Source organism: Castor canadensis, chromosome 6, assembly GCF_047511655.1.
Source record: "Castor canadensis chromosome 6, mCasCan1.hap1v2, whole genome shotgun sequence".
NCBI classification, from domain to species: domain Eukaryota; kingdom Metazoa; phylum Chordata; class Mammalia; order Rodentia; family Castoridae; genus Castor; species Castor canadensis.
The window spans coordinates 23761917-23834005 of NC_133391.1; the positions used below are offsets into that span (position 1 = coordinate 23761917).

General features: G+C 40.9%; 1 protein-coding gene across 2 annotated transcripts; it reads right to left on the minus strand.

Moving 5' to 3' along the window:
• Positions 1–846: 846 nt before the first annotated feature.
• Positions 847–55507, minus strand: Aebp2 (AE binding protein 2). 2 transcript variants are annotated; one of them, XM_074075933.1, is made up of 9 exons: positions 54714–55505; positions 35417–35624; positions 29199–29306; positions 23732–23918; positions 19144–19268; positions 8978–9045; positions 7306–7419; positions 3913–3939; positions 847–3358 (listed from the first exon to the last, which is right to left on the minus strand). In XM_074075933.1, the coding sequence occupies exons 1-9, from the start codon at positions 55337–55339 to the stop codon at positions 3313–3315; spliced, it is 1509 nt and encodes a 502-aa protein (XP_073932034.1). In that variant the 5' UTR covers positions 55340–55505; the 3' UTR covers positions 847–3312. The 2 variants fall into 2 exon arrangements, with proteins under 2 accessions (XP_073932034.1, XP_073932035.1); XM_074075934.1 differs by lacking the exon at positions 7306–7419 and having other exon boundaries at positions 54714–55507.
• Between the last annotated feature and the right edge of the window lie 16582 nt (positions 55508–72089).

The window sequence follows — 72089 nt, forward strand, 5'->3', positions numbered from 1 at the left end:
CAGTAACACAAAAAAACAAAAATCCCTCAATGTACCACTTCTGTCAAAAAAAAAAAAAAAAAAAAAAAAAGGGAGCGGGGGAGAGAGGGCACTCACAGATGGCATATGACTTAACTCTTTTATAAATAGACTGTTGTTTTAATCACCTCCTTGTAGGTCTAAATCTCACCCCTGGCCATACAGATAAATGTGTCAGTCCTTCTGCACTAAGAACCTGTTTGTCTTTAGAAGGCTCACATGGAGGTATTATGAAGATGTCTTACAGTCATGACTCAACAGAAAGCCCCCCCCACAACATTTTAAACACTTCAACCATATTTTCCCATTTTAATTTTTTATTCAGAAATCTAATTCTTTTGGTAACCATGTATTAACAATTCAAAGAAGCAACAACAGAAATGTGGTAAATTTTTCCTTTGTATCTGTGCATCTAAAATGTTTTATTAATACATAATATATAAGAGGGGAAAAAGATTTTATAGCAAAAGGTGTACTTACTTGATGATTATCAATGAAAAACACAAAGCCAGACTCCAGTGGCAATGCCTATAATCCTAGCTATTTGGGAGGCTGAGAGCAGGAGGATCATGGTTCCAGGCCAGTCTGGGCAAGTAGTTGTTGAGAGTCCACCTCCAAAAATAGCCAGAGCAAAATGTGAGGTATGGCTCAAGTGGTAGAGCACCTGCTTTGCAAGTGCAAAGCCCTGAGTTCAAACCCCAGTCCCACAAAAAAAAGAAAAAGAAAAAGAAAAAAAGACAAATTTGAAAATATTCACTGAGGGTTAATTACTATCCATTTTATTTTCCTTTCATTTGGAATTCAGAAGTAATGTGTGGCCACTTTAGGGAAGATTTTTATATGAAAAAGTTTATTAGAAAAATAAACAACTTTAAATTTTACAATATTTTCTACTTCAAGATTCTTTTAGATAAAGTAGATGTGCCTATGGTTTAAACATAATCTGATTTACAAAATCTCATTTAGTCCTATTTTGTAAAACAAAATACAAAAATACAAATGGTGAGATGGTGGGTTATTAACAGCTATTAAGAAATTCAATGTAAAAGTCCCCCAAAACACCATGTGTTGCAAGTACCTGTAGCAATTTTTACTATAAAGTGTATTAACAACTTTCACAGAAAATTAGCATACTGGCTTACCACCAAAGTCAACACCATCATATTAAAATGCACATTATGCCGTTTATTTTGCTACCTAGACAAGAGATCAGCAAACACTTTCTTAAAGGGCCAGCCAGTTAAGTACTTGAGGCCTGCAGCCTGTGGTCTTCCTACCAACCTGTGCTGCTACAGGGGAGAGCACAGACAGCGTGGAGACCAACAGCTGTGTCTGTGGGCTGGACTTTGCCCAAAGCTCTGTTAAACATGGACTCTGAGGAAAGACTGATGGTTTCAGGTATCACATTACAAATATGTCATAGTTGGGGAAAGGAAGAACAATATAGATGATAAACATCAATAGACAAACATTACAGATTAAAACTTCCACTTACTTTCCAATCACAATTAAGTGAGTGTAAATTATATACATACACCTTATAAAACTTGCTCACTTTAATTCCATATTATTTTTGGTGTGCTAATGACAGTATCAAAACAAGTCAGATAAGCAGCGAAAGGATGAGTGAGGCAATTTGGATAATCATGAAGTTTGGTTCTAACATCTAAGAATGCTACACAATGAAAAAACTTATTCACTGTGCCCCTAAAGAAAGCATTGATGTGTGTTTTCAGGTGTCATTTTAAAGTTAAATTGAATTGTTACGATGTGAAGCTAAATGTGATTTGCTTTGTTTTATTAGAAAAAAATACTCAAGCAAGGTCTACAATCATTGGTCAATTAAGAATGACTTACAAGAACATGAAGCAATAAAATAAAAATACAGGTACAAACTATGTATCTGAAACATTTCTATTTGGCAATTTTATAACAAACCAAAATTTTAAAACAACAAAGGAGATTGCAGATTACTTCTTACAGAATAAAGCAACTGATGAAGTGCTTAAGCAAAAGAAAACAAAAACTAGTAAGAAAACACACTGCTTTTCTTTTTAAAAATAAAATCACATTTGCTACAGATCATATGGTAACACCCTTATTAAACAGCCATCCAGAACGTCTCAACAGTAGCAGTGCTTCCATTTGCACTTCACTAATTTTATGACTCACTTCATGTATATATATTTTCATCCCATTGTTAATGAATAAAGTCTCACGTAATTTTTGTTATTTATTTTTTTAAAGCAAATGAGAAATGACTTATGCATCATGGAACCTTTCCCATTTTGGAACCAAAGGCTTAATTTTATATTTTTGTCTATTCTTTAAAAAAAAATTTAGTGTAAAAACTGCTGGTTTTTTTTCTTTCTTTTTTTTCTCCTGCCACGGTAGTAAAGTGAAAACTCCTCAATCAGGAGTACTTCTGCAGTTTGACTGCACATAACCATATACTCTACACTATGTCCTTCCAACAGCGAGGACACATTCATTTCCTGGCCATTGTCAGAAATGAGTGCCATAATTCTATTATGGGTACAGGTCCTCCTCAAAGACCTTCTGGAAGGATGTTCAATGTGTTTTGTTCTTACAGATATTAACAGTAGTACATAGCCCCTTAAGTCTGCAAAGGACATTTATTGTTAAAGAAGGTGCTTGATTAACAGTTCCTCTGGCAGCACTAATGAGTTACAATATCCTTCAATATTATTTCTACCATAATATATACATTTAACTTTCATGCCTCTAGAAAAACATCTACAGTACATTTCATAATATAAAAATATATTACAAATCTGCTGAATTATTTACAAGCAATGTTCTGTTATCTCTATGCAACATGTTTCATACAATACTAACAAGTTACACATATTTTCATTTTTGTAAGTTAAAAAAAATTCCATATGGCTTCTTGCTCAACAAGCAAGAAAGTGATTTTATTTTCGTTTTCAAAACCAACTTTGGTGCATAAATGATTCAGTTTGAAGATACTTTAAAAAAAATACAATTTTTCTTACATTAAGAAAAAACAACTCAAGAACCAAATGCTTTCCTCAGAAAAAATTAGAGTCATATAGGTTAAATGAAAATATGGGAGATTATTCAAATAATTTGAAATAGAGGTTTTTCAAAAACCGTTAACAGATTAGTTATATAGGTAAATATTAACATACTGTACTCCATGAGAAAACCCTAGTTCTGAAAAGGGAGCCACCAGACAAACGGCAACACTCTTTAACAGTAATTTTCAGCCCTAATTCGATAGACGAATTTTTAGTTGATTGCAAATGTCGTTCACTGTTTGCTTAAATACAAACTGAACACTTTTCTTATCAGAGTTCTGCAAAAGAACACAAATGGCAACCAATCACATCTATTTATCAGAACTGAAGTTGATTATCTCTTGATAATTTTCAGTCTAAATACTTCCTAATATGACTTCAAATCAATAGACACTGTCAAGACAAATATCCTTACAGTGCTTTTGGTATTTGTAAGGGCAATTGTTTCTCTTTCCAATAAAACTACTGTCATTACTAAAGGGAAGAAAAAAAAGCAGCTTAAAGCAGCGAGCATGCAAAGCCCTTAGGAAGTTGACCGCTAAGTTGCCACAGAGTGTCTGCTCAGTCTCCCACAGTGCCATTCCATGGAAATGTGGATATACAGTAATATATTAATATATTCCACAGAAGAGTCTACTCATTCACAGAATGTTCACACTAAGCATAAATATTATTCTAAATACTGGATTTAAAAAAAAGAAAGAAAGAAAGAAAGAGACGGAGAGGGGAAGGGGGTTGACTCTAATGTGCAACTTTTCCTAAACCCATTGTCAGTGACTAAGACTGCAGGTGTCCCCGCTCGTTTGCTTTTTATGTATTAGCTATTGTTTACCTCTTCAACCTCTTCTGCGGCATTGTTCTAGAAAGAGAGAAAAAGGAATGTTCTTTAATTCAACTGACTCAAACACATTGAGCACTTCAAAACAGAAACATTAAAAGCACACAGAGCACAGGCAAGCTGATGATCCCAGATCATTAAACATCACTTCCACCGCTGGTGGAGGGGCTCAAAGTGACAGAGCTCCTGCTCAGCAAGTGCAAGACCCTGAGTTCAAGCCCCAGAACCACAAAAAACAAAAGGAATTTTAAAAAGTTACTTCCATGTGGTGCTGCAAGCCTGTTATTACCCAGCTACTGGGGAGCCTAAGGCAGGGGACTGTCTGAGCCCAGGACTTCAAGGACAGCCTGGGCAACGTGGCAAAACCCTGTCTTGGGGGAAAAAAATTTAAGCAAAAAGAAATGGTCAAAAAATTATTGCCAAAACATTTGCACGTAAGGGATACAAATTAATTACATAATAAAACGTTTCTAATAAACCTTTTTAATTTTTTGTAAGCTGTGAACCATGTTCTAACAAGGATTCCATGTCTAACATGTGCTCTTTAATCAGCTACACTTTAAAGCTGAGGGTTAGGATGAGCCATGATTGCAGCAATGTGGGAAGCACAGGTAGGAAGACTGAGGTCTAAGACCAGCACAGGCAAAAATCTCAAGACCTATCCGAAAACCAGCTAAAACAAAAAAGACCAGGAGTGTCACCCCTAGCACAACCACCCCTCTAAAAAAAGGGGGGGGAAAGCCTGAATGAGGATGTATTCTTTTCAGGATCATCTGAGCTTAAGTATATTTTGAACAATTTGCCATGCTTTCATTTTGACATAAACTATTTCTCAAGAAAAAAAAGTTAAGAATAACAGTTTTTCCCTCCCTTTTGCTTAATTTCACAGGTGTTCCACGTCAAAATTCAGACATTCAGCAAATGGTGTGATGGGGCTTCTGAGACTGCCTGTGCCACTTGACAGTACTCTGGTCTGACTTCTAGAATGGTAGAAGCACAAAAGCTTGTACACTCAAAATTAAATCTTAAAGGTTTTCCTGGTACCAGGTGGTGCACCCCTGTAATCAGCTCTCTAGATGCTGAAGCAGGAGGACTACATGTCTCAAAAATAAAATAAACCCAAAGCAGCAGCACATAATGCATTAAGAATATTCTCAGGGCTGGTGGAGTGGCTCAAGTATTAAGAATGTCTTCCTTGCAAATGAGGCCCTGAGTTCAAATCCCAGTGCAGCAAAAAAAAAAAAAAAAAAAAAAAAAGTTGGTTCCTTTGGGGCTGGCTGAGTGGCTCAAGTGATAGAATACCTGTAGCAAGAGCAAAGTGATGCCAAATGAACATATGGAAAAATTCTAAAAAAAAAAAAAAAAAAAATTCTCACTGCCTGAAAATGAAATCAATAAGTACTGTGGAATCACACATCTTGAGAACATCCAATACCATTCATTCCTCTGTACTTTTCATAATCTTGTTTTTTTGAGCCATGGTCTCATTGTGTAGCCCAAAATCCTCCTACCCCACTGTCCTCTGTGCTGGAATTATAAGCAAGTACCACCATACCCAACTTCCACTCCTATGTACTTTTACATCAATTCCAGGCATTTTGAATTTTATTAAGTCGCTTTCACTAAAATGTTTAAATTGCTTCCTACACAGCTCAGCAGCAACCAATGTAAGTTTGGTAAGAAAGGAAGTGTGTGTGTGTGTTTTGTTTTTTGAGGGGATGGCGCACCTGGCAGGGAAAAGCAGATGCAGAGGTGCAGGGCAGAAACAGATCATTCTTAATTTAAGAATCATGCACCTCTTGTCACAATGTACCCCAGAATAGCAATAATAAATAAGATAAAAGGAAGAAAAATTAAAGGAAGAATCACACATCATGTGCCTTTGTCAATTCTAAGAGATGTTTACAGACATCTGTAAAGGCAGAACTGTGGCTCAAGTGACAGAGCACTTGCCTAGCCAAGTGTGAGGCCCTGAGATCAATCCCCAGTACTGCAAAAAATAAAGAAGAAAAAAATAAAGGCAGAATGGCTTTCCAAATATCACTCTTTTAGGATGCTGGTTTTACTCATCTCCCCAAAGAACCACAGAAATAAATCCCATATTCTCGTAGAGGATTTCTTCCTAACACTTTATCTCACGTACAGAGAACAAGTTTCACACTTAGCACTTTCAACAAAGGATGTCAAAATAAATTTTTTTGGAGTAAGGAGAGCCTGACTCCTAATGTTTCTGCACAGTGAGGCAAGGAACATAGGAATGCCACTCTCAGAAGCATATCTCAAATTCTAACAGTCCTGGCATAGAATACTCCAAACAACTGCCTCATGGAATACAAAGAACCCTTTTACATATTTCTGTAAAATTAGCTAGTTTAAGAACAGTTGAAATATACATTTGGGGATTATCAATTATCATGTCATTTTATTCCTGCCCAGTCTATTCTTTCAGAAAACATGTATTAAACTACATTCCATTTACAAATACATGAAGTTCTCTGAGTGCCTTTTAAAAACTTCCCACTTTTTAATCACCCTGGTATATGCCATTTGGATAGAGGCCACACACACACTGTAACGCCAGCCTCAGTTTTCCAATCTGAACAAGCCAGCGACACTTACTACACAGTGCTGCAGTGTGAACTCCTAGCAAAATGACCTAGAATGGCCACAAGTGCTGCACCCCTGCCCCCAACACCTTCACGAGCACAGCACAAAGATGGAGGTGAGACCAGGCAATGAGTAGAAGCGAGAGCATGTGGACCACTGCTAACAGTGATGCTTAAACATCTCTTTCAAAGTTTGAGGAAGAGCAGACATTTTTGAAAGTTCCAGGAGGTATATGATATTTAGGACACAGATGATATATTTCCAGGTCTACAAACATCTGATTACATACAAAAATTTACATACTTAAACAAAAGGCATTAAATTTTAAGGTACTTGTTATAAACTAAGCTATTTAAGATAAATCCAGCATGTAAACTTTACCAAAATATTGTATTTCTGGATTTTATGTTTTATAACTCTATGATTTAATTAAGACAAAACACCAAAAAGTAAGGTATATTTAAAACTGAAACTCAGCACAAGCTGACTGTCCCATATCCGAAACTCCAAGAAATGAGACTCTTGAGCACCTATACAACACAGAAAGGGCTGTGGATTCTGGAGCTCTAACTTTAGACACTCGGATTCCAGACACTTAACTGTTGATGTCTGTAAACATGCCACAAACAAGGCCATGCAAACCAACAAAACCCCTCTGAAATTTAAGGATTTGGGACAAAGGATATTTGACCTACTTGTACAAGTCCTAACTTATCCAAAATTTTGGGAAATCTAAAAATTACAATTCATAAAGCAAAGCACTGTCAAGAAATGAATTACCTGTATATGTTTGGGTCCAAAAGCAAGGCAGTATCTTTGGGTAGCTTTGACAAATGAACTACTTTAGTTTTTAATTGATGTCGTTCACTTTCATTCACCCATACATCAGGTAGACTGTGAATTACAAAAAGAAAAAAGTTGACCAAAAAAGCCTATTCACTGTTTCTCCTTCATATTCCACAGTCTTTTCTGTTAGTCTGAAAGGGCCAGCTACATTAGCAAGCTTCTTTTTGTTTGCTTTTGTGATACAGGGTCTCACTATCACAGGCTGGCCTCAACCTCACACTCCTCCTTCCTGGGCCCTCCTGTATGGAGGGATTACAAGCATGTGCTGCCACTCTCAGCTTACATTAACAAGTTTCTGAGACAAGGACACCCAGCCATCAATCTGGTAGCACAACATGACAACGGCAGCATTAAAGTTTAAACATAAATTTAGTAGGAATTAGAAATTTTGGGTGGCAAAGCCATAACACACTGCCAGGTTTTTAACTCACTAAGTAAAATTTATGCTTGAGTTTGACTTGGTAAAAATCTGAAAGGAAATTTCTCCAAGAAAGAAAAAAACCAAGCCAGGTGCAATGGTGCACATCTATAATCCTAGCTATTTGGGAGGCAGAGATGGGAAGGATCAGGATTTGAGGCCAGTCCAGGCAAATTGTTAGTCTCAAAAAACAGCACAAAAATGGGCCGGCAGAGTGGCTCAAGTGGAGGGCGTCTGCCTAGCAAGTGTGAGGCCATGAATTCAAACTCCAGTACCACCAAAAAAATAATTAATTAATTACCAAAGGGGGTGGGGGAAGGGCTGGGACACCTGCCTCACAAAACAAGGCCAAGTTCAAACCCCAGGAACACCAAACAAAAAAAAAAAAAGAGGAAAAAAATTCCTGGACATGGTGACATATATGTGATCCTACTGCTCTGGGGACAGAGGCAGGAGGATCAAGAGTTAAGAGTTCAGGCTAGCAGAGTGGCTCAACTGGTAGACGTCTGCCCAGCAAGCACTGAGCCCCTGAGTTCAAACTCCAGTACCAAGAAAAAAGAAAAGAAGAAGTAATCAGCATAAACTAGATGTGGTAGCACATGCATGTAATCCCAGCACAAAGAAGGATGAGACTGAGGCAAGTGGACGGAGACTTCAAGGCCAATTTGGGCTACATAGCAAGGCCTTATCTCCAAAATAAGTTTAAAAATCAAAAAGTTAAAGCTGCTGGATGCCAGTGGCTTATACTACTCAGTAAGCAAAGATCTGGAAGATCGTTGTTCGAGGCAAGCCTGGGCAAATAGTTTGCAAGACCCTATCTGGAAAATGCCCAACACAGAACAGGGCTGATGGAGTGGCTCAAGTGGTGGAGTGCCTGCCTAGCAAGTGAATTCAAACCCCAGTAATGCCAAAAAAAAAAAAAAAAAAAAGGTAAAAGCTTATAAATTGAGACTAGTTTTCAGTTATCTCTTCAATCCTGACAACTTAAACTATTGCACAGTTTAATTTCTGATTTCCTCCCTTCCTGGGGGTCAAACCCAGTGCCTTGCACATGCTATCCAATTTACCCAAGTCACAGACCCACCTCCTAAAGTTCTTCTTTTCCTTTAATAAGTTACATACTTTTCTGCTTACAATTTTAATAAAAAGACAAGACTATTAGTGACACATTGTATTTCAAATACTTACATGTCTTCAGGCATCCAATGAAGCAAAAGTTTTATCTTTCCAGAATCTTCTTTTCTCTTAGCTATTACCTAATAATGACATAAAAAGAAATCAAACGCAGTTTGTAAAACATCATTTTCCTATATTGCTAAAAAACAAAACCAACCACATCTTTGCTCCTAATCAAGAACTTAAAGTGTCCACACTCTAGACGAGACATCACCATATCTTCCCTGTTCTGTAGCACTAAACCTTTCATTGGGAGACAGTTGCCTCAAGTGGTAGAGCGCCTGCCCAACAAACCCTTCAAACCCTTCTTTCCTTTAACACTTTAACACTTAAAACCTCAGATACAGGAATCTTACCTCATAGACATCTGTACCACACAACTTACAGCAGTATTTAGTACACAATGAATTAAGCTAGGCGCAGATCTAAGATTGGGAGGATCGAGTATTAAAGCAAAATAAAGTTTTTGAGAGACCATGGCAAAGGTAAAAAGGCGGGTGTGGTGGTGTGCAAGTCATCTCAGCTAATTCAGGAATTGTAAGACAGGAGGACCGGGTGAGACCAAATCTCCAAAATAATGAGCAAAAGCTGTGCCTGCTTAGCAAGTGCGTAGCCCTAAGTTCAAATCCCAGTACTGCAAAAAACAAAACAACAAAAAAATAGAATCAGTGATTCTTTTAGAAATCTATCCTTTAAAAAAAAAAAAAAACTGAATTCAGAAAAACTTTTTTGAGCTTGAAGATGTTCAAAGTCCAATAAAAACCTTTTAGCATTTATGGTGAGAAAACATACAAACTAAAACCTACTACTAACATACTTTCTCCTACCTATTATTACAGCTATCATGTGCAGGTCTCCAAACTGGTGGACATTCTCAAGACCCCAGGCCCATTCTCCACTGCAAAGAACAAACTCAATGGCATTGTCTTCCTAACTAGCACCTTCCAAAGGTTCCCTGAGGGCATACGATAGCATCACTCAGTCTGGTGCAAAAAATTCTTTAGGATCTGGCCTGTTGAGCCTCATTTGTTTTGTTTTTAACATTATTCTGCCTTGGAAAACTTCAGTCTCATACTGAAGGTGGCTTCCCAAACTGTGAGACATATATAAGACAACCAGCTCTCCGTGTTGTGTGTGTCAGCAGCACCGTGTTTCCCAAAAGAAACAGCAACCACCGAACAGATGGTAGCCACACAGCAGCAAACCAAAATAATTCCTCCCTAGTAACAGTAAAAACTTGTTTCTAGGAAAATCGGGTTCACAGTTTCTAAAACACTGCTAAACATAAGTCTTTAGAAAATAAGGATGTACTACAGAAGTGTACAATAAAACACTGAAAATAAAAAGTATAAAATAAGACAGATGCAGGTGGCTCTAGCCTTTCAATACTAGCTAGCTACTTGGGAGGCAGAGATCAGAAGGATTAGCAGGCAAATAAGTTCACAAGACCCCATCTCCAAAATAGCCAGAGCAAAAGGGCTGGCAGAGTGACTCAGGCAATAGAGCAGATGCCTTACAAGCATGAGGCCTAAAGATCTATGTATTTAGATATATCTGGTTTTCTTTTTGCAGTACTGGGGACTGAACTCAGGAACTTGAGCTAGCAGAGCAAGTGTCACACCTCTTGAGCCAAACCCCAGACCCTTCTAATGGTTTTCAATTGTCTACAAGTTCTCGCGTCTAATAAGTAACTGCAAACAATTATTCATACTACATATACACTGTAAGTATGGTCTGTTCAATAAATATGACTGGGGAAGCCAACTAACTCTATACTCCAAAGTATGATTTCGGACAAATATAACGCACATTACTAGTATTCATGTAGCTATTCAGCTAAAATGTTTAAGGTATATAGGCTTTGGGGTTTTTGTTTTTTGCAGTGCTGGGGATAAAAGCCAGGGCCTTCAGCATGCCAGACAAGTTAGTGCTCTACCCCTCAGCTACATCCCCAGCCCTGTGTGGCTGTTTTATTAGGGTGGGCTGTTTGTTTCTTTGTATTGACCCTAGGGTCTCAATACATTTCCCCAAGCTGGTCTCAAACTTGAGACACTCCCACCCTCTCCCTTCTGAGTAGCCAAGACTCACAAGTACGAAGTATATGCCACGGTGTTAGTGGTAATACACATTAGCACGTATTACTTTATGTGCATACCTGCACAGAATGCAGAATACTGCAAATCCAGTGTATACCACATGTACTTACGCCAAATATTTGCAATAAATAGAGACTATGAACAAAATGAACAGAATGGATTTTTTTTTTTTGCAGTGTTAAGAATCGAACTGAGGGTTTCACACAAGGTAGGCAAGCCCTCTACCACTGAAGTACACTCCTAGCCCTAGAAGTAGTAGTTTTTTGAGATAGGGTCTCATAGCCCAAGCAGGCCTAGAACTTGCTATCCTCCTCTGTCCTGGGATTACAGGTGTGAACCACCATGCCCAGCTCTAATTGGAGTATTTTTAAAAGAAGAAATTAACAGTGCTGGAGAGAGATGGAGGGAAGGGGAAAAGAGAACAGTGGGAAGGCAGAGAGGAAGGGTAATAAGAAAATACTAGCCAGGCATGGCACACACGTCTATAATCCCAGCACTAGGGACACTGAGGCAAGAGATCTTGAGCTCACGGCCAGTCCTGGCCATATATTGAGACCCTGGCTCAAAAAAGAAAAAGAAAAACTACCAGTGGGAAGAAAAAAGTTTAATTTACAACTAAAGCACTGTTGTTTGCTTGGGTTTTTGTTGTGGTGGGGGCTGTTTTATTTTAAATGAGAGATGGAACAATTGGTCTTTAGATTTAATCTTAAGGATTCTACCTAACTTAAATGGAGAATCAACCTGAAGAGAGATGTAAAAAATGGACTAGAAAACAACAGACATACTGTATCTTTCCAGATCCTGAAAATTAAGGTAATGTTTAAATTTAAAAAATCAAAATGATATTTTATACCTCTTACACTTTCCGTATTGACAAAACAAAAGCACTTAAGTACTTTAGTTACTTCAATTACAGTATTTTTATCAAGCTTTAAGTTTCAAGCACCCAAATAAAAACATGTCATCCTGAAAACATTACAAATGACTAAACCAGAACTTTAAACAAAATGTTCTCCATTATACAAAAACTTGGTAGTCAAATAAATACCCTAATTTTAACTTGTCAATGAAATGAAGTGAAGCCCAAAGACAAATCTAACACAAAACCACGAAAAAGAATGAAGGAGAAAAACAAGGCAAGCCAGCCAAGCACAAAAGACCACTGACTGGTACCTGGGATTCTGCTGACCTCTTCTGGAGAAGGCTTGAAGAAAACATTTCAATTAAAGAAACAGAATCAACCAGGCAAGTTACACAATGCAGTACCCCATGTACCTTTTCATCTGCAGATTGTTGCATTATCAGTGTAATTATATCTTATAAATGTTAATTCAGTGGTCAATATTTCTGACAACTTAACAGAAGTGATTCTATGAGGCATGGTGGTACATGCCTGTAATCCCAGCACTGAGGAAGCTGAGGCAGGAAGAGGCAGTTAGAGTGGGATACATAGCGAGTCTGGGGCCATTCTGGGTAATGCAGTGAGACCCAGTAAAAAAAAAAAGGTTGATTCTATCTACCATGCTATCTCAATCAAAGCCCTCAAGGGTGGAGCTTTGCAGAACTTGCTGGTATAATGTCTTCTCTGTGCCTTTTCCTCAGTCAGGGTCTCTGCCTCCTCATGGTCACTTACAGGTTCACTTGTTCCTCGTTTTAAACATGCAACATACACAAGTATGTTCCTAAGCCTCCCTCTCCCCAGATTCCTCTTTTCTTCAGGAGTGGGCAGTAGGAACTATCTCTATTCTTCCCATGGTAAACCTAAGGACTTCATCAAATAACTATTTTAACAAAAGCATATGCAAGTTGGTGCTTCCTTTTTTTTTTTTTTTTTTTTGTGAGGGGGGAAGGGGAGGGCTCAGTGCTGGGGATCAAACCCAGGCCTCTTACAAGCTAGGCAAGGCAAGCACTGTATCACTGGGCACATCCCCAGCCCAGCTTCTCAAACTTTCTTACCGCAACTTTATCATTATTGCTGCCATCCCTTCATATGTATAGATACTTGTTTATCAACAGACACCATTTCATCAGATCCCTTGAAATCATTACATGTTTGGCGAGCTGCAAAATTGGCACTTCTTTTTCCTTTTTTTTTTTTTTTTTCTGTTGTTGTTGGCACTAGGGTTTGAATTTAGGGCCTCATGCTCTACCACCTGAGCTACATTCCAGTCCTCGTCCCTTTTCTATTTATACCTAGTTTCTAGGTGATGGCCTCCAGTCCAATATCTATAAATACCTCCGATATATTTAAAAAAAAAAAAACTCCCTTTATTTGCATCTGTAGCCGACTATACCTCTTCACTGAATGCCACGTCTTACACACATCTGCCTGCAAGACAGTTATGTGACTAGAGGCCCTGTGAGCTTAGAGCTCTTGATGCTCCCCCTCTCTCTCAATCTGCTCACCCCAAAGCCTGTATTAAATGGCAGTGTCATCTCTTTGTTGAGTTGGCCCGGGCAAAAAGCCTCAAGCTCATCTTTCCCCATCATTCTCAAATTTGACACTTGACTATCTGTAATTCCTGTCAGCACTAACATCAAAAGCTATCCAGGATCATCTCTACTGTACCCAGGCTGGGTCAAGCCCCTATCATTCTCACCTAAAAGTAAACAGATCACCATTTTCCCCCAACCCTTGGCCTCCCCTCCTACAATCCGTTCTCAACACAGAAACCAAAGCAAGCATGTTACAACCTACAAAGAAGAGCCAACAGCAAGTCTACAGGACAGAGCATGAGGCAGGATGACCTATAAAGCCAAACCAGAAAGCTTTTGAAAGCGACAGGAGGTTCTGTATCTCAGCTGTGGTGTGTTTTCATGGGTGAGGGCAGTTTATTATGTCCCAATAAAAATGACATTTTTAGAGGCAGGGCACCAGTAGCTCATGCCTATTATCCTACCTACTCAGGAGACAGAGATCAGGAGGATCCCAGGCAAACAGTTTGCAAGACCCTATCTCAAAAGAAACTACCGCAAATCCCAGTGTCACAAAAAAAAAAAAAGAAAAAACTAAAAAACTGTAAAAACCAAATCACTCAGGCTACTCGAGATGAAGACAGGAGGTTCACAGGTCAAAGCCAGCCCACTCAAATTTTAGATCCTATCAACAACATACCAGTATGGTGGCAAACTAACTACTCATGAGGTGGAGGAGAAGATCATATGAGGCAAACCCAAGGCAGCAGTCAAGACCCTATGTGAAAAACAAACTGAAAAGAAAAGGACTAGGGTCAAGTGGTAGAGTGCTAACCCAACAAGGGCAAGGCCCTGAGTTCAATGACCAGTACCAACCCCCAAAAAAAACCCAAACAGACAAACAACAAAAAAAACAACCTACTAAAGGCTTCCCAACTAACACCAAATAAAAGCCAAGGTCTGTTTCCAAGGATATATGGCATATTCCCACCTCACCTCAATGTGTTTTCCTTAATTTTCCCTCTGGCTAAAATGTTCATGGCCCTAGTAACTGAATGACTCGCTTTCACTTCCTTTTAAGCTTTCACAATTTTACTAATTCGCCTTGTGTACCATGTCTCTTCCACAAGAGTATAGCCATGGTGCTTTTATTTTATTTTAATCGGCTTTGTTTCCTGACATACAGCATTAGTACATGACTAACAAACAGTAGGTCCTCAGTAGTTAAAGGAATGAACAAACTAGCCCTAATGTAATACTCAGGGCCTGGTGACATTTTATTGACTTTTTTTGGTGGTATTGGAATTTAAACTCAAGCATTCACACTTGCAAAGCGGGTTGGCAAGTATGGCTTGAGCTATAACTCTAGTTCATTTTGCTCTGGTTATTTTGGAGGTGGCTCTTGAGAACTAGTTCCCTAAGCTGGCCTCAAAGCACAGTCCTCCTGATCTGCCTCCCAAGTAGCAAGGATTACACCTGTGAGCCACTGGTTCCCACCTTACTGACCTTTTTTTTAAAAAAGAAAGTAAAGACTTCTGGGAACTAGAAATGTAGCTGAATGGTAGATGTTTGCCTAGCAAGCACTAGGCCCTAAGTTCAATTTCCAGCACCACTTCAAAAAAGAAAAAAGACTTACCAAGTCAAGAACCTATGCTCACGAACTTCAAAATAAACTTTAGTCATCACTGCTAAGCAGGCCCTTGATCTTGATTATCAAGAAAATTCCCAAAGCAACCATTTTAACTCTTTCTGGTCTCCAAACTGTGTTTCCCTCCTCCTCTCCTAGCCTCACTAAGGAACACTTCCTATGTTCTTTAAAAAAGCCTCAGTGTGATGCAGTTACACTCACACCCTACCATCTCACAAAGCCAACCTGTACCAGTCCTCTCCTTTCTTGACAGATCACAGGTCTTCACATCTCTTCATACCTTTCCTGCCAATTTCCAACAACCACAATTCTACCCCTAAAGATTTAAACACTTGCCTGGACTTTATTGATAGCGAATTAATGCTACTACTTTCTACCTTCCTTTTAATAACATATATTTTAGTTTAAAGATCACAAGTGTTTCACCCTGAAATCAGTGAATGAGGCTTGGGGAAGAAGTCCATAAGCCCTATGTGATAATATACAACTACACTATGCTGTAATGGAAGACATACAACCTTTCCAGTTCCTAGCTTTGTCATCTGAAAAATTGCAGTTAAGGGACAGAAGTTCTTGAGCGGTGACAGTTAAATTTGATGACACCTTTTTTTCTGGAGGTAGCACTGGGGTTTGAACTCAGGGTCTCCTCAGACACACCACCACCTGGGCCACACCCCTATCCGTCCCTATCCGTCCCTTTTTGCCTTATTTATTTTTTGAGTGGGATCTTGTATTTTGCTCAGGGTCAACCTGTACTACAATCAGCCTACTTACTTACACCTCCTACATAGCTGGAATGATGGTCCCGTGCCACTACACCCAGTGTTTTTGTTGCTATGAGGTCTCTAACTTTTTGCCCCAACTGGCCTCGAACCTTGGATCCTCCCAATCCCCACCTAAAATTAGAGACATGAACCATCGAGCCCAGCAATCTCTCATTCATTTATTAATACCTTGCTTTACATTAAAGTCAAGCTTGCCTCCATCTATACTCACTCCATAAATACAATCTACTATTGGTTATACTCTTGGTTTATGCAATCTGAAGGGATCTTACACAATTACATTCCCTAGAGTCAAGTCTAAACTGAGACTTTTAAGACAAAACGAAGAAATACAAAATCTTTAAGCTTTCTTTAGTAAGTAGCTTTAACATCTTATCATCCCATTCCTTTGGTGATTATCCACAAAAACACTATTAGAACATGTCCTTATCTTAAACTTGAGAACCTGTCAGAGAAAGCCAGCACAGCAGACTGTCAAACATGGTAGCATGGGCAGCAATTTTAAAAGGGGGTGGGAGAGTAAATGGCATATATGGAGCTAAATAAAGTGAGCAAGATGGATGAGAGATTAAAAAGGAACAGAAAGAACAATGCGGTTACCTTACTTACATTCTTACGTACTTACTTAATGTCATGTACTTACATATGTACATTAAAATAAGTAGGCAGAGGTAACAGAAATGCCAAATAATTAGGAAAGAAACACAGAACAAAAATCAAAAATGCAAGAAAACATTATTATAGGAGATGGGAAAAATAGATTCAAATTTAACAAGATTTTAGTATTGTTAAATATTAAATAAATCTTTAAAATACTTTAATATTTCAAGTCTTAACAAATTTTTCTTTTTTTTTTGTCGGCACTGGAGTTTGATCTCAGGGTCTCACACTTGCTAGGCAGGTGCTCTATTACTTGAGTCACTCCACCAGCCCTTTTCCTGTGTTGGATAATTTCAAGATAGAATCTCAGAAACTATTTGCCCAGGCTGGCTTCAAACCACAATCCTCCTAATCTCTGCCTACCTAATAGCTAGGATTACAGGTGTTAGCCACCAGTGCCCAGCTTGTCTCATCCATTTTGACTGAAAAATAAAGCACAAAAGGAACCCAAACTTAGTATATTTTGCATTTCAGTTGCCAAAAACTTAAACACTCAGTTTTCCAGGGATTCAAACTGCCAAGAGTATCATCTATAAATAATCTATCTTCACTAATTTAACTACACCCAATTATGCCAATTTAAAAATGACAAAGGAGCCGGGTGCTGGTGACTCACACCAGTAATTTTTTTTTTAATTCGTTTATTCACTCGTTTATTCATATGTACATACATTGTTTGGGCCATTTCTCCCCCCATCCCCCACCCCTCCCTCTCCCTCCCTCCCTTGCTTCCAGGCAGAATCTGTTCTGCCCTTATCTCTAATTTTGTTGAAGAGAAAGTATAAGCAATAATAAGAAAGACAAAGCATTTTTGCTAGTTGAAATAAGGATAACTATACAGAGCAATTCCTAGCATTGCTTTCATGTACAAATGTGTTACATCCCAAGTTGATTCATCTCTAACTGATCTTTACACTGGTTCCTGATCCCCTTCTCATATTGACCTCTGTCACTTTAAGGTTTTTGTATTAGTTCCTCTGCAGTGGAGACATCAAATATTATCATGTTTTGGGTTTCTTACCTATCCTCATACCTCCCATGTGTGCTCTCCCCTATCACGTGACCTAAGTCCAACCACACTGCTGTATTTGCCCTAGATCTAAAGTCCACATGAGAGAAAACATACGATTTTTCATCTTCTGAGCCTGGCTAACCTTGCTCAGAATGATGTTCTCCAGTTCCATCCATTTACTTGCAAATGGTAAGATTTCATTCTTCTTCATGGCTGCATAAAATTCCACTGGGTATAAATACCACATTTTCTTAATCCATTCATGAGTAGTGGGGCATCCTGGCTGTTTCCATAACTTGGCTATTCATGCCAGTAATTCTACCCTACTTGAGAGGCTGAGATTGGGAGGACTGAGGTTTGAGGCCAGCCCAAGCAAATACTTCATAAGACCCCATCCCCAAACTAACCAGAGAAAATGGACTGGCAATTTGGCTCAAGAAGTAGAGTACCTACTTTCAAGTGTGAAACCCTAAGTTCAAACCCTGGTCCTTTAAAAATAAATGAATGAATGAATGAATGAGCAACAACGGATGAGCAACAACAGACTTGAAAGAAAAATAACCCTCCATTAGCTGCTAGTTAGTCAAAAATAAGCTGTAGTTATTGCTTTGATATTCCAAATTGACATTTTGCTTCTTCTGGGTTGAAAACCTAGTCATGAAACAAATAGACTAAGTGTCTACAAAGTGCCAGCCACAATTCTAGGCACCTGGAATTACATCAATGCAAGAAAACACATCTAAAAATCCCATCCCTCATATAGCTTTAATTTGATGGCCAGTGTTATCTTTTAAAAAGAAATTATTTAATACAAACTGGATCTGTGTGTTTGGGTTAAGGCATATGCAACAAATAGGGCATGAATGAAACATTTTAAACCTAACAGGAGTCAGGCGCCAGTGGCTCATGCCTGTAATCCTAGCTACTTAGGAGGCAGAGATCAGGAAGACTGTGGTTCAATGTCAGCCCAGGCAAATTGTTTGCAAGACCCTATCTCAAAAAAGCCCATCACAAAAAGCAGGGCTGATGGAGTGGCTCAAGTGTTAGAGCACCTCCTAGCAAACATAAGGCCCTGAGTTCAAACTCTAGTACTGCCCTCCTTCCCCCCGACCAAAGACACCTAGTTTACTTCAGGTCAAAGCCCAGTGGAATGCTAGCAGCAATGTAAGATATGCCACTCCAGTATTTCTAAATAGTTCAAACAAAAGGTTAAAATATTCACTTTAGTCATAAGCATTACAATTATAGGAATTACTTACTTTATGACCAAGGATACATGTAGTTTCTAAAATACTGATAAAGCAAAAGGTTTTTATGACTTTCTCATTTGTTTTATTTTGGGGGGACAGGGTTTAGCTATATAATTCAGGACATCCCTGAACTCATGATCCTCCTGCCTCCACCTTCCAACGGCTAGCATTACAGACATGTACCACCATACCTGGCTGGTTTTGTGACTTTTGTTAAAACGGTTTTGGGTCATTTAGAAGTATGATTCTCCATGTCAAAACATTCCTTTTTGTAAACCTATATAATATGAAAGAAAAACAAGGCATACTTACAGTACTATGAAAAACAACACTGTGTCCCTTCCCTAGACTTTCTATGTGAGCTGAGAGATTAAAGCATATGGCTCGGTGTCTTAGCGCATCCAGTGTCTGTGCATCGAAGAAGTCATGCGGGCGTGCTAAAAGTCAACAGGAAGAGAAAGAGCGTCAGAAACATGCACAGTCAACTAAACACCAAATACTCTGCTACCACAAAAATAATAAGACAAGTGCCTATCACTGTTTAAATGAAAGATATTGTTTGCTTTAAAAGTGATAAGACTCTAGGTGATAAGAGAAAGATGAATGTGGGTTCGTTCTCCACCTTAGAGCAGGAAGGTTCTAACTAGACCCCATGATTCTATATTGCAGTAACTTTACCTTTTACTCCAACATCTCTCTCTTAGCACCATCTGTACATTTTCAAAAAATGTGAGCATCTCCCTCTACACACACTATTGGGGCCTCAATTTCACTGTGGCCAAATACATGAAATATACTTCATGAGCATTTCTATTTTAATGTGATCAAAAAGTTTCCAAACTTTACAAAGTAGTGATATTATTTCCAGACTTTTTGTTGTTGTTTTCCCCAGTGATATGGATTGATTACAGGGCCTTGTCCAAGGGCTCTATCAACTTAGTCAGCTCCCAACCCTAGTTCCAGCTTTTTGACAAGTATTTTGTTAATTACAAATAACTGTTCTCAAACAATTAAAGAAAACTTGCAGATACACTATGTATTTGCTTATTCATCCATTCATTTAATGACTGATTTAGGAGATGAGGTATATGTTGCTAGTCTTGAACTCCTGGGGGCTCAAGTGATCATTTCACCTTAGCCTCTCAAATAGCTGGGACTTCAGACAAGACACAGGCACCATGTCCAGCCAAGTACGTCATTAATTTTTTTTTCATGTGGTGGGGTGTCAGATGTCAGTACTAGGGACTGAACACAGGTCCCTGTGCATGCTAGGCAAGTGCTCTACCACTGAGCTCAACACTACCAACACTTTTCTTTTTGTTGTTGTTGTTGTGAGACAGAGTCTCACTATGTAGCCCAGGCTGGCCTTGAACTCACAATCCTCCTGCCTCGGCCCCAAGTGCTGGGATTACAGAAGTGCGCAACCATGTCCAGCTAGGCAAGAGTTCTGCCAATGAGCAGTGTCTCCATCAACACACATCTGAATGACACTTAGTGCACCAAAACCAAAGTACCACCTCCTACCAATGATCAGATATGTGACTGTGCAGACAGCTCAACCTTCATGAGACTGTTTCTCATTTGCAAAATGCAAATATAAGAGCTATGGGATGATCAAATAAAACAAATGCATGAAAATATCTTGTAATTATAGAACAGTTTACACAATAAGCTTATGTAATTTTTAAAATGTAACTATTTTACTAACAAATGGTAGTCATACATTAAAGTTTTTTTTGTACTGGGGTTTTCAACTCAGGACTATACCTTGAGCCATCCCACCAGCCTTATTTTTGTGATGGGATTTAAACAAATTCCTTTTCTGTACCTACTGAAAAAAAAAACATGAAGTTTCTCTTCTATGCTTTGCAAATACATTCCTTTTCCCAAGAAGTACTTTTTTCCTAATACGCCATCACTTAAATTCATAGTAATAATAAAAACACCAAACTTTAGTCTATGCATTCAGAGCTCAGCCATGCTACAGTAAACATCCAGAATACCAAACTAAGCCAGGCGCTGGTGGCTTACACCTATAATCCCAGTTACTTGGGGGGCCAGCATTGGGAAGATGGAGGTTCAAACCCAGCCAGGGCAGTCTGTTCAGAGACCCCTCCATCTCCAAAGTAACCAGAGCAAAATGGACTAGAGGTGTGGATCAAGCAGTAGAGCACCTGCCTTGAAAGCGCAAGGGTTGAGTTCAAACCCCTGTCCCTCAAAAAAAAAAAAAAGGAAGCTAAACTAGAGGCCAGAGGTGTAGCTTAGTGATACAGTGTATGTTGAGCATGCAAGAGGCTTGAGTTCCATCCCCAGACACACACACACAAACATAGAGAGAAAAAAATCGATCAGTAGTCTCCAACTCAAGTTTGTGGGATTCATTAGAACAAGGCAAGAAAATCGACTCTGTTTTCGTGTGGTAAGGTGTAAAAACAGTGATGTGATAATGAAGAAGACTTCGACTATGCTTAGAAGACATGTAAGATATTTTGGACTCCGTACCAAAACAAAGTGTGTATGTAGAGAGACAAGCAAATGTGGCATTCTGGTAAATCTCTGGTTATTTTGGGGATGGAGTCTTCTGAAATAGTTGCTCAGGCTGGCCTCAAACCTCAATCCTCCCAGTCTCAGCCTCAAGTAGATTACAACTGCAGCATTTTGGGTGTGTGTGTGGTGGTGGGGGTTCTTTCTATAGTATTGTTTTCTCTTCCAAGTGCATCCAAATAAAATTTTTAAGCCTATAATCCACCTACTGGGGAGGCTGAGGATTCATGAGTCCACGGCTAGCCTAAGCAACACAGCAAAAACCATAATATAGCAAAAAACAGTCTCAAAAACAAAAAAGAACGGCCCCCCTCAAAAAAAAAAATGTTTAAGTTATAATGTACGTTTTATCTACTTAAGTAAAACTGAACTTCCTGAATTACACAAAGGACTGTACTAGCAAATGATTGTTTTAGTACTCTGATACACATTTGTATTTTGTTAAAGGAAAAAAGGATTACAACAGTAGAAACAGTACTAATTCAAATCACAGCACTGTCTTAATAGTGGCTCGCCAAAGGAAAAGGCCTTGAATTCTTTAAAGTTCAGGGTGTGTGTAGTATATGTCTTTCTCTATACAAAACAGCTGACAGTTTTTCTCACCCACCACCTCTCCCCTCTGACTCCCTACAAAACCTGGTTTACTAGCTAATATTGGGGATTATGCTCAAAGCATCATTTCCTTCAGAAAGGATATACACCCAATGCTAGTCAAGAACTGGGTATTTGGGCTGGCCAAATGGCTCCAGTGGTAGGTGCAGTGTTTGCCCAGCAAGTGTGAAGTCCTAAGTTCAAACTCTAGTATCACTTAAAAAAAAAAAAAAAAATCACTGCAGTGCGGCCTGGACTGGGTAACAAAAAACAAAGTGGCAAGCTGAGTAAGTACTGGCAGTAAGTTTAAATGATTCTGTGCAGATACCGAGACTAAAGTAATAACGAGGTTACGTGAAATAGGTAGGAAGTTACCCTGGGTTTTGAGTGCCGTACTATACATTTAGCAATTCTTTTGTATGGTACTGGAGTTTGAACTCAGGACCTCATACTTGCTAGGCAAATCCTGTACCACTTAACCCATTCCACCAGCATATAACTTTCTATGTATAACTGTAATGTACTCAAATTAATACCCAAGTAAAAGGAGGTTATTTCCATTTTTTACAGGGTGAGGACAGAAGAAAATGGGCCCATAGCCTAGTTCAACAGCAAGCTTTAGTGAACAATAAAGATGCTTTTATCTCAATAGTAAGAAACTTGAGAGAGTTTAGGAAGGTTTACTTTTCCTGTGTTATCTGTTCATTTGTCCACCTATACCTTTGTAGTATCAAAACTATTTCTATGTGCCTGGTGCAGTGGTTCTCACCTATAATCCTAATTACTTGGGAGGCTGAAACTGGAAGGATCTTGTTTCCAGGCTAGCCTGGGCAAATAGTTCTCAAGACCCCATCTCCAAAATAACCAAAGAAAAATGGACTGGAAGCATGGCTCAAGTGGCAAAGCACTTGCTTTGCAAGTAGGAAACCCTGAGTTCAAGACCCAGTCCTACAAAAGAAAAAAAAAAAAAACTTAAAAACCAACTTATTTCCATGTTTTACCGACTGGCTTTATAGTCTTGGATTAGTTTATTTGTACTCCAATCAAATCCCAAGAGAAAGGGGCAAGGTTCAACCCAGATTTTTTCATTCTAGTTGACCCTTGCAGAGGATTCCCTTTTTCATGACAGCTTCACTTACTCGCTTACTTCCTATTTCTCCATTCAAGCTTCATTAGCCAGCTGACACCAGATATGGTGTGAGACCCTGGAAGTTCACAGTCAATCCCTGCCCTAACATTTGGAAGCATGGTTATTTAATTATTTTCCACCATGAACATCAAGGATATATGTTATAACCTAGTATAAAACACATACTCATTCTATCTATGTGTTACAATAGACTACAAGTACAAACTCTTAGACTGTACTAAAATTCTTTTGCTATACACACATACGTCGCTTTGGAGTCAATGATGGAGTAACATTTGCTTGATTTTTACCTTTGTGGTGTCCAGATTTTCTAAAATATTTCTAGAAACACCAACAATGCTGTGTTTTAAATTTTTTTCTTAATTTAGAACTAAATCAAAGAAGCCCCGCAAATCTAAGTCTACAAAGTTTATATTCTACTAAGGTCACATATGCTTTACTCCCGTAACTTCTACAAACATGCCACTGAATTCTCACACAGATAGGTATCCTGCTTACGACTACTCATAGGAACAGGTAAGGCAAGTTGAAGGTGAGTAAAAACTGGATGTTCTTGAAAGCCCAAGATATAGACAAAACTTAATTACATACAGAATGTCCAAGCAAAATGCTTACGTAATGAGCGTCGTCTTTTGTTCTTTAGTTTCCTCCTTTTGTTCATTCCAGCTTTAGAAGGAGATTCTTCTTTGGCCTTTGGTTGGCTAGACACCTTTGATGAATTCTGCTGACTGAAGTGTGTGGGCACATGGCGCGCTAGCCCCCCCTGAGAAGCAAAGCTGGCATTGCAGCCGCCAACAACACACTAAATGAGAACAAAAGATAAAGGGATGTCAGGGACGCTGGGTAAGGTGTGAGAAGAATTTCAGTGAATATCTAGAATTTTCAGAAGGAAATCAGTAGTGTACACAAAACTAACTCTAGAAAGAAGCACAAAGCACTTCTTTCATAAATGAAGTTCATTTTATAAATAAACTAAGTGGCCCAAGAAAATACATGTTTGGCAGTGACACAGCTAGAAAACAAAACTTGAGTTTCATGGTTCAGTTCACCACTCTTTCCACTACAACAAGACAGAAAGAGTGGGATCTTCTTCCTAGAAAGATCTGGTTTTGAATTAACCACTTTTATAACACGAGCAGTAAGGTGTTTTGCTATCCTAACAATTACTTGGATTCCTGAATTTTAAAAATATTTTTACCTTAAAATATAAACTACCTTAAGGCCATCAGTAGCCTCCCTACTTGTCAACACTGACAACATGTAGGAAAGAATTTCAGTATCAACTTTGAAGGAAATTTTTATAGATGTGTTAAACTATTAGATCCAGCCTCTGTTAAGACATTCATAGTGCTGGTCTTCTGCAGATCTGTCTAAGTTCCATTAAATACTACCCTCTTCAGCCTTGTGTTGTTGCAAGATGGGAAATCAAGAGGCCAGCTAACTATCCAAGTGCCTGGCAAATCTGCTGTAAAGCAGTGAATGCAGAACGCTCCAAACATCATCAGTTACAATACCAAATGAGCTACAGCTCAAGTATATAATTTCTACTTAGATCCTGAGAGATAATTTTTGCAGTTTTTCCAACAAATGATTCTCTGTAATCAAATCATTTTCCAAAATGATCCCAAGCACCAAAACCCACAGCTGGATTAACAATGACTTCTCTGTTAGTAATTTAATATCCAATTGGCTTAGTTTTTGACTTGAAAGCCAAACTCCAAGTATGAACATTGATAATACTAAACAAACACATCCAGCACATTATTCACAGGTAGTTCAATCTGTGTTAGTTTGTCTGTAGAACAGTGTACACATTCATACGCACACACACACACACACACACCCTATCTATATGCCTCCAAGTTCTTTCTTTCAATCCAAGTACCTATACCAGTTTAAACTTCTAAAAATATTTAATACAATCCTGTATTAGTAGAAATCTGACTTTCTTCACAAACTCCCTAATATGCCTCAAAAGCTCAGAACTAATCATCCTTTGGGGGATCATCACACTCTTATTGCATCACTAGACACTTATCCCACCTCACACGAATGCACACTTAGGAATATTATAGTCTATTATAGTCCCAGAAGCAGCTTGCAAATCAGGTACTTCTCAATATATTAGTGAAAACCATACCTATGTGCTTATGGATTCTGGTAAAATCAATGTTGGCTCAAACATTTAGTGAGCTCCTTATATAATGCTAATAAAAATTTCTTTCTCTTGACATGCAAGAGACATTTGGGGGTTACTACAAGCACTCATAGTATTAAATATCTTCACTGGGCACCAGTGGCTCACTCCTATAATCCTAACTCAGAAAGCAGAGATTAGGAGGATTGTGGATCAATGTCAGCCTGGACAAGTAGTTTGTGAGACACTATATTGAAAACTCCCAACACAAAAAAAGGCTAGAGGCATGGCTCAAGTTAAAGAGCTACAAAAAAAAAAAAAAAGAACTTCACCCACTCTTGGATACACAGTGAGCGAGTGAAGGAGGCATGACTCATAATTTTAGTTCAAGCACTTTCCTATATCCAGGACTACACAGGATTAGAAGAACAGGGATGAACAAGATACACTCCTTGCCCTAAGAAAGCATACATGTACTCATGAGAACATAAAAAGCCAAGAACTTCAAGACAATCTAGTAACAGTAAACAAAGGAAGCCATGGGAACCCAGAAGACAGGCAATTAGCCTCACCCACTCTTCGGAATATTTCAAGTAAAGGGCTGGAGGTGTGTGGCTCAGAGTTAGAGTGCTTGCCTAGCAAGTGCAGGGCCCTGGGTTCAATTCCCAGCATCCACAAAAGAAAAACAAAATGCTTACATTTAATTCACTTAATTACAACAACCTTGTGAAATAATTTGCCTCAAGACTGTTTAGCAATAGTTTCTTCTAGAAGGGGTGGCACATGCCTGTCATTCCAACAGTCTGGAGGCTGAGATAGAAGGATGAAGTCCACAGCTGATGGGTACACATTAAGATGCTGTCTCAGCCAAGTGTGGCGGCTCAAGCCTGTTATTCCAGCTACTTGGGTATTTGAGATCTGGAGGATGGTGGTTTGAGGCCAGCCCAGAAAAATTAAAAACAAAACAAAAAAAACCTAATAATACCAAGTGTCAGCAAGGTTAAGAAACAGGCACTATTTTATGCCCTTCTGGTCAGATACACTGGCATTTAGTAATACCTGGCAGAAGCAAGCCTATAAAATATAAAATACACATGCCTTTTGTGTTTTATTGTTGTTTTGAGACAAAGGCTCACTATGCGACCTCAGAAGGCCTCCAACTTTCGATTCTCCTACCTCAGCCTCTCCAGTGCTAGGATCACAGGTTCTTCCATGCCCCACCTGGACACATATCCTTTGATAGGTCCTTTGGAGACAAAATGCCTTCAAGGGGGTTGGAGATAAAGCTCAATGATAGAGTATCCCCAGCACTGGAAAAAACAAGCTTCTAGGAATTTATATTCTCCAATATTTACAAAACTGTACTGACTACACTACTGTTTACATCTGGGAAAATTAGGAAAAATATCCATCGAGAACAGAATGGCCACATAAAATACAGTAAATCGTTACATAAGGGCTGGTGGAGTGGCTTGAGTGGCAGAGCATGAGGCCCTGAGCTCAAACTCCAGCACCCCACACACAAAATGAAATTACACAATCCTAAAACATTAGGGTAATAAATTCACTGCATAAAATATCCAATACAAAACTAAAAAAGACTGCACATATGTGCAAAATATTTACTACTAGATTACCAAGTCAGATACAAAGAATAAAAAATGCCTTTCTATAGATAGATTATAGCTATATTTATATATTCTTATTTATGCTTTTTAATATCAAAAATGGGTTTTTTGTGGGATGGGAGGGTTGGGGTTTGAACTCTGGGCTTTGTACTTGCAAAAGCAGGTGCTCTACCACTTGAGCAACTCCTCCAGTCCATTTTGCTCTGGTTTATTTTGGAGATGGAGTCTCACTATTTGCCTGAGCTGGTCTCAAACTACTTCAATCCTCCCAATCTCAGCCTTCCAAGTAGCTAGGATTACAGGTGTGAACCACTGTCATCTGGATTAATATCAAATTTTAACAGGGCACTATTATTTTTACAACATATTTATTTGCATGTAACAGGGTGGAGGAAGAGTATCAAGAGACTACAAAGAATTAAGGAAAAGCTCACCAGACATAGTGGCTCTTGCCTATGATCTGAGTCCGAGGGAGGCTGAGACAGGGATCAAGAGTCCAAAGTGGACTACACAATGAAACCTTGTCTCAAAAAGATAAAAAAAAAAAATAAGAAAATAAACAAAAGGACTGGTGAAGTGGCTCAAGTGGTATAGTGCCTGCCTAGAAAATAAACAAGTACTGAAATTGCTAAAATAGTAGCTAATAACAAAGACAAACAGATGGTAACCCAAATACAGATTGTACGGAGCACAGGAGCTGTTCTATATGGAAACAGTAAGTCCTCAGACCACATACCACTTTGAGATCCTGGGTCTCACTGACTGCCAATGACCACAGAACATACTTAATTTCTTCTTATGTTAGTTTCCCCATCTTTACATGAGAACAACAGTAATTTACTCAAAGAACTATAAGCATGCTCCCCCATACCTATAATAAATAATAGCCCTTGGGAAGCTGAGGCAGGAGGATTATGACTTTGAGGTCAGCTCCATAGTAGTACCAGGCCAGTCTTAGCTACCTAGAGAGACCCTATCTCAAAAATAACCAAAGCAGGGCTGGCGAAGTGACTCAAGTGGTAAACGCCTGCCTAGAAAGCATGAAGTCCTGAGTTCAAGCCCCAGTGCCACCAAAAAATCAGTAACTAAAGCAAAAAGGGATGGAGGTATGGCTCAAGTGGTAGTGGGTATGCCTAAGACACAAGGCCATGAGTTCAAACCCCAGCACTGCCAGAGGGGGAAAAAAGGAAGAATGAGACTACATGTTTATTTCATGTTTTTAATTCCATAAAGAAGTACTAAAAGAATTCACAAGTAACAGTAGTTACATGTGTAGGGGAAGAGGATACAGGACTGAAGAGGAAGCAAGATTTCTAAATGCAAAAAAAAAAAAAAAAAACAATTTAGGGTTTGACCATGCTGCCTAGGCTGGCTCCTAACTCCTGAGTTCCAGCAAGCCTCTTGCCTTAGCCTCCAAAACTGCTGGGACCTCAGGCATTCCTACCACACCTGGCTATGAACTTTTGATGTGATTTCTTCAAACTTGTTAATGAGTGTCTCTTTAAAAAAACATTCAAATGATTTTTAAAAGCAATTCCACAAGTATCACCTCATTCTCTGACAAAACTTAAGGGAAGTTTCCGGCAGAGTACATACATTCTAGTACATATTATGATTTTAAACACAAACCTTTAAACTCTGTGGTACATGGTTTCCACAATTAGAAACCAAAATATCTTGTTTAATTTTCAATGAAGACAAATGGAAGGAGAATTTTTTTTCCTGATTTTGTTCTTTATAATCTCCCAAGACATGTGTACTTGACAACTAAGCCCCCGGTGTAGCCTCAAAGCTGAGTTCTATAGCTCTTGATTTCACAATGGTGTTATGGGCTGCTGAGGCTGCACCCTGGATAGTGAAAGCACAATACTAACAGAAGACAACTGGCAAATTTAGCTTTGACCTGTTCTGTCTACTGCAGCTTTAAAACCCTTACCTACCCAGGCGTGGTGGCTGGCTAAGTGCTGAAGCCCAGCACTTAGGGAGCTAAAGCAGGAGGATCACAATTTGAGGCCAGCCTGAGCTACAGACAGCAAGTTTCCAGGCCAGGTTGGGGTACATACTAAGACTTTGACTCCAAGAAAAATAAAATAAAAAATAAAAAAACAACTCCCATCTAACAGCAACTTTTTTCTGCTCTTCAAACGGGAAAAAGTGGATTAAATTATCTTTATCTCCATCTACTGTTGAAATCCAAGCACTTACAAAAATGTTAAATGGTTCTTTTAAAACTTGTTAGAAGGGCAAAAGTATGCCCATAAGGAAACATGCCAACCTAAACTGAAATTTAAGAAGAAAACCAACCCCACATACATACCTTGAAAGGTTTGTCTCCACTGTGTGTCAGCATATGCCTCTGTAACCAACTCTGACTGGTGGATGGAGTGTTATATACTTTACAACCCTTCCACAAGCAAACAAACACCTGTTGAAAGAAGAACCACAATGATCTCCATCACTCATCTCAGCAGATTTCCACTCCTTGTAAGTTCAAATGAACATGGTGAGTCTGATTAGCCAGAAGCCATTTGATATATTCGCCAATCAAAATGCTCCATATATGAACTTTCTGAATTTGCCAGTATGAGGCAGTTTTAACCCTGCTCCCTAAGGCTGCCATCTGCTCCCCTCAATACGGACCTGACACCATCACAAAGTACTAAAAGGAAATATACAAAAGTAACTATCATTCTAGAAAGTAGGACATGGGCTGTTATTTATTAGGTATTTTTACTTACTACGTGAGGGAACAAGCAACTATTAATCTTAAACATTAGGAAAATATAAAAACATAAAAAAAAGAAAAAATGCTCAATATTGTTCATCGGTAGATGGTGATGTTTTCAATTTCAAAGAATGAGTAAAAAATTTACAGGATGAAATTATTTTTCTGCTCATAAATTCATATTCTCACAAGTATATGTTATTTATTATGCTGTTCTATCCATTAAGAACATTAAGAGTTATTTCCATTTTAATGCTATGAAGCAGTTTTAATATAAAATACTTAATACATAATGGCAAAACCAATGGGCAAAGAGCTATTTTATTAACAAACAGATCACATTCGTAGGCTCAGGGAACTAAGCACCACTGGGTTTGGACATTAGCAACACTAGGACTGGTGGAGCAGCTCAAGTGGCAGAGCATCTGTCTAGCAAGCATAAAGCTCTTAGTTCAAATCCTAGTACCACCTCCCCCCGCCCCCACAAAAAAAGAAAAAAGTACTAACACTAACAACCTAATCTTTCTTACCCCCATTAGTGAGATACCAATTTCCTAGCTGACATACTTTCATCAACCTCAACAGTGAAAACCGCTCCCCAACCAGCACAATTGCTCTGGAATCACTTTGGCGCTCTTTGTGTTCTAAGATAGGAACAACTGTAAACAGAATCCCACTTTGAATACCAGGTGTATTCTGTATGTAGAATATATACACACAGAACTAAGGAAACATGTCTTAAGGGCTAGCAACATTCCTCCGTGATAGAACACTTGCCTAGCATGCACAAGGCCCTGGGTTCAATTCCCAGGACCACGAAACAAAACAAAACAAAAATATACTTTAAACATCAAGTCTGAAATAAAAATATTTTAAACACTAGAAAAAATGTCCATGAATGAGTAACTGAGGTCAGTTCTAACGAAAAACAAAACCACTAGTCAAAGTAGCAAGACAACACTGCTACACCTGATGTGACTGCTCAGATGTCATTGCACATCCTGACCCCACAACAGACTTGCTGAACAGCTACAGGAAACAGAGGAAGCCCACACAGCAAGTCATGGCACTTCGTGCTTCACATGTGAACCCCCTAACCCCAGTACACATTTATGCAATGATGCTTTTGAAGTACATCTAGAAAAAGAAAAAAAACTTAAAAGTTATCATGTCATAAAAATTCAGGACTGCTGGGTTGGTGGAATGATTCAAGTTGTAGAGTGCCTGCCTAGCAAGAAACCCTGAGTTCAAACCCCAGCACCGCAATTCTGTTTGATGATCACATGCAGATAATGAGTACTGCTCAGCTTGCATCTTCAACCCAAGCAGTAAACCAGAGTAAGCAGTAAACAGCAGAAATGCCTTAAAGCAAGTATTTGAGAACAAGATTTAACTTCATTTGTGTAGCAACTTTTGTACTAGTGAACAATTTTACTTTACTTTTTTTTTCGGGGGAGAAGACTGGAGGGGGGAGACTGGGGTTTGAACTTAGGGCTTCACAATTACAAAGCAGACCTTTACCACTGGAGCCACACCTCCAGTCCATTTTGCTCTGCTTATTTTGGAGATGAGGGTCTCACAACCTACTTGCCCACACTGGCCTCAAATCATAATCCTCCCTCTCTTAGCCTCCAAAATAGTATTACAGGTGTGAGCCACCAACACCCAAATTTCTTGATGTAAATATTAACTAACTGCTACTCTTAATTACTCCAAAACCAAAGAAAAAATAGAACTTTGCTCCTCCCGATAAACACTCCCTCTAACATACCTAACCACCACATTTGGGAGAAACAACAATCTTTTACTTCTAATTGTTCTCCCTTAGGAGCAAACAAGACTAGGGAGGCAATGACAGACCCTGTAATTGTAACAGCTATTAGTGAGTAGGGGCCCAAACTCCACTTGGAAGGACGCCTACTAAAGTTAACCATGGTTAACTACATTTGGGTGAAATATTTAAAAAAATAATCCTTGGGGAGTGGAGCTAAGCTTCCACAGGGATAGTCTTGACACACAAAACAGCACTAAAAACTCACAAGAGATCCACAAAAACCACAAAACTGTTCAAAGCTACATTTTCTTTCCTACTCTATATTAGGAAAGCCCTGATAAAACCAGTCCATAATCTGGTCATTGTAGACCTTCCCTTCCAGATGACCTACTTTCAGTCTGTTGAAAATGTAGCAATTTGTTTTTTCTTGGGCTGGAAGAAGTGACGCAAGTGCTACAGTACCTGTTGTGCAAGTACCAAGGCCCTGAGTTCAAACCCTAGGGCTGCAAAAAACAAAGCCAAGCAGTGGTGGCTCACACCTTAATCCTAGCTACTTCAGAGGCTGAGATCGAGATCAGGGTTCTAGGCCAGCCTGGACCAAGATCCTCCCGTATCCGCCTCCCAAGTAGCTGGGAGTGCACCAACATGTCCATTATCCACTATTTCTAAAACAAAATTAGAACAATTCATTTGTTTACAAAATATAAACATACAAGAGAAGTAGAATATATTTTTGATTAAATTATTTTGTCTCAGATTTCTTTTTCAAAATGCAAAAATACAGTTAGAGATGCGGCTCAATATAGAGTACTTGCTTAACAAGTATGAGGTCCCAGGTTTGATTCCTAGCACTGAGGAAGAAAAAGCCAAATACAGCAAACAGGCACACACCAGTAATCCCAGCACTCAGGAAGCTGAGCCGGGAGGATTCTAGTTCAAAGTTGGCCTGGGATACAAAGCAAAACACTGCAAAAAAGAAGGGAGGGGAGCTCAATGCCTCATTTCAGCAGTCCAATAATACACAGAAAAAACCCCAGTAATGACAAAAAAATAAAACTCTTCTAACTTTTACAGCAGTACCAAGTATCAGATTGTCATTCATACTTAGTCATTCAAGGCTAGAAGCACTTGTCTAGCATGTATGAGGCCCTGGGTTTGATCCTCAGCACTGACCAAAAAAAAAAAACATGCTTTGTACTTCAGAACACATCTACATACCAATACCGATACACAGAAAAACATGGTGTGCATTTTCTATACTTCTTTGATCCTTTATATATATAGTTTGGCAATTCATGTTCTCCAAAGACAGCACTCCTTTCTTTGACCAAAATAGCATCACTTAAAATTAGCTAGGGAATCTTTTTATTTACAATAAAGTAATGTTCTGAATAGGGTTCAAAAGAATGACACGTGGGGATTTTCATACACTTTTTTACCAGAAGCATACTATCACGCATACTGCAGAAATACTAAAATTTCATCCCCAGCTCTGCAATACCAATAAGGTAATGTAACTGCAGTCATCGCATGATACATCTAACTCAGAAAACCCAGTCTGGAACTGCATGTTTTCTGCAACACTGGAAACGGCTGAAAACATTCACATGAGGCTGTTTGCCAACACAATTTGAAGGATCCAAGACTTAAGAAATGTGAAATTCTCCAACACCTACCACGAAGCACAGTGATCTCTCTATACAACTGATAGTCCTATATATAGTAGCTAAGTCAAGTGACAAAAAGCTTCTAAGTCAAGAGACAAAAAAGCATATGCTGTGGTTCAGTAGTATACACCAAGTGACATCAAGCACCAGCTAACAAAAGGCAGATCTGAGTTGGGCATGTTGGTGCACACCTGTAATTCCAACACTGGGGATGCTGAGGCAGGAGGACCTAACTGTGAGGTTGAGGCCAGCCTGGGCTACATGTGAAACTCCCCCTTTTTTTCCTTGGTGGTACTGGGGTTTGAACTCAGGGGCTCGAGCCATGCCTAAATAAATAAGGCAGATCTTTAATAGCCAGGAAACCAACCTGGTAAGGTACTTCAACACTAAATATCAGCTAACACTCTAGCCAGAGATGGGTTTTATAGCGAAAACACCATAAGACAGACACAGTTCATTCACAGATCATGTGGAAGTATAATCTGACTGGTTACTTATACCTATTAAACTTAGTAATAAGAAGGTTTACTTCTTAGGTTTGAGTAAGCAGAAGATTGCTGCCACATTATAACATATTTAACAAGGGTATTTTCTTCAAAAAAAACTTGAAAATACTGCCTGCGATCCTGGCTACTAGGAAGGAGGATGGAGGTTCAAGGCCAGCCTAGGCAAACAGTTAAGCCCTCATCTCCAAAATAACCAGAGCAGCTGGGCATTGGTGGCTCACACCTGTAACCTTACAGGAGGCAGAGATTAGGAAGATTGTGGTTCGAGGTCAGCCCAGACAAATAGTTCAAGAGACCATATCTTGAAAATACCCAATGCCCAACACTTGGAGTGGCTCAAGTGGTAGAGTATCTGCCTAACAAGTTGTGAAGTCCTGAGTTCAAACCGCAGTACCACCCCCTCAGAAAAAACAACAACAACAACAAAAAACCAGAGCAAAATGGACTGGAGGTGTGGCTCAGGCAGTAGAGCATCTGCTTTGCAAGCACAAAGCCCTGAGTTCAAACCCAATCCAAAAAAAGAAAAAGAAAAAGAAATTGGAGGGACAACACTTCTGATCAAAATGTTAAGAGGCTTACGTGTTTGCGTATTTTTTTGCAATGATGTGGACTGAACCCAGGGCCTCAAGCATGCTAGTCAAGCACTGTACCTCTGAGCTACATCCCCGGATGAATTTGAAAAAGAAAAAAGATCAATACTATAATCTAAGTATCAACTCAACTTTGGAAACAGTTATCCACTCCCTTAAACTGTGATAATTTTAACTATATTAGCATCAGTCTACTTCAACAGTGATGGAAAGATGAGGGACTCATGGCCTAATAAATTATCTGTACTTACAATGTCTATTAATCTCTGGAAAATATAAGAGTGGTAAGTATTCAAGACAAATATGAGTAAAAGTGAAAATTATAAATTAATTTTTGATCCATTACACTCTGACTCACCTAATTTGTTTAACTCTGCACTCCCTACCACGTGACATTTAAATTATGTGAGCTGACACAGTAAGTATATTCCTGACAGTGTACAGGTCAACACTGAGTAATTAGAACTTTCTTCCTAAATGAGCCCTGACAAGACCTGGGGAAGATGATCAATTCTCACTCACAAACGATGAGTTCAGGTTGTCATTCTGTGGGACTGCCGTTACTAATCCTGGTACCAGCAGTCTCTCAATAGAATTTCAGCATCAGGAATAATCTAGGACCCCCTAACAAGGGAAATCTAAGTCAGTGTTAATTCCTGAATGGTCCCAACTCAAAACATTAGAACCCTGGAATCTATTGTATTTATTTATAATATTCCACAAATATGCATGTATGTGTGTATATGTGTGTGTATACATATATGTATATATGTATATATATGTGATGGGGTGTTTTTTTTTTTGTTTTAGTGGGACTGGGTTTGAACTTAGGCTGCACACTTGCAAAGCAGGCATTCTACCATTTGAGCCATACTTCCAGTCCATTTCCCTCTGGTTATTTTGGAGATGGGTCTCAAAAAGTATTTGCCTAAACTGGCTTCAAACTATGATCCTCCCAATCTCAGCCTCCCACGTAGCTAGGATTACAGGCCATGAGCATGAGTGCCTGGCTTCTGCTATATTTTTAAAAATCTAATTCCTTCAAGGTAACACACTTAGAAGCATGCTGAAAACCAGCACATAATATATCCTATTTGCATTTGGTTCTACCGAGTAGGTAGGAGAGTAGTTTAAAGAAAAACATCATTTGAAAAAATAAATCCTGTGTAAAAACCATCTCCACTTATTTCAAGAGAAATAAATGCCTAACTAGCAATTACAAATTAACAAAACTAATGAAAATGGAGCGAAAAAAATAAATGACAAAACCAACCCCTCCTCGCTGACCATCTACGTGTATGGAACGGATGTGATCTGCCAGGTCTGGGCTAGAGTTGAAGCAAGCCTGGCACTGGTCCCAACAACAATTATAGGCAATATTTTTGCTTGAAGAAGTAGTGCTTCCTTGTCCATTCATCATTGCTGGAGTTGAACGCCCACTGGAAATTGTGCTGTCTACATCCATTATAGTACTGCTTATGCTACAAAAGAAGAAAAAAGGCTGTGTTATTCCTAGAAAGTCACTAACATGAATATGAGCTTATATTCAATTAAGATTACCACAATATTCTGCTGCATAAAAATAAATCATACTGACCATATTCTCCACTGAAATTAGTTGGCAATACAATACAAATCAATGCAGAACACAACAGTACCTGAGAACCAGATACAGGATAATCTAAGCAACTTTTGGCATGTAAGAACTGTCCGATACTAAACCCTACAGAAAACACCCCCTCCTTCACCTCCCCCACACACCCAAGAAGCCTGAGACAACGGTATCTCCACTGCAAACAACGGCTCAAAGCGTCATCTGCACAACTCTACAAATCACTTGCTGACCTGACATCATCTCTTCAATTCCTGAATCTAGAATTAAACTGCTACTGCATCCAAGCTTTCCCATCTCAAAAACATGGGAATTTTGCAGTATCTGTCCTTCTAAATAAAAAAACAGAGACTGGAGATGAAGCTAGCAGGAGAGCACTTCCCTGACCCACATAGGCGCTAGCTTCAACCTCCCAGCATAGTCAGTCTGATTTTACCAAAATCAAAATAGTCTTTTTCTAGCTTTGTTTTTTGGTTTTTTTGATACAAAGTTTTGCCCTGTTGTCTAGGCTAGCTCTGACAACCACAACCACAACAACAACAACAAAATTTTGAGGCAAAAGAAGTTAAAAAAAAAAAAAAAATTGAGGCAGGGTCTCTCACCAGCCCAAGCTGGTCTTGAACTCAACAATCCTGCCTCAACCAACCCAGTGCTGGGATTACAGTTGTGAACCACTGCACCTAACTTACATTAACTTTTGGGTTTTTGGGGGGTTTTTTTGTTTTTTTTCTTTTGTGGGACTGGAGTTTGAAATCAGGCCTTTATTCTCACAAAACAGGCACTCTACAACTTGAGCCATACCTCCAGTCCATTTTGCTACAGTTATTTTGGAGAGGGGTGTCTTGAACTATTTGTCCCAGCTAGCCTCAAACATCAATCCTACCAATCTCAGCCTCCAAGTAGCTAGGATTACAGATGTGAGCCACTAGGTCTGGCTTATATTAACTTTTAAGGGGTTTTATGTTTCCTGATGCTCAAGTTTTCATTATGGAAAATTTCAGGCATGGAACATATAAACGGTAGAGTGCTCACCTAGCATGCTCAGGGACCTAGGTCCCATACCCAGCTCCCAAATTTAATTAATCAAGAATTCAGTTTCAGGCTGGGGTGTAGCTTAAGGGATAGAGATCTTGAAAACATGCGTGAGGTCCTGGGTTCAATCTTCCACCACCACAAAAAAAAGGAAGAAATGGAAACTTTTAAGGTCACAGTGTATTTAAATCTGAATTATATTAATATTTTGCCCTATTTACTACAAATGAAATCTATTTTTTCTAAATCTGTGAAAGTTGCAAATGTGACACTTCAACTACAATTACTTCATATGCTTTTTTAACCCTTAAGATTTTTTATTAGCATATATTTGTAGAAAGGGGTTTTATTTGATACTTCCACATAAGCATACAATGTACCTCAATAACATTCAACCACTTTATCTCTCCCTGACACCCATTTTCCTAAAACAATTTTACCAAGTTTCATAGTTCTGTTTTCACATGTCAGAATACAGTACTTTCACCATATTCACTTCTGCTTCACCCTCTCCTTTTGCCCTCCCTTCTCCTGCTGGAATTCATCCCCAAATGGAATTCGTTTTACATACTGTTACTCATTTTTAAAGACTAGAAAGAAACATGCAGTCTGGCTATCATGCTTTCATCTATTTTCATCCAAATGACATAATTTCTTCTTTTTTTATTTGGTGGAAATGGGGTTTGAACTCAGGGCTGCACACTTGCAAAGCAGGTATTCTATCACTGAGCCACACCTCCAATTCATTTTGCTCTAGTTAGTTTGGAGATGGGTCTTGGGAACTACTTGCCTGGGCTGGACTCAAGCTGTTATCCTCCTGATCTCAGCCTTCCAAGTAACTAAGATTACAGGCACCCGGCTCATTCTTCTTTATGCTGAATTAATACTCCACTGCAGGTACACGTCACACTGTTTTTATTCATTCATCAGCTAAAGGGCACCTATGAGGATTCCATAGCTTAGCTATTGTGAATACTACTACTATAAACATAGGTGTCAGCACACACTTTCTAAAAATAACATTCACCTACATCCAATACCACCTTATTTGTTCACATCTAAGAAAATTAACATGAATTTTATTAACTAAGTAAGCTTTAAAGTAATTAGTTTTTTAACATCAAATATACTTTTTTTTTTTTTGGTGGTACTGGGGCTTGAACTCAGGACCTCAAGTCTGCTAGACAGGTCTCTACCACTTGAGCCAGGCCTACAAGCCTTAAATCCACCCATCTTTTTTAAAGTCAACAAAAATATTTTGTAGGATGCCTCAGATATGAAAAATGCCTCATCTTTCTCTTTAAAAGATAATCTAGTGGTTAAACTCATCTGGCTAACCACCTATCAGTCAATATAGATTCTAAATTTGAACTCCTAAAACTTAACTCTAAAATTCTGAAATCTCTGCAAAACTCTCATGTGAATCAGCTGTTGAATATGAGTCATACACTGTCGTTCTACTAATGACCTGTGGGAATGGTGGTCTTTCTACATTGAAATAAAAATTTTTATTTAAACCCTAGAAATTTCAAATTTCATGAGGCCCTGAAACTATTGCCTCTTTTCCTTATCACTTGCTTTATGTAATTTACATGAACTTCACATTATTTACATTACATAAATCGTATTAATCTAACCCCAAAGGCAAATACTAATGGTTTCAAGTGATCAATCAATCATACCCAATTTGTAAACTACCTCAGGAAGTGATAAAACAACAAACTACTGTGATGCAACTCCAAAGTAGTTAAGTAAAACACACACACACACAAGTGCAGGGCAATAATGCTCCAATTTGCACAGGTTAAGTGGAGGAAGAAGACAGACATAGAGACAGCTATCCTCTAAAGGTATCTGGGAAGGGTACACAAACCACACTGGACAAGTGCTGGGAGGGAGGGAATGCAACAGTAAGAGAAACTTGTTTCACATTCCATTTTTTTTTTCTTTTCTTTTCTTTTTTGTGGAACTGGGGTTTGAACTCAGGACCTTCACCTTGAGCCACACCACCAGTCCTATTTTTGTGAAGGGTTTTTTGAGATAGGGTCTCTAGAACTATTTGGTCAGTGATCCCCCTGATCTCTGCCTCCTGAGTAGCTAGGATTATAAGCATGTACATAATTTTTAATTAGTACACATCCTGAGGTTTTTGTTTTGTTTAGTCTTTTTTTGAGGTTTGAACTCAGGGCTTCTCAGTTGCTAGGCAGGTGTTCTATGGCTGGAGCCACTCCACAGGTGTTTTTGTTATTGTTGTTTTTTGCTATTTAGCCCAGGCGAGCCTCAAACTCACCATCCTCCTGCTCTTGTCTCCTAAGTGGTGACGTTACAGACATACGCCACCACACCCAGCCCCATACTTCTTTTAATTTAAAAAAATTCAAAATTAATTAAAAACAAAAACTTTTTTAAAAAGCTAAGCAAAATAAAGTAGAGACTCATACACCTGGGGGCCAACCACTTAGAATCTATGCAGAGTTTAGCACAGTTTTGTTGTATGTGGGGATGGGATTTGAACTCAGGGTTTCGAGCTTGCAAAGCAGGCACTTGAATGCTTGAACAACACCTCCAGTTTTACGCCAGTAATCTGGGAGATGGGGTCTAGTGAACTATTTACCTGGGGTTGGCTTCAAACTTCAATCCTCCTGATCTCAACCTTTCAAGTGGCTAGGATTAAAGGCATGAGCCACCGGCACCCAGCCTAACATAGTTTCATTACCCCAGAAAAGTATCATACAAAAAAGTCCAAATAACTAGACACTAAACATTGTTCAGTCTTGTGTATAACATTCACTTACAAGAGCATTTCATGGGGCTATCACTCTTCATAAAGGTAGCCTAATATATTAAAAGCATGCACTTTGTCTACAACTGGGGGCTAAGCTGCAAATGTAGCAATAGAGGTTAAAGGGGAGGTCCTCACACTACAAAATACTCAAAGACACCCACATATGTTCAGCATCCCTAGACAACCTTCTCCAGCCTAGCAGGGCCACTGAAACTTGCTTCACAGCCCACTCAAACTCCTCCAACCTAATCCTAAATCTCCAGGCTCCCTTATGGCCCCAGACCCATGATGCAACCATGACGAAGGGTGGATGTCCCCTATTCCCCTCTGATGCAACAGAGGAGAATAGGGAACAAACTGCAGGTAATTTCTGATTCTGATGGCAGCCTGAGCTGGAGACAGATTTCTTAAGAAAGAGTATCTTTCTACCTAAGAGTTCAGAAAACAAGATGACCATGACTAGGTAACCCACCACTTATGCTATTTCTAGGACCATACATATTACAACATTTCTTTACTCAACTAATTCTCCTTTTCAAAGAAAAATTACTACTTACGCAAAATGTGAACACCTAAGCAGCCTGGTATTTGGAAGAAATTCTAAGCTGGACAAAGCAATCACACTATTCAAATTTTGTTTTGTTTTTGAGACAGGATTTTACTACATAGCCCAGGCTGGCGTGGAACTCATGATCCTCCTACCTCCACTTCCCAAGTGCTGGGATTAAGACGTGTACCAAAATGCCTGGCCATGTTAATGTTGTAGACAAACTAAGCCAAGAGTGGTGGTGCACACTTGCAATCCTGGCACTCGGGAGGCAGAGGGAGGCAGGAGGATCAAGAGTTCTAAGCCTGGCTGAGCTACACAGTAAGAACGTGTCTCAAGGAGGGAAAAAAGCTACCACTTGTGGGGCTGGAGGATCTAAGTAGAAGAGCACAGGCCCCAAGATCAAACTCCACCAAGAAGAGATGGAGGAAGGGAAGGAACTCCCACTTGTTAAGTGCTGGGATGTTATCAAAGAAACACACACTCATTTTAAAAGGCTATTCAAATACTCCCTTTTCCACCAAGTATCTGGACAGATTTTTTTTTTTTCATATAGATCAGCCAAAAAAATTCACTGCAACAGAAAATATGAGAGTCTGTCTTCGGTTAAGTCAGATATTTAACGCATTAAATGTAAAGCAATGCCACTCTACAATTATTTTACTTGAAAAAGTTATTTTCCAATGACAGTACATTACCAATAGCCAGGCATAGGGATACACATCTGTAATTCCAGCACTCCAGAGGCTGAGGCAGGAGGATCAAGTTTAAGGTTCACCTGGGCTACATATGGAAATTTGTCTTTAAAAAAAAAAAAAAAAGAAAGATCATACAAGTAATCCCCTTTCACACCTCTAGATCGAAGAATTAAGGTGACAAGAAATGGCAGGACAAATTCTATCTGTAAATCAAATTTCTAAGGCTAAGCAGGAAGACAGACTAAAGGAATACACTGAGTTATCGATACAGACATAAATGTGAGTCAACCCCAAACCTAATTTCAAATTCAATTTCATCTAAAAAGCATTACTGTTCTCACTATTTGATTTTATGTTAAAATTTTGAACTTAAAAAAATTCAACACTGGTTTTTTTGTTGTTTTTTGGCAGTAAGTACTCGAGCCACACCCCCAGTCCATAAAAAAGCAATTCTAATAAAATCCCATTTCAATCTGCCTTATGCATTGGTGGGTTCTGTATAAAAATTCATTTGGGGAAAATTTTCATCCACTACTGCAAGTGCGTAATTTTTTTTTGTTTTTAACTTGACAGGAGGTAACTGTGGGGGCACAGCGTGTATGTGTGTATATATATACATAAATGTATTGGCAATGAGCAATCAGACTAATTAGCATATCCATCACCTTAAACATTTATCATTTCTTTGTCATACATCCAAATCCTCCTAGCTATTTTGAAATACAGAATGCCTTCTTATTAACTATAATCACCCTGCTGTGCAGCAGAGCACCAGAATTTATTCCTCCTAACCACAACACTGTACCCTGTAAATTGTTTCTAAATTGTTTATTTTCTCACCAAAAGACATCAAGATTGTCAACTACTATCTGTGAAATAGCAGTACTTTTACATTAAAAAGTTGGAAACCCACTGAGCTGACACATACTAAGTGACAAAAGGATAAAAGGAACCATAAAGAACCCAGTATAAAAACAAGAAAATCAAGGAGTCCAAACCCTTTCTTCAGATCCTCAGGGTCTGAAGATTACTCATTTGAGGTTTACGATGGTGTTACCATACTTGTTATCAGAGCACTGGGAAGCCAGGGGCAGGAGGACTGAAAGATTGCAAACTCAAGACAAGCCTGGTCTACTAGTGACTCCCAGTCAACAGCAAAAGACCCAAAGATCTCCCCAATCTCTAATGCACCAAGGCTTATGTTGTTCTATCAATGAAAACACATCATCGTCAGAAGTCTTCTATTCAGTTTCTATCCTAATTATTATAACCCTTTCTGCTTATGTATGGTGCTTGGGATGGAATCCAGAGCCTCAAACATGCTAGGCAAGTATTATACCACTGAGCTACATCCCCAGCCATTAAAACAAACATTCTGTAACTGAAATTTTTCAGAATGGAATATGGTATGATTCTTCAGCTAGTATGAACAAAGTGGCAGGAGATCTAGGAAAACAAAAATTTCTATAAGTCTAAAAACATTTGACAGGGTCAGAGTGAGCAATAATCTTAAAATGTTGTAACTGACAATAAACTTTAAACAGAAGTAAGTACACACTTTGTCAAGGCACATTTATCAAATTATAGATAACCTTTGAACCATATATAGGATTCCTAATTTAATGGTATAACAAGGTAAACTATCATTTGGCTAACAGGTGATATTCTTTTTATCTATCCTAAAACTGCCACTCATTAGCAGAAAGATTATACTATGTCTCTCCCATACTTATATTCAAATTAAAGGTAAAAATTCAAAACAATTCAAAGCATGTGAGAATCCCCTATATCTTGAAAAGTTTTAAGTGGTACACCTGATATTATGCAACTTTAAGAAGGGAGGGGGTGGGGGCAGAGGGGAGAAATGACCCAAGCCTTGTATGCACATATGAATAATAAAACAATAAAAAAAAAAAAAGAATGAAAACTTTTTTGGGGGCAGGGACTACTAGGGTTTGAACTCACAGCCTCATGCTTCCTAGACAGGCACTCTATCTCATGTCATTCCTCCATCCCTTTTTAAGAGTTGGGCATTTTCAAGATAGGATCTGTCAAACTATTTGCCCAGGATGGACTCAAACCTCAATCCTCCCAATCTCTGCCTCTCAAGTACCTACAATTACAGGCATGAGTCACTGCTGCTGGCTTAGGAATAAAAACACTTTGAGTTATCTACCCCACTCCTCATCTGTTTGGTGCAATGGCCTATAATCATGTTCCCTGCTCCTTACTGAAGGTCTCATAAAGGGATTAAAAAGTTAAATCTTGAACCAGTGCCATCAGCTCACTCCTGTAATCCCTGCTACTTGGGAGGCTTAGTTCAGGATAATCGTGGTTTGACGCCAGCTAGGGTAAACCGTACACAAGAACCCATCTCCAAAATAACCAGAGCATAATGAACTGGAGGTATGGCTCAATTGGTAGAGTGCCTGCTTAGCAAGCACAAAATCCTGAGTGCAAACCCCAGTCTCACCAAAATAAATAAATAACTTATTATATCAAAATTTGTATCACAAGACACTAAAGCTTTCTAGTCCTCATAATAGCTAACATTGACCATTTGCTATATGTACTGCATTCTTCTATGCACTTGTGTCAAGTTATATTTTCCAAATATGGTCGTATCAATATATCCCAATCCATTCCTCTTCTTATAATGTGGCATCAATACATGAGGTCTGCATGACTCCTGAGCTTGAACAGGTCTGAGAATATAGTGCAAGTGATACTGCCAGACTTCCAATTTTAGCCTGGCCTTCTTGGAACACCCAACTCAGGAGTCTTGAAATACCGTGTTCATAGACTGGTTCCCCTAAAGCCACCATGCTGAGTAACTGCTGTGAAAATGGTACACAGAGCTAGAAGTACCAAAGAAATCCCACTATTCCAGTCTCCAGCTGCTTAAGGCTTCCACCCAGGTCCCAGAAATACAACAGATGCATGAGGCAAGTCAGTGACCTTTCTGCCAATCCCAAGCCTCCAGCCTTCCAGCTGCTCCACAAGTTAACACCAAGCAGAACAGAAGTGAGCTGCCTAACTCTGCTAAACCTGCCCAAATTACAGACTCATAGCAAAATAAACACAGCTTTATACTGTAGGGCAGGATCATGCAGCTATGATTAAATCCTATAATAGGTACTACCAGTATCTCCATCTAACAGATACAGAAGCTAAGACAGACACAGACACACACACACACACACACACACACAGACACACACACACACACAGACACACACACACACACACACACACACACACACACACACACACACACACACACACACACACACACACACACACACACAACTTGCCCTAAGTTAAACTAACATAAAATAGTAAAGCCAAAAAGTTTAATTTGCCAGGTGCTGGTAGCCCACGCCCATTATACTAGCTACTCAGTCAAGAGTCAGCATGGGCAAATAGTTCATGAGACCCCATCACGAAAAAACCCTTCACAAAAAAGGGCTGGCAGAGTGGCTCAAGGTGTAGGCCCTGAGTTCAAACCCCAATACCAAAAAGAAAAAATTTACCTGCCACATTGCTGTATAATCAAAGAAAAAAACTGATGCATTTAAGAACTATAATGCAGTTCATATAATATACACCAAAGTAATTGACACTAAATTTTTTTGGGGGGTGGGGCTAGGGTCTGAACTCAGAGCTCTGCACTTGCAAAGCAAGCACTCTCCCACTTGAACCACACCTCCAGTCCATTTGCTTTGGTTAGGAGATGGGGTCTCAAGAACTATCTCCCTAGGCTGGCCTCAAACCACAATCCTTCTGATCCCAGCCTACCAAGTAGTTAGGTCTATAAGCATGAGCCACCAGCACCCAGCTGACACCGAATCTATCTTGTGTATATACACACACACAAAAAAAAATTCAATAATTCATAAAAAATACCACAATATTATCTTCAGGTAGGTTATCCTATTTTTAGAACTCAGGCCACTGAAACCTAATACTCCAAATAGTCATTCCAGTGACAAAACGACAGACACTTTGGGTTTTCTTGCTGGGGTGTGGGTGTATGTGTGTGTGTCTGTGGTACTGGGATTTGAACTCAGGGTCCTGTACATGCTAAGCAGGTACTCTACCACTTGAACCATTCCACCAGCCCATTGTTTTTATTTATGAAGCTTTGAACTTACTGGTCCTAAACAAGATTAGGTAGGACATTCAGACCATACCAGATTTCTGTAAGGATACCTAGTTTTCTTTTCTAAAGTGCTGTGGTAACTGGGAAGGGGGCTGATGGGGAAAGACAATGGGGGAAATGTAAATAACATACAATGTAAGTCTGAATGGAATTGTCACTTTCAACTCCTGCCACTTATAATGAATATATCCCAACAAAAAATTTTATAAAATAAATAAAGTGCTGTGGTGCTATAGGCTTTCAGATCTTAGACTCAGAAACAATTAGGAAGACAGTATAGACAAAGCAGTTATTTTATAAGGAAGTCAAATTCCCCTAAGGCCCTCACTCTCCTAAGGCGGAACTCTGCTCCCTCCTGAGCCAATTAATTTGCACTGTGAATGAATCTGCTATGAAGCTCATTTAGACCAAACTCCCAAACCTAGCTCTTGCCTTGCACATAGTGAATGAATGCTCTTGGTTTCTAGTGATAAACGCAGGTAGGTCTATTAAGGTGCAAAATATATGGCTTTGTTACACTAAGACATCATAAAAAATTAATTAGAGCATACTAAAAAATCACTAGCCAAAACCAAGGTATTATTATTGCTGTTGTTACTGTAATAACAAGCTATTATCACTGTAATCTAAAAAAGCTAAAATGGATTTTTCTAATCAAGAAAAAGAATACTCTCTACCCCCACAATTATTTCTCTAGATAGAAACAAAAGATTTTTCTCCCCACAACCCGGACACATTCACTAAATTGGCCAAAAGGGAGTTTATGCAACGATGATGAAACACATCTGTGGAAACCACTGTGCACTGCGCACATCCTTCAAATGTCTTTCTCCACTCAAGTCAACAGCCATTTAGGATCACTCCACCCACATTTTTCATTAGCTGAAGAGAGATCAGCAAGCATCTTCAAAAACACTAACAGTAGAAACATCCTACTTCAATAAAATTATATAATAAGGAGTGCTCATGTATTTTCTTTAAAATAGTTCCAGAAAAAATGTGTACACCAAAAATGCATTTAAAAAAATGTGCTATGAAAAATAGCCCATTTTCTAAAGAAACAACCACATTTATTTGGAGGTTTTGTTTTTGGTTTTTTGTGGAACTGGGGTTTGAACTCAGGACTTTGTGCTTGCAAACCAGACAGTCAGAAGCCACACATCCAGTCCAATTTGGAGGTTTTTCAAAGTCAGTATTAAATCACAAAAATTATTTTATCAGACTGACTTCAGTATTCCTATTTCTAACAAGAATGACTACAATAGTGCTCAACACTTCAAAAGACATGTTCGAATTTAAAACATTAAAAAATGTATTGTCAAGTATGGTGGCACTTGCCTGTACTCTCATTATGAAAGAGGCTGAGACAGAAAGAACTGGAGTTCCAGGCCAGCCTGGGCTACATTGAGAGACTCTGTCTCAAGCAAAAGGGGAAAAAAAAAATTGCCAATTTATCTACCTTACTAAAAAGCATAAAAAGTGATGGTAAATTTTTTATAAATTAGAAATGAGCCAAATATCCTAGCTACTTGGAAGGCTGAGATCAGGAGGATCAAAGTAGTTTGAGGCCAGCTATGGCAATCAGTTAGGCTCCATCTACAAAATAAACCAGAGCAAAATGGACTGAAGGTGTAGCTGAAGCGGCAGAATGCCTGCTTTGAAAGTGTGAAGCCCTGAGCTCAAATCCAGTCCTACCAAAACAAAAAGAAAAGAGAAGAGAAAAGAAAAGTCAGTAATGCTTTACTGAAAAACAACACTCTTCTAATCTCAGTGCTTTTGCTATTTGCTAATTGGTTAACACTTCATCTTCCTAGAAAATCTAAATATAAATGAAAACCAGGAAGCAAATCACTGCTTGAACAATACTGAAATTAAGGAAGTAAAACATACACACCTATAGACTAAATAGTTACACTTCAAAATTAGTTTGTATTTCATAGAGCCTTAATCTAAGTTAGGTTTTAGTCTATCTTCCTGTATACAAAGGAAGATAACATCGAGAAATGTAACTGAACTCATATACCTGTGTTACTTTTCCCAAGAGAGACAAGTTGACCATTTCTGGGTACTCAGAAAAATTAGATGTAAACTCAAGTTCATAACAACACTCTCCACAAAAGTTAAAACCTGGAAGCAGTCCAAGTGAAAACTAATGAATAGATAAATAAAACGTGACACACAGCTGTGCACAGTGGTATATACTCGTAATCCCAGCACTTGGGAGGCTGAGGCGGAAGGATGCACCCTGTTCCAGGCCCTCCCCGCAAAAAAAACCCATAATGGGGGTTATAGCTCAGTGGTAGAGTGCTTGCCCGACATGTGCAAGACCCTGGGTTCAATCCCACCACAGGAAGAGAGGAAAAAATTACAGCCTAGAAGACAATACAAATGGACATCTGAATACAATACAATAAATATGTAACAGAAATATGGTGACTTTTGCAACCAGAAAAACTGATGTGAAGTATTTATGAGATCCAGGAAAGAGCAAAGCTAAACTTGACAATGTTCTCGATTGTCTACAGGGTACAATCTAGCTGGCAGATTGGCTCAAGTGATAGAGTGCCTGACTAGCAAGCAGGAGGCCCTAAGTTCAAACCCCTGTACTGTCAAAAAAAAAAAAGAAGGAAATACAGGGTACAATCTATTATTTGTTTGATTTCCACTTACCAAGTGCACAGCAGAATTCTCACACTTGAGCTCCAAATCACTTTATGCTGCTGTGTCAAAATCCCCATTTTAAGAACCAGAATTGAGCTGAGGTTCTGGAAAACAGAAGTTTGCCCAGGAAAGGCCAGACGGCAGCATCACTTACTCTTCTTCCCACACCTCCATATGTGAGAAAAGGAGAATGACTCATAACTAAAGAGAGCCCCAGGCCTTTTACATATACCATCTCACTTAATCCTGACACTAAAATACTACTACCATTTTACAGGGAAGGAAGCAACTTCTGAAAGTTAAATTACATTAACCTAAGACCTTCTGACAATTTCATGTGCTGTCACCCTTCAGGGCTGATTTAAATTTATTTTAGTATGGGTGTGTCTGGAAAAATATCGTCAACTATTATTTTAATTAAATTCTCAAGAAAAAACTTTGGGGCCAGGCTGCCAGAGTGGTTCAAGTGGTAGAGTGCCTGCCTAGTAATCATGAGGTCCTGAGTTCAAACCTGACAAAAAGTAAATAAAATAACATTAAATTTTAAAAAAAGAAAAAGAGGGCTGGTGGAGTGGCTCAAGTGGTAGATCACCTGCCTAGTGTGAGGTTCTGAGTTCAAAAACCCCAGTACCACTAAAAACTAAAAAAGACATTAAAAGCTTTGGGGAAGTAGGAAAAAAGGGGATTAAGAGGGTGAACTTGTTCAAAATACACTGTACATATCTATGGAAGTATCTCAGTGAAACCAAATCCCCTTGTACTAATAATGTATGCTAATAAAAATAGTTCAAAGAAGCTTGGCCCAGACATGATGATCCATACCTGTAATCCCAGCACTCATGAGGCTGATGCTGGAGGGTTGAATATGAAGTCAGTCTAGGCTACAAAGCCAGTTCAAGGATAAACTGTGCTACAAAGTGAGACTGTCTCCCCACCACCCGCCAAAAAAAAAAAAAAAAAAAAAGGCAAGCACTGTGCTACATGCTACAGACAGCACCAATCAATATAGATACAGCTTCTATTCTCAGGGAGTACCCAATCCAGCAGAAGAAATAAACAGTGAGCAATTAAGAAATTTATAATAAGGACAAGGAGGGGCTCAACAGAGCTGGCAACAAGTTTAACAAAGAATCAAAGACAGAATGTTCAAGGTAATGAGGAGTTGCTAAGACAGAAGCTGGTAAGAAAGGAAAATGATTCATAACCTTTCCTAAGATGGACACGCTGACGTTGGTATAAAAAGCCCCGCTTCACCACTGATTTTTATTTCCCAGAGCTAGTGACAATCCTCAGCTGTAGGCAGGAGCCTCATGGCTCAATTAGCCTTTCTGCAATCCTCTTCTCAACATTCAGATAACCATACAATGCAGTCTCCTCCAAATCTTTAGTCACTGACTCTAAGTACTCTTCAGTTCTAGTTTTAATGCACTGTCACAATCCACAGGGGCCAAACAGAAAATAACCATCTCTTTAGCCTTATTAAAAACTAAGTATCTTAGGGAGATAGGTCATATTCCTTTGTTATCACGAAATAGGACACAATGTTAGTCATCACCGAAGTGGCCAGTACATGATTTTTTAAGCATCCAAGCATATGTGAACCTGTAATCCAAGATGTTCAGGAGGCAGAGATCAAGAGGATCATGGTTTAAAGTCAGCCCCAGACAAAATGATTCTTGAGACCCTATCTCAAAAAAAAGATCTCAAAAAAAGGGCTGGCTCAAATGGTAAAAGCATCTGCCTAGCAAGTGTGAGGCCCTGAGTTCAAACCCCAGTGCCCTCCCATCAAAAAAAAAAAAAAAGACTTTTTTCCCCTTTGTCTTGAGTTATTAGGGATTAAACCCAAGGCCTCCACTTGAGTCCTTCTTCCATTTAGTCCTAAAGACAATATAATTACTACTTTCACAAATGCAAACTTCTATAAGCCACAAAAACAAACAGAGGCTGGAGGGACAGCCCAGTGGTATAGCACATGCCTACCATGTGTGTTTGAATGCTGGCATCAAAAAAAAGGAAACAAAGAAAACTTCATGATACTATTAAATCATTATAAACATACTACCATTACAGAAAACATACTCCAAAGCTTTTTACTAACAATGAATAACTAGGTTTACTTACATTAAAATTAACTAAATAAGCCAAGTGACAATGACTTATGCCTGTAATCATAGCTACTCAGGAGGCAGAGATCAGGAGAATTATAGTTCAAAGCCTGCCCAGGGCAAATATTTCTTAAGACCCTATCTCGAAAACACCCAACACAAAACAGGGATGGTGCAGCTCAAGTGGTAAGAGCATCTGCCTAACAAGTATGAGGCCCTGAGTTCATACTCCAGTGCCACAAAAAAAAAAAAAGAACCACACCCATTCACTGCCTTGAAGTAGCATTTACTGTTCCACTCCAAAGCTACCAACACCTTCACTGAACTGTGTGAGACCCGACTCTGAGCCTTTAGGTTGCTAAATGTGGGAGAAATGTGTTTCCAGCCATAAATAACTAATATATTACAGACAAAGTACGAAATCTCTAACTCTATTCACATAATAAAGCTTCCTGCTGGGAACTATGGCAAAACCTACACCTTGGAATTCCAAGTAAACCAGAAATATGCAACTGAAGTGGGAAGCATTTTGTCTTCCCATCTCAACACGGGGGAAAGAAATGTCCTGTGCATCCTAGCATCTGTGTTTGGTAGAACCTGAGCTCCATACACAGGATTACCTAAGTCCCAAAAAAATGGTCTTAATGTTTCTTCAAAGTGAACTGGCTCCTTATAACCCCTCCATGTAAGTTCAATCTTGAAATCTGAAGGTTTTGTTTCTATTGTCCTTGTTTTACTTTTAGCAGAGCCAGACCTTCCTTAACTGAGAGCTATAACATAATACCAAAGAAAACTGAGACCTATTAGAAACTCTTTCCCTAAATTCAAACAAAATAAAAGGGTAGCAAGAAAAGGATTCTGGGAAGACTATAGAGAGCCACTTTAGAGCTGAAGGGAAAGGGAGATCCAGCACGATATAGGAATTATACATTACTTTACGCTAAAGTATTTTATTGCCTCAACTATTTTACATTCTTAGTAAATCTTCATGATAACTCCAACATACAATGTTCAAGTTTAAAAGTTTAAACTCAGACTGGGGGCATGGCTCAAGTAACAGAGCATCTGCTTTGCAAGCTCAAAGCCCTGAGATCAAACCCCAGTCCAACAGACAGACACACACACACACACACACACACACACACAGTATAAAACAATTTTAAAAGTTTTAAAATTCTATTTGAAAGTTAATTTACTACTTGAAATTGAGATATCCCCTACTTTCTTAGCATTAACTTTTTTTTTAACCATCAATATGTTTTAGTGTTAAGTGTGGCATGTGATTACTATTTGGGTGACTCATTTATTCAACAAATATTTCTTAAACTCTTTTGAGTTTTATATACTCAGATATTATGCTGGAAAATAGAAATCAAAAGGAAGTGGTAAATAAAAAATAATTATTTTTTACCACAATGTGGTGGCACAGTCTGTAATGTCAGTACCTGAAAGACTGAGGCAGGAAAATAAAGAGTTCAAGGACAAGCCTAGGTTACCTAATGAGACCCAGTCTCAAAATAAAACACAGGTTTAAAAAGCTGTTTTTTGGACCATACTGAGGGTCTGAACTCATGGCTTCATGCTTACGAAGCTGGCACTCTACCACTTGTGCCACTTCATCAGTAATCTCACACAGTTAAATATTCAGCCCAACGAAAATTCTACTATCATTATCAAAGTAACTACAATTACATATCAATTTACTGGAACAAATATGCAAACAAACTTACACTGGTTTTGAATAACTTTCTCCTGCAGAAAAAAATCAATGGTTTTTGTGCCAAGTATCATTTAACTACTTTATAAATTACTCACTTTTCAGCACACTTTCAATGCATGTTTGTAAATACCATCTTAGGTTACAAATTCTACTATCTAAATATTTGTATTTCATTCTTATTATTAAAAAAGAAGCACTAACAGGCTCACGCCTGTAATCCTAGCTATTTAGGAAGCAGAGTTCAGGAGGATCACGATTCAACGCCAGCCCAGACAAATAGTTCAAGAGACCCTATCTCAAAAATACCCAACACAAAAAAAGAGTCTGGCAAAGTGGCTCAAGTGGTAGAGCACCTTCCCAGCAAACATGAGGCTCTGAGTTCAAACCCCAGTACTGCAAAAAAAAAAAAAAAAGTACTAACAAAAATAATTTCAATAAATTCTAAAGTATATCAGATAAACCCAAAAATATGACCTATCTTTAAATGATAGAAAAACTATGTGGACACTGTTACAGAAGCAAAGTTCTAATGATAATGGAACTGCTGTCACAGAAAAGCCTCAAATATTTTTAAAGCACTTTAAAAGCACTATATTATTCCATCAGTTACAAAAATTAAGACTTCCCGGCCAGGTGCCAGTGGCTTATGCCTGTAATCCCAGCTACTTGGAAAGCTGAGATGGATTGCAGTTCCAGGCCAGCAGGGGCAAATAGTTCAGGAAACCCCACCTCCAAAATAACCAAAGCAAAATGGACTGAAGGCATGACTCCAGAAGTAGACAGGGAGTTCAGACCCAGGTTTCACAAAAAAAAAAAAAAAAAAGACTTCCTTCCCACCAAAAATCAACTAGTGATGTGAAATCCACAGACTGGCACAACTGTAAGAACTATGGATGCTTTCCAAATTTAATTTAATTAAAAACAAGAAAAACCTCAAAGCCAACAAGGAGATATTTCACAATTAAGATTATCAAGACCACAAACCAGTTTCACTAATAAGGTTTGCTCATACCAGTAATCCATCTTCTACCTGAAATGGTAGAATTATTACCATGTTCTGCAATCTCTGATGCTTAAACATTAAGAAAGTAAGTGTGCTTAGTTATCAGTTTTAACTTTATTTGGACTTATGACACCAATATCTCAGTCCTTACTATGAGATGATGTAAAAATTCAACATCTCATATCAAAGAAAAGATTTCTTCACCAGTAGTTGTCTCCTGAAGGCATGTGATAGACAGATGTTAATTAAAACAAAACTGATCAACACAACTTGCTATTCTAAATCACCTAAGGTGGAAATGGGGGACTGAGGACCTTTGTTTATCCAGCTCCACCAGTTCCATGCCCTATTGAAAGATGTAAGACACAAACTTGTTACTCGATACTAAATGGAAGTCACAGTGATAACTATCACATGCCATGGTCATGAGAGTGACACAGAGTTAGTCTACAGTGCTCTGCGAATGTGGGTGCACATGTGTACAGCAGGTCAACAGAGAAACGTGGGAGGTGCTGGCTGAATAACTACAGCCCACTTCAAATATGGAGTGCTACCACAGGACAATGTAGCTTACATCAGTTTTCAATCTTCTTCGACATGCTCCTCCCTACCCATGCCTACACAGTTCAGCGCAATTTTTCTAAGGTTTTGGTCTATTTTACCCCACTCAAGACACTTTCTTAATCAGGCATTAAGGTGTTAAAAAGAATTTGAAGTCAGATTTTCAAAAATATACAGGCTTTCTACTCCTTGTAGCATTAACTATAAAGTGTACATTTCTGTCAATGAACAATCAGAAGGAAACTTTAAAATGTTTTAAGTTTTAACTCAAAGTCAACATGGTGGCTCCTGTGACCCGGGCAATTGGGAGGCTGGAACAATAGAGTCCTGAGTTCCAGGCCAGACTGGGTTACAGAGACAGATCTTGTCTCAAAAAAGCAAAACGAAATCTCCATTGACTTTAAAAACTCCACCTCTCATCAAAGCCTTAGCAGATGCTCAAAATAACTGCTGGAAGACTTCAGAAACATGCTGCCTAAAGTGCATGGGGTGGTTCTTGAAATTGAAATGTACACGAAAACCAACTACTGGAAATACAGTTTTCTAAAGAAATGATAAGTAACAATATGAACAACTGAAACACATAACTAAGGTCTTATATGTCCTCAGGTATCTCCTGCATGCTTTATAAAAACAAGACTACTCCGGGAGACCTCCGAGACATTTTAAATAGTGTCAACTAAAACCATGCTCTCGTTGAAGCATTACTATGCAACAGAGATTTTAAGCCACACACTAACTTCTTACCTTCATGACTAGTTCATTACTATTCCAATTCTTTTTTTCTTTTTCGGTGCTAGAGTTTGAACTCATGGTCTACACCTCGAGCCACTCCACCAGCCCTGTTTTTGTGATGGGTTTTTCGAGATGCCGTCTCAACAACTATCAGTCCGGGCTTGCTTCAAAACGTGATCCTCCTGATGTCTGCCTCCTGAGTAGCTAGGATTACAGGCGTGAGCCACTGGCGCTGGACTGATTTCACTTTTTTTGTTGAAAGTCTATATTGGAACCTAATGCTATAACATCAGGGGAGCAGCTAAGGGAGAGAATCCCGGCTGCTCGGCAGAGTTATTTGGGTTTAACATTTTTTCTTGGCAGCACTGGGATTTGACCTCAAGCCTTGTGCTCAGGCGGCAAGGGCCCCACCAGTCGAGCCACACCTCCAGGCCTTGCAAAGTTATTTCAAAGGACACCGACCCCCTAATCCTCCTCACCACGATGTGCACGCGTTTTCAACTTTCTACGGGATTAGATCACCAACCAGGATTCAGTCCACCCAGGAGACCCCATCAGGAACGACACTTGCGGGGGGGGCGGTGGAGGAGGGGGAGCCTGGTCCACAAGTGGACGGGAACCCACGCACGACTTGCTAAGTGGAGCCCAGTGAAGAGTTAGGGTCTCCTCCTCGCTGGACGAGGAAGTTCCGCTCGCTCCGCCCGGGCGACACCAGCCATGTTGGAGAGCACTTGTCAATCACAGCAGTGACAAGCGCTCGCCAGCGCGGCGGGACACAGCTAGCTAGCTACTCTGGCGTGGGGACAGGGACCCGGCGGCCCTGGGGTCGGCAGGAGACAGGTGGGGCGGGGGAGACGGAAGAGGAGCTGAGATCCGAGGTGGGGGGGGGAAGGAGAGGCCGGGGACCCGGGGGCACGAGGGGACCGCTGCGACGCTCGGGAGCACTGACCTGTCCTCCGAGTCCATGCGGCTCAGCGGCTCCCCGTCCGACGACATCTCCAGGCTGCCCCGCCGGCCGGCGGACGTGGCGCTGCTCCCGCCACCCCCGGTCCCGTAGCCCTCGTCGCCGCCACTCGAGACGACGCTGCTGCTGCTACTGCCGCCGCCCCCGCCGCCCGGGCCGCCCCGCGGTCCCTTGGGCTCCTCCTTGCCGTCCCCATCCCCGCTGCTGCTGCTGGCGGCGCCCGGGCTCAGGGAGCGCGTCTCGTCGCCGCTGCTCCCGCCGCTGCTGCTCTCCTCCTCGCCGCCGCCACTACTACTGCTCTCGTCCTCCTCCTCGTCGTCCTCGTCCTCGTCCTCGTCCTCCCCGGCCTGGCTGGCGCTCTCGGGGCTCGGCTCCGACATGGTCTCCACCGCGCCGCCCCCCACCCCGCCGCCGCCGCCCCCACCGCCGCTGTTGAGCAGCAGCGCCGCCACCGCCTCCGCCTCCGCCTCCTCTTCCTCCTCCTCCTCGTCCTCCTCCTCCTCGGGGGGCTCAGGCCGGCCCCGCGACGCCGGCCCGGGGCTGCCGGGGGGCAGAGGGCTCAGGCGGGAGAGCTCCTCCAGGTCGGCCATGTCGGTGATAGCGGCGGCCATGGCGGCGCCTGCTCCTCCTCCTCCTCCCCGCCGCCGCCGCCTCCCTCTCTCTCGACTCGCGCTCCCTCGCCCCCTCCCAAACGCCCAAAAGTCCGCCGCCGCCGCAGCTGCCGCCGTCGCAGAGCAGGAGGAGGGCCCCCGAGCTGCGTCAGCCTGCACACGCGCTACGGAGCCCGCGCGGGGACACGCGCGGCACGGCGCGCGCTCCGCCGAGACGGATATACGCCTGCGCGGCGGCCCGCCAGGCCACGCCCTCTTTGCGCCTGGCCACACCCCCTCACGGTCCTCGCCGGCCCCGCCCCGCTGCGCGCTCGGAGTTCGATCGCGGCCTTCCCACGCTTTCCCTGTCCTCGCGGCGGCGGGACGCGGCACAAAAACCCGAGCAATAGCGGGAGACCGAGCCGCCCCCCGAGTTCTCACGGTGGCCATTCGTTCCGAGCCGTCAGGGGAGTGTCCCCTGTGCACAGGATGTGAGCCGGAAATCTGCGAGGAGTCACTGTGAAAATGAGCAAGTGTAAATCCTGAATGGATTTACCCGCGACGCGGCGCCCACGGGTGCTGCTGATCCACCTGCATTTGGGGGCGTGGTCAAGGGGAACGCGAGGCCGCGAGTTCAAATCCCAAACCTCCAAAGAGGAAGTGAATGTCCCAAGGAATGGGAGAGCACGAACCAGAAGCAAACATCTCTCTCATTCAAGGTCTTCAGACTTTTTCGCTCAGGAGCCCGCTAAGACAATTTTGTAAAGCCATGTACATCCTTTTCCAGTTTAAAAAAATTGTTTTTCTTGGCAGTACTGGGGTTTGAACTTAGTGCCTCGCACTTGCTAGGCAGGCGCTCTAGCGTTTGAGCCACTCTGCCAGCACCCTTAGCTAATTTTAAAGTGTCATCTACCTGTACTCCAGCTTGTCACTAATAGCTAAAATAGCTCCTTTTTATAATGCAGCCAGAGTGGTTCAAGCCGTAAGAACGCCTGCCTAGCAAGCGTGAGACCCTGAGTTCATACCCCAGGGCCACCAAAAAAACAGAAAAAGAAATAAAATGAAAAATAAAGGTCTTGCAAGTCTCATTTTGGCTGTGAATTCAGCTCAGTGGTAGAGCGCTTGCCTAGCATGGGCAGGACCCTCCACCCCCGCCCCCCCAAAAAAAACTAAACAAAAAGTCTCTTCTCATCTAATCAAAATAAGTATATTTCAAATATTTATAAATATTACAAGTATTAAGCCCAAAAGTATAATTTTATTGGAAAATGCCAAAAGTCACATAAAGATTTGATGAACAAAACTCCTTTTCATGATCTGTGAGCTGACAGCTCTGCTGGATGGCCTCTTTCAACTGCTCAACTAGACTAGGAAAGGAAGTTAGAGGTTCTCATAGCCAGTGAATTCTCCCTTTCCTTGGTGTCCTGGAGACTTTTACATACCAATGTAAGACACCCTTGCAAGCTTTACTGGGAAGAAAAGTTGTGCCCTTGTTTTGGAAAGTAAAAAGGTAGTAGCAATTGGAATGCAGAAGGCTAGGAAGAACACAAGTTGCACCCTGACCCCAGGGCACAGGTTCAAGCTTATTCATGGAAAGTGGAGATCTGCTATCCTTAAAACAACCTGGGGCCATGATTGAGCTGAGTGGTAAAGTACTTGCTAGCCAGTATAAAAATAAATTAAAATTAAAAAAACACAAGCCAGAAGTGGTGGCCCATCCCTGTAATCCTAGCACTGGAAGCTGAGACCCTGTTTCAAATAATAGTAATAACAGAAACTCAGTTTCCTATATATCTCGGCAAGTCTTCATTCACTGTGAGCATCCCAGGATTTCAGCCTGTGCCTTGGTCCTTCAATAAGCTGCTACATGGAATGTTGCCTTGAGGAAGAGCAAAAATCAAAGAAAAAAATGTGGGTATTATAGTTGACAGACGTCTTCACACACCCCTACAATGCAGTTCTAACTCAGGCCTTGGCAACCCTAAAGCCATTCTTTGAGATAGAAAGGAATGTGTTATCATCTGTATTGAACATTACAAACTATCAGAGTTTAACAGAAAAGTGTAAACTCAACCTATGTGCCAGTTACTGTGCTGAATTTCAGGTTCACTTTTGGCTGAGGGAACCAAGCACAGTTTGGCAAAGCAGGTAGGACTGGAACAGATGTGCTTAGGAAAACATACCCACACCTACTTTCATTAATTTGAGCTGGAACTTGGAGAGTGAATAGAATAAAATTCCTTGTGAACTCTAGACAGGGAGCACCTGGGAGGCATAAACGGTTGCTTGTGTCGGGGCTAATTAGCCATCAGAAATCACAGCTACAAGCTGGTGCTGGTGTCTTGCTCCTGTAATCCTAGCTTCTGTGGATGCTGAGATCAAGAGGATCAAGGTTCAAAGCCAGCTTGGGCCAAAAAGGAACAGCTAGACCTTATCTCAAAAGTATTTAACACACAAAAAAAAAAAAGGGTTGGTGGAATGGCTTCAGTGGTAGAGCACCTGCCTAGCAAGCCTAAGGCCCTGAGTTCAAACCCCAGTAGGGTCAAAAAAAAAAAAAAAAAAAAGAATGATGGATTCAAATTCCTCAACCACAGCAGACTAATGGGATGGAGTTATCACCAATAACTTGAATGTCACTGATTCTTCTGCCTCCCAAGCTTTCTTCTCCAGTGCTTTCTGGGCCCCCTTGGATGGGGGTCTCATAGGTGCTCAGACACCCCTCTCCACTTGCCTGTGCTGCTCTGGGCACCACAGGCCCCTACCAGGATTTAAGATTCAAACCAGTCAAAGCCAGGGTGTAGTCAGAAGAAACAGATCATTGTGTAGGCCCCTGTCTACTAGGGGAACCCCAAAGCGGCCTGCCAGCCCATGTTACACAGTTTTCTGTGAAACAGCTCTTTATGTTGTCACTCAGTGTTGTTTCCCTTAGAGATCAGCCATGTTTTCATGGGCCTACACTGGCGACAGATGTGAGCAACAGCTACCCCAAGCCACATTTATGACACCCAGCCCAGTGACTAAGTCTTTCTTACAGGGCTTCCCTAATTATTTCTGCCACTCAAATGAGTTCTGTTCTGGGAAGCAGCCTCCGCCCACACCAGCAGGGTGCTTTCAGTTCTGCCTTACCAGTTTGCTGGACGTGCCCAGACCTGCAGAACCCCAGCCACAGACCTGGCTCTTCTCTGGGCTGAAACTCCTGCTATACTGCAGATGACATACGTGTAAAAAGCCTCTAAAGACGGCAGTTACCCTGCATTGTCCACTCTGATGTTTAAGTCACTTTATTTAAGTTTCTGTGTCCTCTTCTGGCCATGGCAAGCAAGATAGATAGCACCATTTCGACTTCATTGTCGGAGTGACCTGGCGTTTAAAGAAAGCCTGCAGGAAAAAAGAAAACATGGCACAGAGTGGTGGAAAGGATGTGGTCCTAAAGCCGGAAGGCAACCTTTCCCATTCCATGGACTGTCATCCAATGACACACAACCAAATGGTGATCATTGTTCTTGAGTTCAAAAACTATCAGTATGACAGGTGGGGTGGCTCACACCTGTAATACTAGCTACTCAAGAGGCAGAGATCAGGAGGATTGAAGTTCGTAGCCAGCCTGGGCAAGTAGTCCATTAGACCCCATCTCCAAAAGAACCAGAGCAAAATGGAGTGGGGGTGTGGCTCAAGCATTAGAGCGCTTGTTTTACAAGTGCGAAGTCGTCCCCCCCCCCCCCCCACCGGCCACACCAATCTCCAAAAACAGCTATCATTATAACCCAAGCGTTTTGAGACTTAACTGTTTGGGCTGACAGCCTTCCACACTGTGGAGGTCATATGCCTATGTGGTGTTTTCAGTCTCCTTTTGAAGTTAGTAAAACGCTTTTGCTATCAACTACAGAAGAAAAGGCTGGCACATGTGACAGATGAAGACCTACCCACATCCTGTGTCCTCTCGTGTGTCTTCTACCCATCTCGCTAGCCAGACAAACTTTATTCAATGCTCAAAACTCTCAACATTATTAAAATTGAATGTGACGGATTAGTTATTGTAGCCTACAAGTCGCACCATACCAGTTAGTACCTTAGTCATCAAATCCCTGTGGAGTCAGGGAAGACTCTAAACTTAGTGTTTGATGAGTGAAATTTAAAAAAGATTTACCAGAAGTTTTGGCTTCAAGCCAACTCCCTCAACACACCCCCCCTTCCTTTTTTTTTTTTTTACCCTTTTTTTGTGATTTTTTTTTTTTTTTTTTTTTTTGAGATAGGGTCTCATGAACTATTTGCTTCTGGTTGGTTTCAAAACTCCATCCTCCTGATCTTCACTCCTGAGTAGCTAGGATTATAGGCGTGAGCCACCTGTGCCCAGCTCTCAGCCTCCCTTCCTTAGGGATGTGTGGTCACTAGTTTCACTATCTTACTTATACTTTTATTTTCTCTTCTCCTGTTTCTTTGTCTCCCCCGCCACTTCTTTTTTTTCTTTTTGCAGTACTGATATTTAAACTCTTGTGCCACAGTCCGGGGCATTCCTGTTTGCTTTCCTTATGTTTTCAGATAGGGTCTTATATTTTTGCTCAGGCTGGACCAGACCACGATCCTCCTGTTTACACCTCTTGCACAGCTGGGATCACAAGCGCTCACCACCAAGCCCAGCTTCTTTGTTGAGATGGTGGGCCTCTTGAGCTTTTTGCCAAGGCTGGTCTGGAACCTCAATCCCCCAGATCTCTACCTCCCAAGTAGCAGGGATTACAGGTGTGAGCCACCAGTCCTTTTGTTTTTTGTTTTTATTTGTGATGCTGGGGTCAAACCCAGAGCCTCATGCATGCTAGGCAAGCACTCCACTACTAAGTTACACCCTGTACCCCTCCCCACAAAGACAGTGTATTAAACTGAATCAAATACATTTGAACACTTAGTAGTAGTTGAATGACTAAATTCCCACTAAGACACTGTAGGCAGAGGTCAGTTTGCTCTTGACTTCCTCTCCATTGTGCTAGAACAGGACTGTGCCATTGACACAACTTCAGCACATGGAGATGGTGAAGCAACATCAGGGAAGGAATTTGGGTCCCCTGACTTCACAGTCAGTACAGAGCTGCAGATGAGTTTAGTCACATTGCCACATAGCAGAGTGTAAACTTGTGTCTTCTTTAAGCTATTATATATACTTCAGATAACACCTTAGCTTTTAGCTTTACTCTAATTAGTACACCTTTACTTTACACCTTGATCCCTTCATCTTCTGTTTCCTCTGGCCCATCTTCCCATCCGTACTCTCCTTCTCTTCAGTTTGTTAACATGATCAAGTCTTTCCACCCTAATAAGACACACATCCGGGGACAGGAGTGATGGCACCTGCCTGTAATCCAAGCACTAAGGAGGCTGAGGCAGGCAGCTCATGAGTTCAAGCCCTGCTTGGGCTACATAGTGAGACCCTATCTCAAAAATCCCAAGCCTAAAACAAACTAGAACAAAAACAAAGACAAAAAAATATAAATTTGGCTTATTTCACCTAACACCATGCTTGCCACCGATACTCTTCTTGTTCCACAAGATTCTTTTGTAATTAGTTCCCATTCTTCCATTCAAATCTCTTTTATGGTGCAGGTATTTTATTTAATCCCAGCACTTGAGATTATGAGTTTAAGGCCAAACTAGTCTACATAGCACAACCCACAAAATTTTAAAAATCTCTTTTATGGGTCTCCCAGATTCATCCTTACCACTGCTTATAGCACTGATGACTCTGAAAATGTAAGACCTTTAATTTTCTTATTTTTATTTAAAAAAATTTGTTTTGAGCTAGGAACCGGTGGCTCACGCCTATAATCCTAGCTACTCAGGAGGCAGAGATCAGGAGGATTATGGTTCAAAGCCAGCCCAGGCAAATAGTTTTTGAGACCCTATCTCAAAAAAACTCATCACAAAAAAGGGCTGGTGGAGTGGCTCAAGGTGTAGGCCCTGAGTTCAAGCTCCAGTACAGCAAAATAAATAAATGAATAAATTTTTTGGCATTACTTGGGTTTGAAGTCAAGGCCTTGCACTTTCAAGGCAGGTGCCTATCACTTGAGCCATTCCTCCAGCCTTTTTTGCTTCGTTATTATTTCACCAACCTGGATTACCATATCCTATTCACGCCTCCTTCGTACCTGGGATGACAGGCACACACCACCATCACCACCGTGCCTAACTTTTTATTGGATGAGATAGGGTCTCTTGAACTTTTTACCTGGACTGGCCTTAAACCTTGATCCTCCTGATCTCCACCTCCCAAGTAGCTGGAATGACAGGTGTGAGCCACCTCACCTGGCCTAAGACCTTTAATTTATACTGGTACCAATATGCAAAATTGTACAAATTTCTGTCTTCCTGTGGACTGGACTTTCCTCCTGTATTGCAACCTTCCCTCAGCCAGCTCTGCCCTTTGATAGTTGACAGGTTCTTTTAGTAAATGTCAAAGCGTGCTCTGATTTCTCAGTGCCTCCCACCATGTTGACATCAGGTAGTAAGATTACAGCACATGCAAGACTTAGTGGAAATTCGTCCAAATATATAAACTTTTATTGGAAGTGGGCAACCAGGTCACATATGCCATCATGCAAGGGGAGGGGAATCCTGGCTGTCCTCAGGAGGCCTACAAGCACCTTGTGTGAGAGGGCCATCATGAGGCCATTCAGCAATACCACACAGCAGCAGCCAGCCTCCAGTGCAGGTCTGTGAGGACAGGCCTTCCAGAACTGAAGGTGGCCATAGGAGAGGCGATAGCCTCTCCCAGGCACATAGGACTGGACCTAGGGTGGTGTGCACTACAGCTGGCTCCCCGTGCGTGCAGTGCATACTGAGTGTCTGCTGTGAGTCAGGCACAGTGCTCCTCCTCCTCCTGACTTCCTCCCTCCTCTCCTCCTCCTTCCTTCTTCCTCCTCCCCCTCCTCCTCTCCTCCTTCTCCTCCTTCCTTCTCCCTTCTTCTCCTCTTCTCTTCTTCTTCCTCTTCCTCTCCCTCCTCCTCCTCCTCTCCTCCTTCCTTCTTCTTCCTCCTCTCCTCCTTCCTTCTTCTTCCTCCTCTCCTTCTCTTTCTTCTTCTTCCTCCCTCCTCTTCTCCTTCTCCTCCTTCCTTCTCCCTTCTTCTCCTCTTCTCTTCTTCTTCTTCCCCTCCCCTTCTCCTTCTCCTCCTTCTTCCTCCTCCTCTTCCCTTCTCCTCCTGTTCCTTCTTCTTCCTCCTCCCCTCCCCTCCTCCTCCTCCTTCTCCTCCTCCTCCTTTTTTAAAAAACTTTTTTTAAGACCCCAGGCCTTACCCTGCTGAGCAAGGGCTCTCTCTGAACTGAGCTGCAGCTCCATTCCCACAGGCACTGTTCTTTTAGCACTGGGTACACAGCTATGAATAAAGCCAACAAGTGTCTCTGTGCTCCTGAAACTTACACTCTGCTTGGGTATTCTTGCATCTCATTCACACACAGTGATGAGGCTATGAAGTCTTTCTCACTACCCATGTGTCTGGAACACCATTCATTTCACCAATGAAAATTTCTGACATCCTTTATGCTAATTAATGAGCCTTCTGGTCCAAATTTCAATAAAGATCCTTGATATGCGTAAGTAGCCACCCGGGGCTTATGGATTCCTGATTAGGGCACTTCAACCCTAACTAACCACCCCTGGTGTGTGAATTCCTAATGGAGTGACTCTAATGATAACTCACCTCCCCAAGAGGGTAGATTAAGGTTAATTTATACATAAGCACATTGCACTGTTTGTAAGGAAGTATTTTAAAGTAAATCATAACAGAGTCACTAAAACAACATGACAGGAAACACAGCTGCCCTGACCTTTCAAGTGTCACATCCATTTTTTACAATACTGAAAGTCTGGGTAAATTACTGCTGCTTTGTTTCCCAAATGCCCTGCTGGTGTCCGGGTGCCTTCCTTAGGGCCCCAGGGTCTCCCTCTGACCTGACAACACAGGAGCAACAGGCATCCTGGGCCTCTACCCTGGCTACTGTAGAATGATTTCATGCAGTCTGGATGGCACTCTTTTTTCCTTCTTTCTTTCTTCTTTCCCTCCTTCCTTCCTCCCTCCCTCCTTCCCTTCCTTCTTTCTTTTTTGCAGAGGCGGTTGAACTAATGCAGTCTCATGCTCGCTAGGCAGTTGCTGTACCACTTGAGCCACATTTGAGATAGGGTCTCACTTTATGCCCAGGCAGACCTGAAATGCCGTTCTCTTGCTTATGCTTCCCATGTAGCTGGGATGACAGGCACATACCGGGCCTGGGCGAGATGGGGGTTCCTCAAAATTTTTGCAGGGACTGGTCTCGAACCATGATCCTCCTGATCTCTGCCTTCAGGTAGCTAGGATTATAGCAGTGAGCCACCGCACCTGGTTTTTATCTATTCATTTTTTGAGACATTGTCTGACTTTATAGCCCAGGCTGGCCTTGAACTCATTTTGTAGCTCTGACTAAACTCAAACTCACAATGCTTTGAACTCCACCTCCCTAATTCTGAGATTACAGGTGTGTGCCACCAGCCCAGGCTATTGAACCTTGATAATAACACTACTGTTCATATATGCCTTGAATTTTGAATCTTTTCTTTTTTTTTAAATGGTACTGGGATTTGAACTCGGGGCCTCATGCTTGATCTGAGATTGCTCCAAAGCCAAACAAGTGAAAAATGATTGAAATGTATAATATTGCAATATCTTTAAAATCAATAAAATGAATACTTATTATTTGCCTTATTTAAAAATTTAAAAACTGTCCAGGTGTGGTGGCTCACACCTGTAATCCTAGCTACTTGGGAGGCCTCAAGCTAACCCAGCTGGCCTCAGCTAGCCCAGGTAGAAAGTTCCTGACCCCATCTCAATCAAAAGATAGCTGGATGCAGCAGCAAGCCCGTGTCATCTCAGCTCTGCAGGAAGCATAAATAGGAAGATGGAGATCCCAGCTGGCCTGGGTATAAAGTGGGAGCCTATCTCAAAAATAACCTAATACAAAAAAGGCTGGAGAAGTGTGGCTCAAGAGGTAAAGCACTTGCTTAGCAAGTTCAAGACCCTGAGTTCAAACCCGAGCCACCCCCATCCCTTTGCCCTCCCCCCCGCCCCCACACGCCCCAAGAGCCTGACTTTGCTGAGCCTGCTGGTGCCCTGTGCAGTAGGGAAAGTGCACCCCCGCTGTGGACATGGGTCTGGTGAACTGGGCCTTTTGCAGGGGCGATGTGAACAGACTTAGAGTCACACACACCTTTTGCAGTCCAAACCATCTGTCAGTTCTTCACCTGTCCTGACTCACCAAGCCAGTTTTCTCATCTCTAAAATGCAGGTAATAACTTTTAGAGCTTTTTATGAGGAGCAAATGAGTTAATACACATTAAGAGGTTTCTTAGTAGCCTAGTTGGTGCTCATTAAATGCTACTTTCCCTAAAGAGCTTAATAGAAAGTTTAATGAGCGTGTTTCCTCTTGGAGATAGCCCAACAGCACGGAGGTCTCAGATCTGCCCGGGCCTGAGATGCAAATAATACTAGTAACACTAAAAAGCATTATTAAAGTCCGTTCGTGTGCCAGGCGCTGTTCTAAGAATTTTACATGGATTAACTGATTTAATCCTCCCACCCCTATGAGGTAGGAATTTATAAAACCCCCTTTTAGACATGCAAAAGATCCTGGCCAGAAAGTTCCGGACTCTGTTGGCTCAATCCAAGCTGAGAGCTAAGGGCTGAAGAGGGAATTCTCTCTGCATTTTGGGCACTCTTGCCGTCTGGGTCCATGCAGCCGTCCAGATGCGCCTATGCTGAGCACCTAGGCACTCTACCACTTGAGCACGCCCCCGCCTGTTTGCCTTAGTCATTTTTAGTCACTTTTGCAGAAATGCCATCCTTGAACCTCGATCCTGATTAACCTCTCTCTGCCTCCCACTGAAGTAGTAGGGATTACAGCTGGGAACCACCACCCCTGGCCTCAACTTCTTCTTTTTTTTTTTTTTTTTTAATTTTTGGCACTACTGGGGTTTGAACTTAGAGCCTTGCACTTGCTAGGCAGCAATCTACAACTTGAGCCACTCCTCCCAACCTTTCTTTTTATATTGTGAATTATCAAATAGCTGTTGTAACACTCCAGCTAATAATGTAAACTAGATTTTTTTCTTTTCCTTTTCATCTCTGTTCTGTTCTTTTCTTCCTCCAGCCCCCCTCCCCTCATTTCTTTCTTTCTCCCCCCAGCCCCATGCTGGGAATGAAACCAAGGGCTTCAGGCATATTAGACAATCCCTTTACCACTGAGCCACACCCCCAGCCCTGCACTAGGTTCTGGGATGATTTCATCTTGTGTTTGATGAAGTGGGAGAGAATTGGTGGTCGGCTGGTTGCACAGAGATCCATGGTTTTGGGAGATCCACTCTCAAACCCAGCTGTCCACCCACAGACTTTGAATCCTTCACCTTGCAGCTTGGCCTCTCACTTTCTGTCATTGCAATGGGTGTTATTTCACATCTGTTAGCACCCCAGGGAGCACTCAGTGCACTTAATCGTGTTGCAGTATCACTTTCTCTGCCATTAATATGGACATTGAGTTTAATTTAAGTAACAAAAGTTAGTTTATCCAAAACAAATAACTCACTTTAATGCTTATAAAGCAAGATAGGCCTTCCTGGCAGTCCTCAAGTAGGGCTGTAACACTTTCGGCATGACACTGACAGGTCTTTTTCAGGTTTTCCAACCAAGCCCCACCTGGGCAGGTTCAATCCCAGCAACCTGGTCATAATTCGGTATTTTCATTTACTCCACAAATAAAATAAATTCTGAACACCTACTGTGTGCTAGAACACACACTCTTTCAGCTGGGGAAAGGGGTAGATGACACCAGTCAAGAGGAGAAAGGCATTTCTGGGGGGCCTGGGAGGCTTGGGGGAGAGCAGGGCACTAAAACCAGGTCCATCCACTAGAGCAAACTTCCATACAGGATGGCACAATGCAAAGCCTGTCTCCAAGACTTTAATCCCTTCTATCTACACCATGTGGCTGCCAGGAAGTCCCTGCTCTCTGGATTTCCTAACAGGAGAGACAAACCTGTGGCATAGTGAAGTGGCAGGAGGTGTGTCTACTCCAGCAGAACTTTCTACAGTGAGTCCCAGCGTGTATATTTGAGGGCTCTGGTGTGTGCTGGTATGCAGCCATCTGTTAAATCCAACAGGCTTCAGCTTTGTAAGACAGAGCAAATTCATTTGCTTACAACTTCCAATAAGTACAGGGTGAAAAAAAAGGGAGGGCACAATGATAAGGTTGGGACACTGGCCCTCTCTCAGAATGAGAGCAGGGGTCCTGTCTCACAAGAGGGCTGGCCTTCACCTGGCCTGTTCGTGCACATCTATGACAACTGCACGAACAAGCTCCTGGCTGAAATCTGGTCCCTGGAGGACATTTAGCTAGCAGACTTAGAAGGTTAAATCAGACAATAATTTAGAAAGTTTACTTTTTAGAAAAGGCAAAAAATTATTGCTGCAAAGAACACTTTAATGTAGACCAAAGACAATTAGGTACAAACCCTAAATTAGATCCAGTACTTGCTAAATTGACTTTCTGTAACCTTGAAGGCAAAGCCCACAACACTGTAATGAAAAAAGCTGTCTCCTAAGCTCAGTCTGATTGACTTGGTCAAATGGTATATAAATTAAATCCATCTGAAGAATCTGATCTCCAAATGGGATTTTCATTTCCATAAGACAGTACTTTAAGAATGTACGTGAAGTAAGAAAGTAAGACCAAAATCACTTCCCCCACGGCTGGTGAACTTGGCAGCCAATGTGGAAAATGAGACAGCTTTTCCCCTGCTGAACAAATCCATTCAAAGTGATTTCATAGCTTTCCTTCCTCGTCCTCTGGAATGTGGAAACCATTTTCCACTGAGTTAAAAAAATATAGTTCGGGGGTTTTAACCCTTTGAGAGATGGTTAACCTACCCATCTTTCTCTCTCCCTCCTCTCTCTCTCTCTTCCAAGTATATGGACAATAATGCGTGCGTCGGGGATTTTTTTTTTTTTTTTAGCACAAATGCTGTAGGCTGAAAGTTGATTCAACCTTGTTTAATTAGGACTCGAGGGAAATTCCCTAACAGAATGCAAAGTTCTGTAATTGAACTAATATGACTCTGTAGCCACCTGCCAGGGACATACTAATGCAGGTAGATTAAATGATATGGGCACATTTTTTTGCTTTGGTATTGTAAAATTAAATAAGCTAGTAAAATCATTAGTCGAAGAGTGTTGTGTTATTTAGTTGGATTCCTTTTGGGGTGTCTACCCTTACCTTGCTCAGTTTCTCCCCAATTCTGTGTTAAACCCTAATTTCAGTTAGAAAAGATATAGACATAGATGCTTACAATAACAGAAGATATAGAAACACAAAAATAATTCAGCCATTTTGTATTTTATTTTTATATTTTTCTATTTTATTTTTTTGTTGCACAGGTAATTATTCACATTAATCTAAATTCTGAGATTATAAGAGAAGTCTTTCCAGTCCTGCCTCCTAGCTATCTGGATTCTCTCTCAGAGACAACTAATATTTTATTTTATTTTATATTTTGGTGGGACTGGGGTTTGAACTCAGGGCTTCACACTTGCAAAGCAAGTGCTTTATCGCTTGAGCCACACCTCCCATCCATTTTGCTCTGGTTATTTTGGAGATGGGGTCTCCAGCACTATTTACCTGGGCTGACCTTGATCCTCAATCCGCCCAATCTTTGCTTCCCAAGTCGCTAGATTATAGGCGTGAGCCACTGGCACCGGCTGACAACTAAAATTTTGAATTTGTGTTTTTGTTGTGGGGAGTGTAACTTTTTCTGAGACATTTTATGGATATTTATTTAAGTTGCTGCATAGTTATTTCTTAAATCATAACCTTTGTTTTTATACAAAGGGTAGCATGGCTTAATAACCTATGCCTTACTTTTAAAAAACTTTAACATGTATCTTTGACAAAGTAGCAAAGGAAACCAAGTGGAGAAAAGATAGTCCCTCCCTTTCTTCCTTGCTTCCTTCCTTCCTTCCTTCTTTCCTCCCTCCCTCCCTCCCCTCTCCCTCTTTTCTTTCCTTCTTTCCTTCCTCCCTTCCATTTTTGTAGTTCTGGGGGTTGAACTCAAGACCTCATACTTGCTAGGCAGGGGTTCTACTATTTAAACTACTTTGCTAGCCAAGACAGTCTTTTCAACAAGTGGTGTTAGAACCACAAAACAGGACCTGGAGGCTGGGTTTTTGTTTTGTTTTGTTTTGTTTTGTTTTGTTTTTTTATAAAAGCACTAACACTTCACTGGTCTACAGATGCCTGACTTGTAAGTGGAAGCTTGGCACCTCTGCCTCCATTTCCAAGTCTGTCTCCTTTGTTCTGAGTCCTTCTCAACAGTGCTGATGGATGACCGTGTGGCAAGAGAAGTGAAGACTACCCTCCAGGCAGCAGCAATTTTCTTATCAGGGATGGCTCTACTAACCAACCCTGACAGAGTTCACCCAGATCACAGAGTGACTAAGGCTGAGTCACCATGCCATCCCATCCCACTGTGTCTCTTCCCTGTGTAATCTGGGGGTTCGTGTCAGTACACTCAAGAGAGAGCTATGGACAGCTCCCTTTTTATTCTTGGAGTAGCTATGCTCATTGGAGTTCCTTTCCAGTTTTTCAGCATTACTTTTTTCATTTGTTTTTTGGAGCAAGTGACCAGACACCTGGTTGTTAGAACTCCCAGAGTCAAACCCCAGATTTAGGACTACAATAATGTTTAACAGGATAACTGCATGTAACAAAAATGATCCTATACACAGACCTTATACTCTTCACAAGAATTAACTCAAAATGGATCACAGATCAAAATGTAAAGCACAAAACTTGAAAACTGTTTGGAGATAACATGGACAAAAACTTAGATGACCTTGGGATTACTGTGACTCTGTCTCGTTCCATCCTATCCTTTCTGTCTGATCTGATCTTATCTTGTATCCGGTATATCTCTTTCAGAATGCTTTATGTGATTTTTCTGAATTAAAAAGAAAGTGTGCAGAGGGAATGGAACCTGCTATTTACTGTGCAAGGAGCACGAATGTTTGCTCTACATCCACCGCTACTAACAACAGCTAATCCTTAGTTAGCACAATGATGTGTGGTAAACCAAGCAAGCACCAACAACGTTTACATAAAAGCAGACAGGTTTGTAAATACATTTGCAAATTGGGAACAGAGACTCAACCAGCGATCTGGTGGAGGACAGTGGCCTTTGGCTTCTTCTCCAGCCCTGTACTTGGAAACTGTGGCAACAAGTGTTTTTGTAGATTTTTAAGTCTCTTGGAACATCCAGGTCAAGAGGGAAAAACTGGTCACTCCAGTGTTACTCACCCCCCCAAAGGATTGTCAGATTGCAGAAAACTGTTCCCTCTGGGCGGCTTAACTCCCTACAGGATGTCTATGAGGCATAAAAAGGTCTTTTGCTCTTTTTGATCACTCCGTAGTCAGTTGTTTAGTTATTTATTAGGTGATGCTGGGGTTTGAACTCAAGCCTTACACTTGCTAAGCAGGCACTCCACCACAGTCATTTGGATTTTTATGTGAGAAACACACTCACCCGTCCAAACTCGAAGAATGGACTCAGACAAGTCCATTGACAGTCTTACAAGATCAAGCGTTTAGCTGGCTGACACACCCAAAGAGGTCACAATAGGCAATTTATCCTGGAGTGCAGGTCCTCCCCAGGTTCCTCATTGGCTGAGTACTATCTTCCTGGAAGTTGCCTAGGTTTAATGATTTCCTATTGAGTTATTTAAAATATGCCTCTTTGGGGATTGGTTAAATTTTAGAAGCAGACTTTAGTTGCCCCTGCTTCTCTTTGTCTCTTTGTGGCAGGAAGTCCTCCCTCTTGATACGTGCTTTCTGGCACAGACAAGTTTTTACCCATTTCCTCATGTCATCTGTTTTGCCCCTCCTAGTTCACCCCTCCCTTGTCAGTTGGCCCCTCTCCCAAATCCTATTTGTGACTTCCCAGGTGAATGAGTTTTGTCACATTACCTAGCAGTCATGTAACCAGATTATCAGCAATTTTCCATTCAGGGTTAACTGTTTTACCTTGAAAATGGACCACCTCTGACCTGTCTCCAACATTATATAATCAATGTCAGCCTCGCTGCTAAGGTTTTATATACTTTAATTCACTCCAGCTATCTTGTGATGGAGTTTATATTGTCTTCATTTTACAGATGTATAAATTAAAGGCACAGAGATGCTAAGTAACCTGCTCAAAGTCACACAGCTAGGACATAGTGGATCCAGGGATGGCACACAATTGGATGTCAGGGTCTTTCTTCCCCACCATTAGATTGGATTGTGATGGTGATGTGTTGTGTTCTAAACATGTTTTTTGTTTTGTTTTGTTTTTTGTGGTGCTGGGCATAGAACTTGTGGCCTACAGTTACCAGGCAAGTGTGCTACCACTGAACTGGGTTATTTCATTTTTAAACCTTATAGCTCATTGGTGGAGTGATTCAAGTGGTAGAGAGCCTTCCTAGCAATCGTGAAGCCCTGAGTTCAAACCTCAGTACCACCAAAAAAAAAAAAAAAGCTTAAAAAAACCTTTTAGCTCTATCAGCTTAATTTTTCGGGTGGAAGTGGGACTAGGGTCTGAACTCAGGGCTGCCCATTTGCAAAGCAGGAGCAAGGTTTCCAGCTCTCGGTTGACATCTCCCCTTGAGTGTCTCAAAAGCACCTTCAGTGTAATGTGGTAAAAAATGAATTCACATACTCTCTGCTCCGGCCTCCCGCCAGCCCTTACCACTGTGATTAATGTCACACGCAGGCCCCAAGGAGCTTGCCCTGGCATGCCTCCGCCCTCAGGCCTCCCACATCCAGCCACCCAGGTCCTGCTGCTGTGTCTTCACCTCCCTCTGTGTCCCCTGCTGCCTCCATTAATTCCTTCCCCTCCCAGGTCAACCTACCCTCAGCACTCACTCTGATTCTCAGTTCATGCATCCCCCCGCAGAGGGAAACTTCCAGAAATGGAACCCCTAGCCTGCTCTTCCATTTGAAGACCCTTCAGAGCTGTGTGCCAGTGGCTCACACCTGTAATCGTAGGTACTCAAGTGGCATTGATCAGGAAGATGGAAGTTGGAAGCCAGCCCATCATTCCAGATATCGCTAGCTGGAAACCTTATCTGGGAAACAGCCATGCTAGAGATGAGATCACCACATAGAATGCAAAGCCAAAAAGCCAGGACTTAAGCAGGGCTGCCTAATTAGGCCTTGGACTACCCTGTCTTGCAATTTGCTTCCTTCAGGTACAACATACTAAATTAGAGGTCAGCTGGACTACACTGACCCTATCTCTCTGTTTTTGATTTTTTTTTTTTTTTTTTTGCAGTACTGGGGTTTGAACTCAGGGCCTCATGCTGGCTAGGCAGGCACTCTACCACTTGAGCCATTCCACCAGCTGACCCTGTTTCAAAAAACAAAACAAAAAAAGATTAAAGTGACATTTCAGCCCTGGGGATTGATCCCAGGGCTGAGCTCATGTGGGTAAGTACTGCACTGCTTGAGTCATGCACCCCCTTTTGTTTTTATTTTACTTTTTAAAAATTTTCCATACTGGGTTTGAACTCAAGGCCTACACCTTGAGCCACTCCACCAGCCCTGTTTTGTGATTGGTTTTTTTCAAGATAGGGTCTCATGAACTGTTTGCCCAGACTGGCTTTGAACTGTGATCCTCCTGATCTCTACCTCCTGAGTAGCTAGGATTATAGGTGTGAGCCATTGGTGCCCAGCTCTAT

Coding starts and splice junctions, on each gene's coding strand:
- Aebp2 (XM_074075933.1), bottom strand. CDS start 55,339: ATGGCCGCCGCTATCACCGACATGGCCGACCTGGAGGAGCTCTCCCGC. Junction 23,919..29,198: donor GTGGAGACAAACCTTTCAAG/GTATGTATGTGG, acceptor GTTCTCATTTAG/TGTGTTGTTGGCGGCTGCAA. Junction 19,269..23,731: donor CAAAAGACGACGCTCATTAC/GTAAGCATTTTG, acceptor GTTGACTTTTAG/CACGCCCGCATGACTTCTTC.